This window comes from Cupressus sempervirens, chromosome 8 (genome assembly GCF_028749045.1).
Source record: "Cupressus sempervirens isolate cs-2001-9-10 chromosome 8, ASM2874904v1, whole genome shotgun sequence".
NCBI lineage: Eukaryota > Viridiplantae > Streptophyta > Pinopsida > Cupressales > Cupressaceae > Cupressus > Cupressus sempervirens.
In genome coordinates, this window is record NC_143125.1 from 581,974,625 (window position 1) to 582,046,713 (window position 72,089).

The following is a 72,089-nucleotide window of genomic DNA, read 5'->3' on the forward strand; positions in this document are numbered from 1 at the left end:
CAAGGAGAATATATAGCAAGCCCAAAATCAGCAAAAATTGTATGCTAACTAGCACTAGATAGAGCATAGTTTTGAGGTTGGGGATATGGTTTACCTAAGGCTACAACCATATAGACAATCATCACTCAAGAAAAGTAGAGTAGAGAAGTTGAAGTCTAGGTTTTATGGTCCCTATAGAGTGATTCACAAGGTGGGTGAGGTTGCTTACGAGATTGAGCTTCCAGAGGATAGTCGGGTGCATAATGTGTTTCATGTGTCAAGGCTTAAGAAAGTCATCAATCAAAGAGTTGTGCCTTCAATAGAATTACCACCATTAGATGAGAAGGGAAAGCTCATAGTAATTCCTGAGGCTGTTCTAGATACTAGGAAAAGGACTCTATGAAGCAGGTTGATTAAAGATATTTAGTCAAATGGAGATATCTGCCAAAGGAAGATGCTACTTGGGAGAGTGAGCAAGTGCTACAGCAAACAGGATTGAGATTGCTTGAGGACAAGCAATTTCAAGGAGGGCAGACTATAATGACCCCATCTTTTAGCCTTCACGTTCTTCAAAGTCTAAGTGGAGCATAAAAGGAAATTAAATTAATTTCTTATAAAGTCATTAAATAAATTAAAATTAAAAATTAAAAAGTGACTTTATATTTAATTAATTTAATTAATTATTGTATTACAAGGGAGAAGCTTCTAGAGTGTGCACTAATTATTGGAAAGGTGGAAGCCTCTAGTAATTTAATTTTCTAGAAGCACAATTAATTTTTGTATTGCAAGGGAGGAGTTTCTAGAGAGTGCATTAATTATTGGTAGGGGGAAGCTTCTAGCACTTGCAATTAATTAATGTTTTAGTTCCTTCTAGACAGGTGAAGGAAAAGGATAAATAGGGGTGAGAGTCTCATTGTTGAACATGGGATTTTTGTGAATGACATTTGAAAGAGCTTGGATGTGTGAGTCACGTATCTTTCTTGGCAATAGAGGATGTTCATCCTCTCTTGTAACATTCTAGATGTCATTCTCTTAGGGTTTGGCCTTTGGAATATGTTGCTTTGTACTTGATTTTATCATTTTGAGAACTAATATAATTTCAGTTCCCCCTTCCAATAATTAATGCACTCTCTAGAAACTCCTCCCTTGCAATACAAAAATTAATTGTGCTTCTAGAAAATTAAATTAGTGGAGGCTTCCACCTTTCCAATAATTAATACACACTCTAGAAGCTTCTCCCTTGTAATACAATAATTTATTAAATATAAAGTCACCTTTTAATTTTTAATTTAAATTTATTTAATGACTTTATAAGAAATTAATTTTAATTTCCTCTTATGCTCCACTTAGACTTTGGAGAACATGAAGGCTAAAAGATGGGGTCATTACATTGGTCAATAGTTTACCATTAATTTTTTATTAAAATATTATTTTTAAGCTAAAAGATCGATTATTTTAAGCATGCATTTTTTTTAAATACTATTTTTGAGCATACATTATTTGTTAAATTTTTGTTAAAATATTTATTATTTAAATGATTGTGTGGATATGTATAGTTAAAGCATTCCATAGTGGACCTTGTTTATCCTTCTACCATTTGCATGCATCTCAACTTAACATCTAGCAAAACTCCTTTTGATTCATAATCACATTTGTATAAAGTTTTGAAAACCTTTTCAACTTTTGAATGATTAACTTATGCACAACATGATAAGAGAAATAATCCCATCTTTTATAGATCCAAATTAAACTTATAAGTGTAATAGGGTAATTTTGTAGCAAAAAAAACAAATCCATCCAATTAAATATAGAAACTTGAGTGCAAATTATTTCTATGATAGTTGTCCTTATATGAATCATCATCCCTTATGCCTTTCCTCATAATTAGCATTTGAAAAAGTCACTTCATAATATTTATGAAAAAGTAGTTGATGTAGGTACATAAGATTTTATAATAATAAAAAACTTATTTAATTGAAATTGATTTTGATAATTCTATTTATATGGTCAAAATTATAGGTCAGTAATATTATAGAAAATGTTTTCAAAAAGAAATTATGCTAAAATTCGTGCATATAATTTTACAAAAGGAAACATTAAAAAAAATAAAAAATAAAATGTAAGTAATGGTACAAAATAAAATTAACAATAATCGTTAAATAAATTGTGTTGCCTATGGTTCCCTGTTGTTGGACTAAGTAATAAAGAAAACAAATACACAAGATTATATTAGCATCCAAATTTACAACACACACAAAGGCAACAAGTATTGTTTTTTATATAAAAATATTATTTTAAAATTGTTAAAGTAACTACATTGTTGAGAGATTATGTGAAGTGCATAGTTATACTAAATTATTTATTTGAGAATTTAAAAATAATAAAATTCAAATCATAGTCATTTTAACTAAAAGGTTCCACTTATAAATCTATAAGTAGAAAATTTTGTTTATTGTGTCTATATAATTTGTCTTGCAACAATGGTAAGAATGCAACACGTTCATTTGCAAGTTTTATTGTTATAGAATAGGTGCATAGGTTCATTTTTTTTATTCCTATGTCAATAAAAATAAGTGCATGAAATTCTTTAAAATGATAAAGGTTCACATTTCAATTATACACTTATAAAGTGTATGTACATGAGAAATATATTTTTTATTTTGTATTGTCAAAATATTTTTTTAAAGTATCTGCCCACTCTAGGATATTTATGCATACATTAAATGTAGATAGGTAAATAAATCAAACAACTCTTAGCATTCAATTAGACAAATCATTCATATCGACTAATTGTTGCATGCACATCAGTGTGCAACTACTATTATACATTTATCACAATTTAGATAAAGTAATTTTTTCTTAGTGGCATGCACTTGTCTTATAGTTAATTGTATGTGTATATAAATATATTGTATTGTTGAAAAGTAAAAGAAAAGAAAATTTATAATTAATAAATTATCAAGTATAATTATAAATATATAAATAAAATAGTGTGATATAGTGTAAACTATTTCACTTTTTAATTATATTGGATTATGAAAATAAGTCTTTAACACTTGAAAATATTTTGTCAACCATATTAGAAGTTTGAAGACAATATAACTAGTGATTCAAATCATTTCCTTTACCTTTGAGACCTAACTATTTTTTAAAGTAAATTAAAAATAGTTTTCTATAGAAAAACTAACTAGAGTAGATGCACATAATTTAAATGAGTTTAAAATTATATTAATTGTTATTATTATGTGTTAAGCTCAAGTAGATGCAAACCCAAGACCTCCCATATGAATGATTCACAAGTTACCATTGTGTTATAAACTCTTGCCTAATTTTGATAACATATTAGATATAATACTATAACAATATTAAATAATAATAAAATAGTAATAGTCAAGTTTGTTTATAAATATTTTATTAAATATATTTATATTATTATATTTATAAGGAAAAAATATTTTCAAATTTTAATATGGACAAAATTTTGGCAAAAATAATGCAAAGTGGAGGAAAAAATTCCTATCTCCTGAAAAAGCGTCCCTTCCCTATAACACAAATTGAAAAAAAATATTGAGAAAAAAATTAAAAATATAAATTTAAACTTTATAAACACTATGATTATTTAGGAAATAAGGTCTTTCAATTGGTGAAACTAATTGAGTAATTAGAGAAATTTAATGCAATTGTATTGCCTAACCAAGTATAATAATATACTATATATATAATTATTGATTAATAAAAAGTTTATTATTTATGATTGGTTGGTTGATACAAAATTAATTCATAATTGTACATAGATGAATGCAAGATGTCTTAAATATTTTTGATGAAAGCAAAACTTTTTGTTAGAGAGATTAACAAAATGTGCCATAAACATTTAAAAATAATTAAATATAATCTAATTTTAATAATATTATTTTATTCTATTCTATCAAAAGTGATTCTATAGATGGCCAATAAGGTCACATGGCAACTCAAAAAAGGGAGCAGATGGATGCAAATGGTCTAAGATCTATGTGTGTGTGTGTGTGTGTGTGTGGGGCTAGAGAGGGCGTACTATAATGACCCGTACCAATAAGCCACTTAAAAAACCCTAAAGTTAACACACTACTAAAATATATTGCTGAAATAAAAGAAATAATAGTGCCAATGTATTCATTCAATGAAAACTAGATGCTTTTACAAATGATATGGCAAATTTCAGCACCAAAACATTATGACATAGCACATTACAGAGAAACCCTAACTGGCTGTATACAATTGAGAACTTGTTGCAACTACAGATTGAAATGAAGAACCTAGATTGATCAAATATTGGAGACTGACTGCTGAAGATGATATGGTGAAAGTGCAACTCCAACTGAAACTCCAAATCAGCAATTAAGCACAAATGAAAGGACTGAAATATCCTTCCCACAGTTGCAATAATTCAGGTGATCTCTCACACCCTCAAAATTGCATACCAATTGAGAGTTTTCATTCTCAATGGCCAATTGTGACTATTTGCAGAAACCCTAGGCTCCACAACGCACATAAACAAAATTCAATAATAAATCTCGATGATAGGCAATGAGCCCTCAATGCCTATTTATTCTCTTCTTTGATAGGTTGGCCTCCCTTTTTAAAAATTTTTTTCCTTCGCTTCTTCCAACAACCTCTAGAAGGTTTTTATTTTTATTTTTTTAATAAAGTTACCTTGTAATCAATAACTTTATAATTAACTCCTCCAAAAAAAATGGGACATTACACATACCCTAGCATGTTTCCTATGGTTATGCTATGATTTTCCTTTGTCATGATGCATTTGAAGGCATGTTTCCTCTAGTTTTGCTATGATTTTCCTTTGTCATGATGTATTTGGAGGTGTGGGGAGCATCTGATCAAGATTTTATTTGTTATCTATGGGTTAGAGTGGTTGTGGGTGTTGTTTGGTGGCTGGGGTTGGGAATTTTGTTGGTTGTGGTGAACTGGGCCGTGCATGGTGTATACATTTAATCTGCATATTACTACATAGGCTTGAGATTTTGTGTAGATCAATCAAGGGATGGAGGGGCATCCCCTCATCCCAAAATTTGTCTATTGATTTGGAAATGGATGACCCTTCTCTGTCTGTACAAATTGATGCCAAAGGGCATGTTGGTAACTAGCAATCTAGGGCCGATAATGCTTCTTCTAAGGTGATTATCTATATTAAAAAAGTGAATGGGTGCTTGGAGAGATCAGAGGACTGACCAGTTTTGGTCATCCAACTTGAACATTTTTTAGAGGATGTGGAGTACTAGGGAAAGCATGTTCTCATCTATAAGTTTTTGGGCCTCTATCTTTCCCAAGTTCTGGTGTTGGAATCATGGGCACATCAGATCTAGAACCCTTAGGGGGTATAGAGATTATCTTAGTAGCTAATAACTATTTCCTAGTTATTTCTCCAAATATGATAGATAGAAATAAGGTGTTCAAAGGAGTTCCTTACTTCTATAACCAAGTGGGACTTTTCATCAAGCCCTAACACATAGGCTTCAACTATGGGGAAGAGTTTCCATCTCGGGTTCTTGTGTGGGTGTGTCTTCCAAGGATCCCATTGGAATTATGGAGAGATTATAATCTTCACTCTATCTTACTACTACTTGGGAAATCATTTGGATCAGCTATGCAAACTCAAAATTGTAAGGTAATCTCTTATGCATGCATCTATGTTGAGGTTGATTTAAATAATCCATTATTAGATTCTATGTAATTTTTCTTGGGCTCGTCATCTTGGATTCAATAGTTGGACTATGAGACCTTACCATTTAGATGCAAGCTAGGTCATGAATATGCACATTCACAGTGCAGGTGCCCTAGGAATAAATCTCTACCTAGTAGACCTTCTAGATCTTTTGTCTCTACTTCCAAGGATGACAAGGGTAAGGCCCTATGTCTGATGGCCTTATAGATAAGGAGGAATTTATTCCTATGAAGTCTCATAATAAAAGCAAAGGTAAAAAAAAGAATTTGGATGGATAGAAAAAATGATGGCATTTTTAATAGGTTTGATGCTCTAGATGAGATTGCTCAAGAGGGCATCCTAATTGATCTTTCTTCTAGGGATGGGGTTAATCAAGGAGCTTAGGTTGAAGATCTAAGAAATCTAGTCCAACCACTAGAAGAAGAACAAGGTGGATAGTTGTCTATGATTGCTCCTCCTTTGGGTAAGGATTATTATGCTCCTAGGGAGGCATAGGCCTTGGGGGATTCAATTAGTTTTGCTTCTACTCTCCTTGCTCATAAAGGGATATCAAAACCTCACTTGTGTTGGGCCTACAACATAAGACTTTAAAAAAGTGGCCCTCAAAGAAGGTCTCTAAGAGTGGAAATAATACTAATCAAGACAAGGTCAAGATGATGGGGGAGACATTAGTTAAGTTAGGGTCTATAAAGCCCAGTGATTCCCATTTCTCCCAGCCCCTTAAATGATTATACTATCTTGGTTCTTGGTTTCTTGAGGAAACCAAGCTCACAGTTGATGGTTTAGCTAATTGTGCTCCAAAGTTGTGGCACTATGGTTATTGGTAGGGTGTGGATGCTTAGGACAACTCGGGTGGGATTTCTTGTCTTTGGAATCTGAGGAAGGTGTCACCCTTGTGGGGGATTTCAAGTAAGTCTTCTATTTCTTTGGTTTCCTCTCACTTTGAAATTGGAGAAAGGTGCATGTTCTCTAATATTTATGCTCCCAATGATTTTGTGGGTAAATCTCTTCTTTGGAACCATATCACTTTTGTTTTCTCCTTTGATCCATTCCTCCCATGGATTGTGGTTGGTGATTTTAATGTCATTATTAGTTTGGATGAAAAAAGAAGTGGGGTTTCTCTATTGGATCTTTCCTCCAATATGCTTAGGGATAACATTTGTATCCTGAATCTTATTGACATTAATCCAATTAATGGTATGTTTATTGGAACAATTTCTAAAAGGTTGGATAGGTTCTTGGTTTCTTGTTATTGGATGAATGTCAGGTGGACTATCAATTCAAAAAAAATTGATTGCAGAAGTTATAACCACTAGCTGATTAAGCTATTTGCCACTTCTTTCAGGGTCATAAAAACCCTTCCTTCAAATTTCAACTAATGTGGTTAATGGACCACTTTTTTTTTACAGGATCTTATAATAGATTGGTGGCATAAGGGGATGCATGTGCGTGGTATTGCTATGTTCACTTTTGAGAAGAGGTTTTGACATGTGAAATTTAGGCTTAAAAGGTGGAACAAATGGTATTTTGGGAATCTAAATATTCATAAGATGGTGGCTCAATCTAGGTTGGTTAGTGTTACTCAAAAAATTTGGGACTAAGCGATAACCTTTGACTTGAGAACTAATAAGTCTTTAGCACTTAAGGGGCTAGAGGAATGGGAGTTATAAGAGGAAATTTTTTGGAAAAAATAAAATTGTGTGGAGTAGTTGCAGGAAGTAGATAGGAACACTACATTTTCCCATAACTTGGTTAAGGCCTATAGGTTTGGATACTCTATCTTGTTCCTTGTCTTGGCTACCAGCACCTAGCTTTCTTCCTGGGAAGATATCTCTAAGGAGGATACCACTTCTTCAATCTTTTTTTCCAGGGATGATCCTACTACTATGATTGAGGTAAGGGCCATTTTGGATTGTATGCCCCAACTAGTCTCTGATGAGATGAATATGGATATCTTATGACCCATATCGCTACCTAAACTAGAGAGAGTGGTTTGTGGTATGAAGAAAGGTAAGGCCCCTGGCTTGGATGGGTTTCCTGTTGAATTTTTATAGGATTTTTTGGAGATTATAAAATTTGATCTTCTAGAAGTGGTTTAGGAATCCCATCAAAACAAGCAAATGCTCAAGTCTTTACATTTAACCTTTTTGGATCTTATACCCAAGAATGATGGGGCCAATAGGGTGGATCAATTCATGCTATAGATTTATGTAATTTTAATTACAAAATCATCACTAATTTAATTGCTAAAAGAATCAAGCCTCTTTTGGTTACTTTGATCTCTGAGGAGCAGGGAAACTTGTTGGTGGTAGACAAATCCTTGATGGTATTGTTATTTCAATGGAAGTTATTCACTCTATGACCACATCCAAGTAAAATGATATGTTTATCAAGTTGGACAATGTTAAAGTGTATGGAAAGGTAAGATGGGATTTCCTTAATAGAATTCTTTTGGCTTTTGGTTTTGATGCAAAGTGGGTGACTTGGGTTTTGAGTTGTGTGACTTATCCCTTCTTTGTTCTCAATAATGGGGAGCCTATAGAGATTTTTTCTACTTCCTAGGATCTTTAACAAGGGGATCCTTTCTCTCCTTTTTTATTATTATTATGGCAGAGGGTATTGGTAGATTTATTAAAATTCAAGTTGGCTAGGGGCTTATCTAAGGTTGGAAATAGAGCATAATCTCTCACCTTACATTCATCTTCAATTTTTGGATGACATTGGATTGATGGGCATGGATAGAATTAGTGAGACTGTAAATTAGACACATATTTGAAAGATTTAGGGAAGAAAAACAATGAAAATAAATCTTCAAATTATTTTTTCAATACTCCTTCACTTATTCAAAATAGGATTGCCAAGCTTTTAAGTTTCAAATTGATTCTCTTCTCTTGATGTATCTAGGAACTTCCTTGGCTCTAGGAGCCCAACACAAGGATTACTAGCAAGAACTTTTGGATAGATTTTGGAGTGCTTAGCCATTGGACTTACAAGTGGCTTTATTATGTGGAGAGAGTGAGTATTCTTAAGACTGCAATGTATACTCTTCCTATTTACAAATGTTTTGTGTAGGTTCCTTCAACCTCATTTATGAAATAATTTGATGCCTTATCTCATCAATTTCTTTGGTCAGACAACCTTCTATCTTCTAAGTGGAGTTTAGTTAATTGGAAAATACATTGCAAGCCAAAGTTTGATGGGGGGGTCTTGGCCTCAAGTGTATGGCTCTTGTCAGCTAAGCTTTGGTAGCTAAGTTATACTAGATCAGGTGGTGTAATATTGTATGACTCTTATTGAGATTAGGTTGATCCTAGTTCAAAACTATTTTCCATGGGTTGATTTCCAGGAGATCTCAAGATTGGCTTTGGGTGAGAAAGGCTCTTGTATTTGGGAAACTCTTAAAAAGGGACCTCAACTTATTAAGGATGGACTTTTCTAGATATGTGATGAAGGGTCGCATGCTTTTTTTTGGTAGGACTCTTGGGATGGATATCCCCCCATTCTTTCCAATCATTCCCAACTCCAACCTCTTAGCCACATTTTTACCGGTGCTATGTAGACTAAGGTAGAGAACTTTAAGATTATCAAATGTTGTGGACTGGTAGATGTGACATGTTGGAAGGACCCACATGAGTGGCCTCTGGGTGGTTCCATGGAGGGTCGGGTGAAGCTATCTAGCATCCTTGAAGGAAGGTTTTATAGTTCTATTAGGGATAGGGGCATCCTTTTCTGGGGCTCTAGTCCAAAAGGAAATTTTATTGTTGCTCAAGGATATGCTTAGTTAGATAGACAATGGCATCGAATAGTTAGTTCACTAGTGGAATAAGGTTTGGAATAAATTTTCTTGGCCTAAATGCATTTTTTTTTCATGGATGATTTCTTAGAAGAAATACCTTACATGGGAGAACCTTCAAAAGAGAGGATTTCAGAGGCCTTCTCTATGCTGCCTTTGTATGCATAATGAAGAGTGTGTTCCCACTTGTTTTTTATTTGCCCTTTTTATAGAGAAATTTGGCATAAGCGGTGGGAGGCATGGTACCATGGATGCATCCATGCTACCTCCCTAGTTGAATTCTCTAAAATCTTGGTTAGGCCTCCCACTATAACTACTTTCCTTTAGGTGGCTTGGGTTGTTGGGCCTATTTTCATTATATGGAATCTTTGGCTGGAATAAAATTGTAGGATTTTCTCTAACTCCAAATTGGGACGTACCCAACTATGACACAATATTATGAGAAAGCTCCAAAAGACTATCTATGCCAAGTGTGGTATGTTTGAAAATTGATCTCGGAGATTATGGTATTGTGAGGAACTTGGGCTTGGTGGACAAGAGAGAAAACAAAAATAATAGAAGGAGGTATTTTCAGATAAAGAGAAGGGTTTGTAGGGATGGGAGGTGGAGACCTCCCCTAGTAGGTGTCTTCAAGATTAACAATGATGGTTCCACTCGGGGCAATGTTGGGCATGCTAGCATTGGTGGAATAGGCAGAGGTAAAGATGGAGAGGTCATCTTTCTATTCTCTATCTACAAAGGTCGATATTCTAACATTATGATGGAAGCCCTTTCTATTAAGACCATTGCTGAGAGGGTTTGTTCTTTAGGATGGAAGAGGATTATATGTGAGTTAGATTCTCATATTGTTGTGGATATGTTAAATAGCAAGAGGGTGGAAGGTGTTAACCGACAATTAGCCTCTATGGTTAGGGAGATTATGTATCTTTGTAGGTATGTGGATGTTATCTCCTTTTGTCATATTTCTAAGGAATGGAAAGGTGTGGTGGATGTCTTGGCTAAATGGGCATAAGAGAAAAGTGATGGTTGGGATATTGTAGGAAGGGATGGTCTTCCTGCTAATTATCTTGGGACCTTGGAGAGACTATTGGGTGAAAATGGAACTGAGTAGTTTTGGTGGTATTTCTTTTGAGTTGTTCTCATGTTTTGGTGGGCTCTAGGCCTTTTGTACTTCCATTGCTTTGATTGGATAAATGTTTAACCCTTTTCCCCCCAAAAAGAGTGATTCTATAAAGAATTAGTTGTTTGCAATTTTATCTCTTAAATATGCTAAATTTATTTAAAGATAAAATGAGTGTATTAATTATTTTACCAAATTTAAATATTAAATATTAAATAATTAGGTTTACATTTTTTTAATTAAAAATTATAAAAAATCATAAACTTATATCAAATATTAATATCCTATATCTTTTTAATAAAATTATTTTAGCTATTAATATTATTGATTCAATGTATTTTAATGTTAAAATTCAAAAGATTTTAAATTAATACTTGTTCAATTTGATTTTTAGTAAACAAAGATATAATAGAAATTATTTTTATCTTGTTTTGATTGGTGAAAATTTGGAAAAGTTAATTCAATAGTATTGTCTACATTAATGAACCAAAAAAAAAAGAGGTGACAAGAAATACAAAATTATAATCAAAATCATAATCTTTGAATTTTTTTTGGTCAAAAATGGAGCTAGAGTCTTTGCCTTTAACAAAAGAGGAAGAAAAAACATTGAGGGCAGGTCCTTCAACTATGATGATGCGTGAGCAAAGGGATGTTCTTTAAGTTCGAATAAAGTTTATTTCATAACATTTTTATTGCATGGAGTAGTTCAATGTTGCTTTTAGGAGAAGATGAATTGAAGCAAGTATGAGAGTAAGGTTCACAAGTTTTACAAATAATTTTTGGAACAAGTTGTTATGGTCATTTTTTTCTAGTTTAGATCTTAGAAAAAACACTTTTAATGATGATGATTATGTGTTTGATGATTAAATCATTTAAATCTTCACAAGTAAGATCTTCTTTAGATTATATTTATTATAAAAATATTTATCTCTTGATAAGTTTTTCAAATGTTTTGACATAATAATATCTTGTAGTATCTAACTATATGCAAAAGATAATTAAAAGTAAATGGTTTTAGTTAGTAGATGAACACAATTAAAGAGTGTGGTCATATCCTCTTTGATTTATCAATTATCAAAATTTCAAATGTATAATAAGTAGCAATTACACTCTTTTGTTCTTGCAATGATAACCCGATAGGAGCTCGATAATAATATTCAAAAAAAAAAAAAAAATCTTATGTGAACAAATTAGATTATTGATATTTTCAATTTAAATAACATAGTAATTACCAAAATATTTTAAATAGGTTAATAAATATTATTTATTTAAATTCAATTTATCAAATATGAAAAAAAAAAACAATTTACAAAAACCGCATCAAAAAATCTATTATAAAAAATTAATAAGAGAAATGCAAAAAAATAATATGAAAAAATATCATCATCTCTAACAAATATTCTATTGACTAAATAAATTATATAATCTAAAAGAAATATTTAAAGAAAAAAAAATTAAATTTTTTAAAATTAAAACTTAAATCAATTTTAAAAATCAAAAGTTAAATAAATAGAAATCAGAGCATGAGCTAATGTGGAGATCACAAGTAACTATTTTTTAAAAAATAGTTAAAAGTGGAGGTTTAAAATGTAATATTATGTGGACAAATTAGATTATTAATATTTTCAATTTAAATAACATAATATTTACAAAAATCTTTTAAATAGATTAATAAATATTATTTATTTAAATTCAATTTATCAAATATGAAAAAAAATTATTTGAAAAAATGCCATCAAAAAAGCTATTATGAAAAATTAATAAGAGAAATACAAAAAAATAAATAAAAATAAAAGTTAAATAAATAGAGATCACAAGTAATTTTATTTTAAATAAATTGAAAAAGAAAAACAATAGTTAAAAGTGAAGATAACAACTAATAAATATTAAAACAATAGTTAAAAGTAAAGATAACAACTAATAAATATTAAAACAAGAGTTAATTTTATCAGAATGAAGAAACTTGTAATCATTTATTATTATTATTATCTAATATAATATAAGGCTTTGGCCGTTTACCGATAAAAAAAATTATATTAAGAAATATATTTATATTGTAAAAATATTGATTAAAAATTAAAAATTGTAAAAGAAAAACATTTATAAATATCTATCAATATTAAAAACTAAAATTAAAATATAGATATAATATGTATTAAAACAATACTTTTTTTAATGTTTCATAAATATTTATACAATTCAATTTTAGTTAACTAATCCAATAATTATCTTTTAACTATTTCTTTCATTCCATGGTTCAAAAAAAAGTAAGAGAACTTACATAAATGATAAGTGTTTTTAAAATGTGCACTCAGTGGAAAAGATAAGAGAGTTCTAAAAATCAAATAATAATAATAATAAAAAAAACTATTTAGAAGAAAAAATAATAAAACAGTGAGCAAAATGACTAAAATCAATTAGAAAAAAATATTTTCCAAATAAAAAAATCTATTTAAAAAACATATATATAAATTTTAACCAATCATACAATAAAACAAAAATTTGTTCTCTAATGTACTATCACTTAAATGAACACATTAATATTTGATTTCTCTAATGTACTACCACTTCAATAAACACATTAATATCGTAATATAAGACATGAACTATAATATTCTTTAACAAATTGTTGTTGTTTATCTTTTAAGAAGTCATGTTTTTCTTTAACCACTTATTGTTAGTGTTAAATAAATAGTATGTCCGACAATGTGGGCATAATGCATAAAGTGTGAAACTAGATATATAACCATATGGATCATGTACATCAATTCACGTCAATTTAAGAGAATACAGTAAGGAGTATTAGATAGCTTCGTACACAGCAAGGAGGAAAAGTCGTCAATGTCGCATGTGAATTGATTCCTCCATTAGACATGTAAATGTTTTGGTCAAGAATATATGATTTGGCGTTGATACCCAAGAATGAAAAAGAAGGGAATCCATCAAATCCAGCAAGACCTCAAATTAATCAATCATTGATGAGAGGAAGACTAGGAACCAAACACTAGAAACTAGATAAGTTTGTTGAACTCTATCTTGATTGGACAAGGGAAAATACTTTATTAGGTGAGATTCTTGGTGGAAAAAGACTACACTCATGTAACTTTTTAAATTATTTTTAAATTTTTATTAAAAAATATCATTATAATAAAACAATTGTTAAAAAGAAGACATGGAATATATGTAAAAGGGTTCAATATAAAGTTGGGTAATAATATTTTTGGTTGAGGAAAAGTTATAAATATAAGTGTATAAGGTTTGTAACTCTATAATCTATGTTCCTATCAATAATTACAAAGTTAAACAAGTTGATCTACTTAGTTAAATATCAGATGTACATATTGACAGAAAAAAAATCTATTAAGATTTAAATGAAAAAGATATATAATTCGACCAACTTGATGATACACATTAATAACAAGAACTAAGGGATTTCAAGCATCTTGTCAAGAATATAAATGTATGATAATAAGAATAGAGTAACCAAGAACTTTTAATACGACTTATTCAACAACACACTTGATGTTAACTGGAATGGTTAATGAAAAATAAACTCTAAATTCCATTTATTCTTGAATGAGAGACAATGACCAAGCACTAATATTTGGTGAAGTTGTTATCATAACATTTATTTGCACATCGTTAGCTAAGAACCCATAATTCTTGAAATAATGACCCAATTTGTAAATGTTTTCTATTTCAAATTGAGGTGTTGAGTTGCAAATAAAAGAATAAAACCCAATCTCGGATTCCATAACCCCAATCAATTGGATCATCTATGACAACTTGGTGTTTCCAAATTAAGATAATAACCAAAATTTTACGAAAATAAGAATTAATTTTTAATCAAGTAGGAATGATTTCTCCATCAAAGTTTCACAAAGCATGTAAATTGTCATTAAAAAAAAGAATACATTTAGAGATGTGGTAGCACTACAAAGCATTAAAGAGAAAAAACAAAGCATGCCAATCATCTCCAAAAAGTGTTGTAAGGACTAACATTTCTGAACAGGTTTCACATAAGAAAAATCCATAAAATGTTTTTCTTTTTCTTTTTTTGGTTAGTGAAACATTATATTTTATATTAATAACTGGTTCAAAAATAGCTCTCAGAGAAAAGAACCAAAAAAAAAAAACTTTCGTCATTGCTTGATACAAAAAGGATGCAAAAGAAGAAAGATTGCATCAAGAGAGAGAATCTAGCAACACTAATAAATCTTGTCCTTGTGATTCCCAAATCGAGAATATTGTGATTACAAAGAGCCCAGAACTCATATGAATACAATTCATTTTTTGGTGTCCAAGACAAAACCAAGAACCAAGCCAAAAAATGTCATAAAAGTTTCAATCATTGATCTACATGCAAAACTCCAATTGAGAACATGATATTAGAAAGTCATCTGATGCAAGTGCAATCCAAGACCCCGAACTACATACAATATCTCAAAAGAACAAGTGAGATCCATAAAAGTAAAAAACATTTGAAATTGTAGAGAAGCAGTGATTTACTATCAAATAAAATATGAGAAGGGCTCAACATAATTCTAAACATACTCTTTTTTCATAACATTAACCAAGTTGGGGAAATCAAAGAGGTTAAGTGGGGAAAGTAAATAGTTAATATAAACCCCATTAGTACCCAAATTAGCTAGATAATCAGCTAAAAGATTGCCTTCTCTATAAGTATGCATGATGTAACATTCAGAGAATGAATCAAGAAGAGACCATACTTGATGCAATATATACTATATGGACCTATTATATACATGACATTTAATACACACATTAATAATAATGGTTGAATCCCCTTCAACATGTAACATAGATATAGATAGTGATTTTGCAAGTTCCAAACCAAAACGCAAGGCCAAGGCCTCAGCTTTGTAATTAGTACACGAAGGGAGAGGAGATGAATTTGTTGCAATCACATGACATTTAAAGTCTCTAATGACTATGCCATAGCCAAAGTTGCTTAGATTTCCTCTAGAGGCCTAATCAAAATTGAGTTTGAAATAACCCTCACTTGGAGGAATCCACTTGGTTTATGCTTGGATAAGAGGAATCTTGGATGGACACAATGGAGTAGGAAGATAAGGAAAAAGTAAACCCTTCCACCGATGAATAACATAGCCATCCCAAGGAGAAAAAATATGTTTACCCTTTTATTTACTTATTGAAGTATTAACAAGCTCAACAATTCATCTCTCTAATCCTTCCAGAAATTGAGGGATTGGAAATGATGTCTATCTAAAAATTCTCTTATTTCTTTCCCACCAAATTGCCCATTCTACATATTTAGGGATACACTGCCAAAGACATGAAAACATTGATTCAGAATATAAGATTGGCCATGCCTAGAATAAATCCCATAGAGAGTTAGGTAATTGCATATGTAAATTAAGCTTATTAGTCCCTGCCTTTTAAAAGGCAGAGACTATTGTTTTCATGCCAATTATAAACGATTAATTCGTCCCTCAAACTTTGATTTTCATAATATATGGTATAGTTGACAGTGTTAAGTATTTTTAATTTTGACGTCAAAACGAATTTCTCTATTTTCCTATTGGTGCGTTTGATTTTCCTAGTGCTTTTATTAGTTTTCCGTAAAAATAAATATAGAAATGACGATAGTGATGATTTTCATTGTTTTTTATACATCGCTTAACAAATGTGTAACATGTACTTCATTAGAAATAACTCTGTGTCAGTTATTTACCACATTTAGCTTTCACCTGTCTATAGATTTTATTGACGGCACCCTGTTAAGTTGTTAACTGTCAATTCTAATAATAATCTCTGACAAACGTTATTCTTCCATACGATGAACGCACTGAAAATCAAGGAAAATGAATTAATTTAAATCCTTGGATGGCAAGGAAGAATTGTTATTTTGCGCATTTAATTACATTTAATTAATATTACGAACAACCGTTGTCGGTTTCGTCTCCACATGTCGGTGGTGGTTAACATTATTTTTGGAACGTGCAATAAAATAAGGTAATTACTGTAGAACGGCTCATATAGGAATTTATGGCATTCAAAGCCACACTAAAACCTAGTGGTATTAATTAAATGCTTAGAAAATGTTATCACTTAATCATTAAATTAGATATATTTATTATTATTATTCTTATTTAAAATGCGAGAGTCTAAATTTTTATTCTGGTTATTTCACTCGATCTATTTATGAAAGATATATTAAAATTTCAATACATCAAATATTATATTTAAAAAATTATTATTATTTGATAAACTATAAATAGATTATTATAAAATAACATTAATACAAAAATTAATTAAATTTTAAAAATAAATTATTGAAAATGAGTTAATAAATTACTCTTCTATTTAGATCAATAGTACAAATAGGATGAAAATTTAATTGTGTTATCTTTTAATAAAATCTACAATAGTATCTATTCCTAAATCTAATATTTAAAAAATTATCATTATTTGATAAACTATAAATTGTATAACTTTTCCAATTTAATTATCTATTGTTGAAACTTTTAAAACTAATGTACTATTATGTTACATATGTATTCTATTAACTATATCTATTAATTTATTAACTATAATGACAAGTAATGTGAAATGTCACTATGTGACACTTGCTTATTATTACATTTAATATAAATCATAAAATTAAATATATTCTTCTTTGGAAGTCTTTTAGCTTTTTTTTTGGGGTTATAGTATTACATCCTCAAACAAGTAGTAAATTTCCTCTTTAGTATATGGATATTTCTACCAAAAAAAATTATAATTTGAAATTCACTATGTGACACTTGCTTATTATTACATTTAATATAAATCATAAAATTAAATATATTCTTCTTTGGAAGTCTTTTAGCTTTTTTTTTGGGGTTATAGTATTACATCCTCAAACAAGTAGTAAATTTCCTCTTTAGTATATAGATATTTCTACCAAAAAAAATTATAATTATAAATTTCAAATTTGATTTAAAAATAATAATATTATTTTTTATTTACATTTTTTAATTTAATGTAGTAGTTATAATAAATATGTTCTAAGCTTAGTTTCTAATTTAAAAAGTATTGTTTTATAAAAACTAATTATATGTTTGTAAATATTTTGATAATTTTTATACTTTAAAAATAAAAAATAAAAAATATTATTAATAATAGATAGGTGGATTAAGTTTTTAAAGTATCAATTAACATATTTCTCTATGAATATATTTTCTTAAACAAATATTTCTATCATTTAGCTATTTTATATTTTTTAAATTTAAATATGAACTCTTTAATTCACTTTTACTAATTAAATTAATCATCTTTTCTAATTTCTTCATAATTCAAGTAATTAATTTTCACATTTATAAAAGTCAAATACCAATTTTTACCTTAGATATACATATATTTCACTATAAGCATATAAAAAAATACAATATTGTAATTTACTAAATATCTTTAAAAAACAAATTAGAAAAGGTTTTATATTATTTAAAAAAATGTAAATTACTAAAAGTTATTTTTAAAATCAATTTCAATTACTTGAATCATAATGAATTAGTTGTAACATAGAATATAACATACAATTGATTGCTAGATTAAATAATATTACCAAGCTAAAAAAATAATGAAAAGGAAAAGTAATATTTTCCTATAAAATATAATCATCATTTAGAACCCTATAAATCATTCAAAATTTTTAAAAAAAATTCACAGTGATGCAACTATTGAGAGTCAAATAAAATCATCACACTTTTGGTGGTTAGAATCTTGCATAAGTTTGTTATCTTTGTCATAATGACTTTTTTTTTCCTTCTATTTGTCAAAGTTATAACAATTTTTCTAGCATCATTTTGTCGAACTACAATTTAGCTTGCAAGTTGGAGTCAAAACTAACGGTTGATGTAGTCAATATTTTTATAGAATCTTGATGAAGGAGGTTCATTCTAAAAATCTATTTCCTTCTATTTGCTACATAGGCAGGGACTCATGCTCGAACAGAGCTCTTGTTAAGAATGAAATGCCAACAATCTTGGGCAAAAGGGAAATTTAAGAAGAGGTGATCTGTTATTCATGTAAGATATGATATTGAATACAAGGACAATAGTACATGAAATGAGTACATCAAGAATAAAATGAACAAACCAAAAAAACCAAAAAACCAACATGATGCATCTTCCCTCAGACAACCATCCATTTGTAGAAATCATAATCTCATAAGCTCTTGAACAATTTGTTTATGTTTTTTAAAATCTTGACACGAGAATGATCTTTATCCTATAAGCCCTTGAATAATTATCCATTCACTATATCAAAACAAGAGAGTGGCATAGGTGCTTTACCACCCAACCATGAAGTGGGTAGCTCTCTTGAGGCTCTTCCTTGAATGAAGAGTGCCTTGACCCAACCTGAGAATCCTAGCAACCCAAAATTGGTGAGTTGGATGGGCCTGATGCAATTGTGAACCTAAAAGTGGCAAGAAAAAATTAAAAAGTAACCAAGCATATTATAAAAATATATGCAACAAAAGCTTTGGCCAAAGCATTTTGAAACTAGATTAGTACTTGCTGGTAGTGTATACAACTACCCTTTCCTAGTAGCCACAATCAACACCCCTCCCCATTTGTATCACACATGAGCAAAGCAGCCAAGAAAAAAGTCATGTAACATGTAAAAAAATCATTTCAATTCATATTCCAATAGATAAGAATCACAACATGGTTTAAATTTTAAGAAAATATAGCTAGAAGAGGGTAACTAAATTTTTGGCACACAAATAGTTTGTCTAAGAACAAGAAGCATGGATCTATTACATGAATAAATTATAAAATAATTTTCAATTCTCAAAATGAGTAAATAATATAATATAGAGTTTCTTGTCCAATTTATGACATCAAGAACTTAAATAGTTCTAAATTTAACAACAAACTATCACACTAGTCTAATTTCTATTAATTTTCTTGGTCTATAATCTCAGTCTATATGATTGATATCAAATTTTGAGTATGATCTTCAAACCCATGCTCCACATTTATGGTATTTAGGTTTTGCATCTAGAGGTAATTGCTGAAAATTGGTAGCTAGGTTTCGGGATACAACCACATCCACAAGATTCTTTGGGCAAAGTGTATGTAGTTGGTCAACTAGCTTCTCATTTCCTAGTCACTTTATTTAGTTGCATTTAACATCCAACTGTGTCCACTTTTAACAAGCTATAGATAATCTTGCAAATTTTATATATCAAATGTCCAAAATGTATGGCCCATGCAAATAAATTTGATAGGGTAACACTCTATTTATTTCATATTAATTGCCTTGTGAAGCCAAATTCAACTTGGTATTGTTGTTGCATCTGGTAAAAAGAGAATTTTTGTCAAGGGCTTAAATGGAAATAGTTTTAAAGAGATCAAATTTCCACAATCCATTGTATTATACTGATATGTTTCTAGATTCTATTGTGTTAAGATTTTTACCATCAATATTTCAAATCACACTACGTGATCCATCATCAAGATGAAAAGCAAGAGATGCAAAACAAAGTAAGCAAATGGAAAATTTATAAGAATAATCACTCTACAAGGTTTTCATACAAAACTACGTCCCTGTGAAGACTTAGGGAGAATATTAGATGAAATTTAATTAGAAAATAAAATGACAATAACCTATATATTTTCTTAAATTTATAACATTTAAATGAAATATTTTAAATCTTGTGTGTTGTGTTAGAATATTTAGAATAATAGAGGATGGAGGAATCAATTATCCAATGTCCAGAGTACCAATGGAACAAAAAAACACTTAAACTACTTCAGATGTTCACATTCATTAGCTTGGTATCTATAGTTAACTTTTAGTAACATCAACTAGTAGTCTATTGTACTAAATATAACAAACTTGCAGAATGTAAACATTAACAGTAAATCATCACATATAACATCCACACAAGTTTGACACTAGGATTTATCGTGGAAACCCAATTTGGGAAAAAAACCATTAGTAACATGTCACCAATCTTTTCACTCTTCTGAAGTGAGATATGTCAGGAGCCAACCATATTAAAGGTTACAAAACACACTGTTAAATGAGACGTTGTTAAAGGATTTTATCACCCTATTAAGAGTAGCATTGTTAGAGGACTTTAGAACATTCCATTAAAATGTCACCTTGATTAAAGGATTTATATATGACTATTAGGTCAACCTTGATTAAAGGATTTCAAATTGATACAATGGTTAGAAAGTAATAACAGGTTTTGATTTGACAAATACAACTCACTTTGTAATTACTAATCTCAATTAGGCTCAAATGTTGATTCATGAACTGGCCTTCATTATCATCTGAGTCTCTAATTCACTTGGCAACCCTTCAAGTAATCACTCTTCACCTCTTCTCACATCTTCTCATCCTTCTGCTTAAGTTCACCAATCAATAGAATCAACAGCTGCTCCAACCATGGTAGGTTAGCCCTTGTACCTCCTTAAATAAGTAATTATGATCTTTTGCCACTTAAACATCACCATAGATCTTAGGTTAAAGTCAGATTCATCAAATCTGTCCAACATTTTGTCTCCTCTTTTCTATTCTAGAAACTTCTCCAAACTTCTCCTTGAATCCTTGAATAGAAATGGGAAAACATAGTTTCCCTTGATTTAAATGTTCTAGGTCATCCATCCTTATCTTCAACACAATCTACATATCCCCAGAAATCAACTTTGTTGGCAAGAAATTATGATTTATCATAAACTGTTAAAATGATGTCCCTCGGCCATCATTGTGTCTTGATGCTCAGTCATCACTAGATTACTCAATTGCTACTAATTTTCTTGTTTGACACATATACTATCACTCAGTCAATATTGATGCTCGATCAACACTATTTTTTCTTAGCACTTATTGTGTCTCAGTCAACACTAGCATCACTCAACATGTATTGAAAGTTCCTTAATCTTTTTCTCTGTTGCTCAGTCTAGCCTGTGCATTTGGTCTCTCTTTGATCACTTCTTCATAGCTTTAGTACAACTATCTTCTTCTCTTCTAGTATGATTAAACAATCACTTTATCTTGTTAAAGTTTAACTAATCAAGTGTCCATTTGTGGTTTCTTCTTCATAACTCAACCTTTCCTCTAGGTGCTTTTGTTATGACCAACTTCTCAAATCCTCTTCATCAATCAAATAGATATGACACTCAAATCATATAGAAAAATGTCTCACCAATAAGGTTTGACATCAATGACAACATAAAAATTCTTCTAATTGTAGCTTCCAACACATCGTTGGGGAAGTGTAGTCTAAGGTCACTAAATACCAAAAAAAGGAACAAATATCAACATGCATTTTTAATAGAGGTGGGGTTTGAACAAACAAGATCAAAAAAACATTTATAAAAAGGAGTGTGTAGGATAAAGTTTTAGAGGTTTAACTACTGACAGTCCAGATTTATTCTCAAACATAAACACAAACACTTAGAAGTGGGCAGTCAACTTCTTTGTAATGGCTCTCCCCTTACTCCCACCCCTTCTATTGCCCCCAAATTATTGTGAAATCTTGTTCTTTTCCTAGGTTTTTCTCTTCCATGTGCCTCTTTGTGTGCATCCAATGCATTTTCCTAATTTTTTCCCTTTTGATTCCCTCCCATCAAGACTAGAATGTAGCATTGATATTTTAGAATAGTTGTCATATATTAATATCCCACTCTCCTATTGTATCAATTGAAAGAAATTTTTCTATCATAATGGATAGCAACATAGGATATGGTTAATAGTTTCATCAAATCTTTGTAACTTTTATCAATTATAAAATGTAATTATTATTATATAGTTTGATTGAATTTTACATTCTATAAAGATTTAGAAAGCCTCTATTATTAAATATGCTTAAACTTTCTTAAAATAATAGTGTGTTTAATTTCCCTAAAATAAATATATTAATTGCAAATTCAAATATCTAGAATTAATAATTTGACTTCTTTTAATTTCTTAATCATAAACACAATATTGTAGAGAAGTAAAAATATTTATATATTTAATTTTTACTTGTAATCATATGGAGATAAAGAAGAGATAAAAACCTAAATGATTAATAATAGACACAATTATTGTCTAGTATGTGCATGTAAAACTAGGTCATCCAAACTATTATTGTTGAAGGGCTAGCCTCCTCCACCTCGATGACACTCTCTTCTTCTTCCTACAACCACTTAGACACTCTTAAAACCACATTAGTAGGTGAGTGTATCAAAATCATAATTAAATTAAATAACATCAAATATACATAACTCCCATTGCATAAAAATGATAAATAAAACATTTACATATTTATATTATCATCTACATCATCAAATATGTGACATAAAAAAAAATAGAACATCATTTTTGGAATTTACATAATGAAACCAAAGTGAAAATATCCTCATAAAGTAAAAAATATGAAGCAAATTATTCTAATTATAATGCCAAATTAATATCTAAACATGTTGACCTAAGTCAAAATCCATTCAACCTTGTTAGCAATATGTTCCCACTTTTCATCACGAATGAAGGGGATGAAAAGTGGGAATTATTTTTTTGGAGTCTTCAAGCAAAGCCATGGCTTTGGACAAAGCCTCCACATGGCTTCACGTGAAGCCATGTGGACATGTCTTTGAGTGAAGCCCATTTTAATCCTAAAGGAGCACCGAAACTGGCTTTAAAAGAGTTGGTTTACCATTTGTAAGTTCATTGTTATGGTGATAGTTTTGGATCAAGGATTTGAGCAAACTTCATGATGTGTTTAGTTGCATCATCATTCTGGTCTACCATTTTCAACCTCCTTCGAGTAGTCAACATAATAGGTATGTTCATTTTTGTATTTAATAATGATTATTTAGTTATTTTTAATGAACATTTAGTTGGTTTTGATGAATGATTAGTAGCTTTTGATGAATATTTAGTTATTTTTTATGAATGGTGTAATGCCCCACCAAGGAACCCAAAAGAAATTAACCTAAAGTTTCACTAAGTTTTCCAAACATTTTTTTGAAAGATAATATAAACAACATTAGATTAAATATATCGAAAACATTAATCACATACATAAAACCATCATAAATAGATTACATCTCCTAAGGGTCCCATAACATTGAATCACATTTAAGTTTAATTAATATTAAATCTAACACATAACAATTCCGCATCATGGAATAACTACAAGAATGAATCCATTTAAATAATATACAATTACAGGATGCCACTTGGTAATAAACAGAATGCACAATCATCCATTGTACAAGTCATAAGGTATGAGAGGCTGAAAGAATATACATCATAAAATAGATTACATCATCTTGTAAGATCTATAAAATCAAATAAAATACACTTAGAGTATAACCATCCATCATAGAAATACAAGATCAGATAGAAAGAGCATTTGCACAAACACATCTAGCAATGACATCCAACAGTCGGATCTCAATGGTATAAGAAAATGCACTACCACCCGACCTAGTGAAACCTAAATGGTCCACTCCCACCACGATGAGGAGATAAAATCAAGTCCTAAATAGGATAACAAAACACAAGTCAAAACCAACATCTAGGTCAAGGAAACACCTGAAAGCAAACTTTCTCAAAGGGCACCAAGGCACAAGTATCAAATAATCCCAAAGGAAACGAAGACACGTAGGAAATCTACTATGCAAGTGGTTAAGTGTCATCGCATGAGCCAACTCTAAGGTTACCCTGGTAGCCACTATGGACTCCGAACCTCCTAGTGTCTCTATGTGGTATCAATATCCTTTCGTACAGACAAGACATACTAACAAGTCAACTCCAAGGTTACTTTGGCAGTCTTTTAATACTCCAGACCCCCTAGTGACTTTATGTGGTACCAATATCTTATCAATTTAGTTTAAACCTATTCAATGAAATGTTATCACTTATTAAAATAACCTACAATGGGTTACTTGCTAGCCTCTTTAGGGCCTTGGTCTCCATTGCAAGCCACTTCCCAACATGATATACAAATAACCTACCCTAAGCTCAACAAAAGTAAAAGATCCTAAATGACTATAAACCAAATATTAGTTCTTAAACAAGAAACTAGAAAGTACTAAAATATTACTAATCATAATCACAAATTCCAACAATATGATCTTCCTAACAGGACTTCAATCCAAAATCAAGTACACATAAACCAAATCCATGTCAAAACATGACATCACCAAAAATAAACCATTTAATCACCTTAGTCCTCTACAAACAACTAGGAAGCAATCAAGGATAATTGATCAAAGACTCAAATGTTATATCAGGAAAGTCACACCATTCACCTTAGTCCCACACAAAAAACTAGAAAGTATATAAAAATATCTAATCAAACTCATCATAACAAACACATGACACATCACCATGGTCAGATATAAAAGATCGTATGCAAAAAAATCCATAACATCATCACAGAACAAAACTCTCAATCCTTTGGTAAACATCCTAAATGGTCAAAGTACTAAGTCAACCTGAATCCAACATCAATGACCCACACATCACATACATAACATACTATGGTTTCAAGCTTTCATTTTCATTTCCAAATATTACAATTCATAATATTTTTAATCTCAATTAGGGTTTTAGTTTTTATTTCTATAGTTACCATATTCACTAAGGTTTTTGAGTTCACTAGAACCCTAGACAATTCAATAATTCATATAAATTTGTTTAAACATTATTTCATAGTTCAATTCATTATCAAAACATAAGTGTTTAGTGAACATACACATCACAATTTTTTTCTTTATAAAGTATGTTAATTACTAAGGTTTTCAAATAAGAAAATTTCCCTAGCAATATAAATCATTTTCATATAAAATCGAATCATCAAGCACAACCCAAGTTTACTAAAGATAATCATTTTCCCAATTTACAATTCACAATAAACTTGTACACATACATTTTAATAATAAATTAATTAAAAACTTTAATTATTTATTATTATCAATAAACAGTCAAAGCCTTGTATTATAATTTAATAAAAATAAAAAATTACATGGATTCTCCATTCAAACAAGCACTCGTAGGAAAGAATAGAGTAAGAAAACCTCTAGTCTTGGCCAGGACTGAAGTCCTATATTATACAGATTAAAAGGGGCATACCCTAGTTTACATCATCTTGTTTAATTTACATAGAAGTATTTTAATCAAAATACTTTTTTGAGAATATGAGAAACAAGGAAACTCTACCCCATAGCTGCATTTTTGCTTTCTAGATTTCAAAAAATTAGGCTGGAAGCTACATCCAAAACACTACTAATTTCCACATAAGGTTAGAATTCTGCTTATAAAACTATATAAATAAACAAGTCTGTAATTTCCATACTTTCTAATGTTTAAAATTACTTTATAGTTCTAAGTATTAAGTGATCTGACATGTCTTTTAAAGATAGTGTTATCCATTAAAATTTACAAGTTCCTATCTTTTGTCAGACTAAGGGTTTGCTTCCTTAATAAAGATGCTTCTGCCCATTATAAGATGATGCATATCAGCTCATGATGACAGTACTTGATCAAAGATCAAATGGGGAATGATAAAAAATAATTTCCTTTTTTCCTTTATTTTTTTGGAAACATTTGCCAATATTGTTTAACATTTATTATTGCAGAAATTATCACTTCTGCTTCCTAACCCTTTGTTTACTAACTCTGCAATTAGTTTAGCTGCTTCTCACTTGATTTTTATATTTGATTATATACTATTCTACTTTTTATCTTATTACAAAAGATTTCTTAAGACTTGTTGACTATCCAATGCTTTGTTTAACCATTTGGAGTTATCTTTAGCATAAAGTCAAAGCTAATTCTGCTAATAAGAATGAGATTTACATTATTTAGTTTGATTAAGACGTCTATTTAATTTTTGGTTAAATTACTTCTAATTATAGATTAAGATATTTTCACCATTAGCACCCTTATTCATTAGTTGATCTACCTCTTTATTACCTTTCCAGAATATATGTAGAATCTAAAAATCTTCAAAGAGATCCAGAAGATTAAGCACTTCTTCTAGTTTCAAATTTAAAACCCAATTTGGTGTCCCCCTTTTCTAATGACATTTAATACAATTTGTGAATCTCCTTCAATAATGAGTTTTGAGATATTAAGATTTAAGAACATTTGTAGGCCTAGTTCTTGAAGGGCTTCTATTTCAATGAGATTGTTAGTGGTTGATCCTATAAATTTAGCCCTTTTCGCTATCCAATTGCCAGAATCATTATTAATGATGCATCCTATTCCTGTGGTACTAGGATTGCCTCTTGAGGCTCCATAAAAATTTAGTTTGGTCCAACCATTGGGTGGTGGAATCCATGTACATTTTTCCCTTGCCTCTTTATTCTTTTTTTATACAATAATGGGGGATTAATTAGGTTTTTCCAACTCTTTTTCATTAGATCATCCCATTCTAAAAATGATCCTTCCTCTTTTTGGGTTTTCCTAAGGTGAGAGTTTAAGGTTTCACCAATACAAGCCTCGATTTTGTTAATAATCTCACCTAAAGACATAGCCTAATCATGAAATATTCTTTTGTTCCTTTCTTTCCAAACTTTCCAAACAAGGATAGATGGGCAAATATTCCATAGTTTTCTATATATACAATTACTACTATCAGTTGGCTAGCCCCTAAAACGATTCTAGAAAAAGGAGTCATCCAGTCCAATATTTTTCTGAGCAATCCCAACAGTATTGTGTATATGGACATTTATATAAGAGATGATCATAATCTTCACTATCTTGCTTACATAGCACACATCTTGATGGTCCCTCAATGTCCATCTTCCTAAGTTTGTCTGCCATTAAAATCCTCTTTTGGAAGGAAATCCATAGAAAGAAGCCCACCTTTGGTAAATAGGATGAATCCCAATAGAGTTTAAGGGGGGTATTCACTTCTTCCCACCTTTGGGATTGGGTGATTACTCTATATCCATTTTTAACGTTATACCTGCCATCTTTTGATGTTTCTCATATGAGTTTGTCATTTCTCTCTAACTACTTTATTTTCTTCTTATGGATGATTTTTTCGTAAACCTTTTTTACTGTTGGTTCTAAGTCAATATTGTCTAGAGATTTCCATTCACAACTTATACTGCCATTATTATCTTTTTTAGTTTTGTAATTGCTAACCTTACACCTCCAGAGTTTGACTAATTACTCTTTAAGGATGGCTAGAATTCCCATGCTGTCAACTGGGGGGTGACCATCCCATGAATCCTCCTAGAAGAGAGCTTCATCACCATTACCAACATCCCATGTGAGATATTTACTAATAAGGGCTCTGATTTTTACTATAAAATTCTAGCTTTTAGATCCTTTATGAAGGATCCCCATTCTAAACAAGGAGTAGGGATCGACTGCATTAAGGTATTTGTTATACATAATTTTAGCCCATTTTTTATCTCTTTCAAGAAAAAGTTGCCATGCCAGTTTAGCCCCTAAAGCTTCATTTTTCCAACTTAAGTTTTTGATACCTAGGCCTCCTACTTCCTTTGGTTTACATAATTTTCCCCATTTTATAAGAGCCAATTTTTTATGCTCATTAGTGTCATTCGAAAGGAAGCTTCTAAGTTTTGCTTCAAGCTTATTATTGATACTTTCAGATAGAGGTAAGTAGGAAAGGGGGTATGTTGGGAGGGCAGGTAAAATTGCTTTGATCTTAGTAACTTTACCCGCTTTTGTAAGCCATTTATCTTTCTAGCCTCCTATCCTTTTATCCATCCTATCAAGGATATTGTGCCATCCTTTGTTAGTTTTACCACCCTTTTCAAAATCCATTCCTAAGTATTTATAGGGGAATGTGCCCCTTTTATATCCCATAATATTACAGATCTATTTTTCTATTTCAGGTTTGGTGTTAATGAAGAATATTTCTAATTTTATAGCATTCACTCTTTGACCTAAAGCTTCCATATATTTTTGAATGATCATCTTGATGTTTAGGGCCTCTTTTATTGTACTTTCTCCTGGTAAAATGGTATCATCTGCATATTGTTGGTGGGTTACATTAGAGACATTTTTGGTTACAATAATACCCCTAATTTTGCCTTCAGAGTGTGCTTTGGTAATTGTCCTATCAAAGGCTTCTGCCATGATAATGTATAGGAAAGGAGATAGGGGATCTCCTTGTCTTATACCTGTTGATGTGTCAAAGAAGCCTTCAAGAGTCCCATTAATAAGAATGAAGATTTTAATTGTTGAAATGCATTGATAAATAAGATTTAATCCATTGGTGAGAGAATTCGAACGCTTCTAAGGTTTTGCATAAAAGCCTCCAGTCAACCATATCATAGGTCTTTTGAATATCTAGTTTCATGAACATGCTTGCCATTTTATTTTTATTGGTAGAGTGTAATGTTTCTTGTATAATGAGTATCCCACCTAGAATCAATCTTCTTGGTACAGAACCCGTTTGTTCTTCTGAAATAAGCATAGGGAGAAACATTTTCATTCGGTGAGCTAGAATTTTATATATGATTTTATAAATGGTGTTGTAAAGAGTTATAGGTCTAAAATATCCTGGGTTTTTAGGATCATCTTTTTTGGGTATTAAAATAAGAAAGGTAGTATTAATTTCTGATAGTAGTAACCCACCATTTCTTGATGCTTCAATGGCTTTCCAAAGATCAATTCCAATAATATCCTAACATTTTTGGAAGAAGAAAGCCTAGAATCTGTCTAGACCTAGAGAACTATTAAGGTTCATGTTGAATAGCACAGGCCTAACTTCTTCCAAAGATATGAGAGAGTTTAATGCTTTATTATCTTCTATAGAAATTACTTTTGGAATAACTTCAAGTATTTTTGCTTGAGTTGTCATATTCAAACTCTCAAAATTGTTTAGTAAATTATTGAAATGATCTGCAAAAATCTTTGATATGCTATCAAGGTTTTCAGTGATAGATCTTGAGGAGTCTTTAATTTTAATAATTTTTCTTTTAGCTCTATTGTATAAAGTTCTATTATAAAAAAAATTTGCATTACAGTCTCCCTCTTCTAGCCATTTTTCTCTTGATTTTTGTCTCCAAAAGACTTCTTCCTTTGCTAGAATATTTTCTTGTCTGGAGAGGAGTTCTTTTTCTAGTAAGAAGTTCTCATTATTCATACCTTCTTTAATTACTTCTGTGTTTAATTTTTTAAAGCTTTCTTCAATGTCTAATTTTTCTTTAAATATATTGTTGAAATGTTCTTCATTCCACTTAAGTGTATTTTCTTTAATCTTTTTCATCTTAGAGACAAATATATACATTTTGGAACTTTTAAAATTGCCTTGATCCCACTATTCTCTAATGAATTCCATAAAAAATTTGTCTAAAAACCACATTTTTTCACATTTAAAGGGGTTTCTTATAGGTTTAGAAGGTTCTAGAAATTCAATCCTAATAGGATAGTGGTCCGATCCTACTATGGGTAGGATTGAGGCTTTAATATCTAAGTCTAGTCCACTTAGTTCTCCTTTAAGAAAGAACTTGTCTAGTTTCTCAGCTATAAAGGAGAAGTCTTTTCCTCTATTGTTCCATGTGAACTTACCATTATTAATAGGAATATAAAAAACATTGTTAAGGTCTATCCTTTTTTTATATTCCAAAGATGCTTGGGAAATTTGCTAGATGCCTCCAAATTTTTCATCTATATTCGTGATAGTATTAAAATCTCCACCTATAAGAATGAGTTCATTGCTGTGATTATTAATAAATAGACTTGTTTCTTCCCATAGCAGTTTTTTATCTATGTTATGTATCGGGCCATATATGTTTATTAGAATTAGCTGTAGGTTAGTCTTTATGCTTTTAATTCTGTCGCTCATCCATGAATAGTCTGATTTTAGTAAATTTAGAGTTACTTTCCTAAGATTCCAAATCATTCCTAATCCCCTTGAGGCTCCTCTAGATTCATGTAATTTAATATTCCATCTACCTAATTTCTTTTCTAGCTTAAATCCTCCTTCCTTATTTAGTTTTGTTTCTTGTAACATAATAATTTCAGAATCAAATTGTTTTAAATTATGTTTTAGTAATTGTTTCTTGCTAGGTGCATTCAAGCCCCTAGTATTCCACGTAGTGATCTTCATGCTGCTTTGGGAATGTTCTTCCCCTTCCTTGTATTAAGTAACTGATTAATCTTTTGTTGTTCTTTTGCCTACTCATTTGCTTCTCTGAGTTTTTTAAGAGACTTCCTTCCTCTTTTAGCTTTCAATCTGCCATATTTAGGGATATTTATCCCTTTTTGATTCATCAAGATACCCAAATTTTCTATGTTCTCTTGAGCATTTAAAGCACTTTCAGATTGTATTTCTTCATTCTCAATTTTTTCTTCATTCACTAATTCTTTCATTATCTGTTCTGCAAGACTTATCTGATTATCGGTATATATATTATTTGCTAAATCTGGTGACTTTCGTGTACTGCTCAAATCAATACCATCTCCTTGTACTATTATTGTTCTAGATTTGATTGTTTATAGACCTTTCTTTCTTTTATCTTCCTCCTCAATGCTTAACATATATCTTCTCAAATCTTCAAAGGTGTAATTATCTCCACCTATTTTTAGAACTCACTATATTAAATCATCTTTCTTTGATTCACTACTTTTATCAATATTATCGAAGTTAAAACCTTGGATCAATTCCTTAGTTAATATTTTCAAATCCTCATTCTCTGCCTCATTTGAAATTACCATTTCCATATCATCATTCTTTGATAAATCTTTATTCAGGAAGACCTATAAATCTTGTCTAGTAATTCCTTTTATCTTAGTTTGATCCTTCTCCCTTGCATTGTCCTCACTCATCTTATAAAAAGGAGATTCTTGTATTTTGGTTGGTGTTTGCCAAAAGTTGGTACATCATTTTAATTCCTCTTTTTTAAAGTCTATGCTCTCCTTCACCGACTCTTCCATCTTTTGCAATGGAGTTTCCATTATTTCTTTTATGCGTTCAACATTTCTTCGCTTTGGAGAATCATCAGAGAAAATACTTTTTTTTTTTGTTTCTTCAAGAGTCTTATTGCTATCCACCGAGAGCTTTTTGTCTTGAGATCTTGAGTGCCTTCCTGACAATTTTTCTTTCCATCTTATTGCTCTTATGTTCTTATCTTTCTATGTTTTCTTCTATTGTTTGTTTAGTCTTTTATTGCTATTAACTATCCTAGCCATATTATATTATGTAATTCCTTCTATCCTACTATTGATTTCTTTGGAGTTTTGATCTTCACAGATAAGATCTAGATTCATCTATAGATCAGTGCCTTTATACTTTCTCAAATCTAACAATTGAGTGATTTCTTTATTGTTATCTGGATTTAAAACCTTTTCATTTTCTTTGCTTTGAGAATCCTTTTCTTTTGAATCTTGAATTGTTTTTATTTTTCTCTTCTAATCTTCCTTGGATATATGTATGTGACAAGTCTTCTAATCCTTGTAGTTACAGTTGTGGTTTTTATTTATTTTTGATTTGATTTCTCCATCCTCAATTTCTACAACTACTTTTCCCATTGTAACCTTACTCGGCACCACAAGATCTATCACATTTATTCTCTTCCCCGGGCTTTCTTTTTAATTTCTAATGTCAATCATAGGGAAGGTATCTTTAAGATTGGATGTAGGTTGAAAAGTTTTAAATGTGATCTTTCTCTCGTTATTTAATCTGACTATTTCTGAGATTTTTCCTTCAAATCTATAATGTTCAATTTATAGATGGAGTTATTTGAAATTAACATTATTGTAATATTTATAAGAGGCATCTATTCCTATCAAATTCCCAATTGAAAATCTAATTTTCCTAAGAATCTCTAAATGCATAAGTTCAGGAGGGAGTGATTGAATGGAGATCTAGGCTGGTATAAGGAAGTTTAACTATTCTTACTTACAATTGGAATCCATTCAAAGAATTTAACAACATATCCTTTAAAATAGCAATCAAAGACAAAAAGGAAATCTTTTTTAACACATTCATCACTACAATGTATGTATAACAATCTATTTGAATGGTGAGATATACTTACCTAATTTTGTAGAAATCCTTTACCCAGTTAATGAGATCAATCATCTCTTGTCTTGGCCCATTCCAAAGTATGAAAATACCAACATTCTTACATTCTTGCTAGCGATCTTCACTATCATGATTTCTAATAATCAAGATTTGTTCTTTAGGTTTATTATTCAAGGGTCGAAGAGCTGTGGGTTGATTGAGGGGATGAGTAGGAGACATGGTGCTACCAATCCTATAATGATGGGGGGATATATGAATTAGAAGATTTATGGGGAGTTTTGGGATTAGAATTTTCACTCTTTCGAAGATTTTTTCCACACAAATTGAGGGATCTCACAACATGTTCAGATAGAAATCCTATCTACTGGGAATATAGAGGTAATCTATTTTGGCCTACATATTTAGTTTGGTTAAAGAAAAAGATTTGTTTGTCTAAGCTTTCAGTGGAGAAAATGATATTAGGGAAAAAGCCTTTTCTGATAGAGGTGTTACCTAATTTGGGGAAATCGTCTCTTTTTTGAGAAAAAAACTATGGCTTACTCACCTTAATATGCATCGTTGAGAATTGGAGTGTGTTGCCCTGGTTTGTTTCCAATTTAGATATCTCTATGTTATTCTTATTGAATTTTTCCATTGGTTGAAACCCTAAACTTTCCGTTGATTCTATTGATATCTCTTGAATCAGAGTGCCTAACTTTTTACTACTAATCTATTGATTTTGATTCACCTGTGGTATAATATTATGTTTGAAATTACCATGCCTAGTTAGGGCCTCAAAGGAATTTGACATTTTTACCGCAAACCTTAAATCTACAGAATGAGGTGGAGGATCGATGTAGTGATTCCAAAACTTCTTTGTTTATCTACAAGGTCCTTGTGATGGATTCCGTGGCTTATGCCCTGGATGATTACAGAGTGCCTACAAACTATGTTTTGGGCTATGTACCACACTTGTTGATTTCTTCATAGGCCAACCATGTCTACTTTGCTTTTTGTTATTGATCACTAATTTACAAATTGCAAAAAATCTACTCTGACTTCCATTTTTTGATTGATGGCATTGGAGTCGAATATTGATTTTTTACCTACTTCAATATGATTGGTTTGTTCCTAGAGTTTCTATTTTTGCATTGAATAGAGGAGCCAAAATATCTGAATACGTAAAGTTACAGATTTATTCTAGAAAGCATTAAGTGGAAATCTTTTTGGTAGATCCGTGTTTAACTGTAATCAAATATGATTAAAATTCAATAAAAATCATTAAAATATTAATGATTATAATCATCTATTAATAAAATAACTTATTTTAAATTATTAATAAAATAATTACCAAGGTTTCATTTTTGTTTTAAGTCTTAGACTTATCAAAGTTGACAAATTTCTCCTTAACATATAAGTGATTATTTAATTAAATCACTAATAAATTTAAAAATAAATTATCCTAATATACCCGATTAATAATGAAAGCTAAAATCCATTATCGAGAAACTTGCAATTTAATAACTAATATGATAATCTCAAATTTATCTTAACAAAATTAAACAATTAATATTAACTATAATAATAATAATAATAATCAATTATTAATAAATAGTTTTAGATATATTAATAATCCCATTACTAAAATTAATAAAATAACACTAACATATTTCATATTAACATACCTTTTAATTTAATTAATTAAAATTTACTTAGTTTAATTTAAATTAATTTAAATTAATCATAAACTAAATTTTAAATATAATTATAAATTTAAAAATTCAATAAATTAAAGTTTTTTTAAAAATTACATATCAAAATTAGAAAGGCGTTTTAGGTCCACTAACCACCAAAAGGGCTACCATAGTATAGTATTGCTATTGCTGCAATAGTAATTGCCACCAACATTATAAGAAAGTGTGAGGGAGAAAGGAGGGTGGGTGGTGGTGGCCCCCGCCCACCAAACAAATTTTATTTATAGATTTAAAAAAAAACTCATTCTTCTCCAATGCCATTAAAACAAAAGCCTAGCTTAAATTCATCCATTTATTTATTTAATAATGTAATTACATAGTAATTTCACACACACACACACACACACACACACACACACACACACACACACACACACACACACACACACACACACACACACACACACACACACACATTGTCGATAAAATTTCCAATATAAACCAGGTATGGAAACCTAGATCAAACATTCAAAATCTATAAAACAAATTTCATTTTCTTTGCAAAACCTACAACCCGATTTAACAATTCAAAAAAACCCTTCAAGTCCATCAAACAAGGGTTTCAAAATGAAATTCATTCACTGATATTACCAAGAAACGGAGAGTGATAATTGTATACGAGGGCTTTCAAATTTTTAAAGCATAAACATATATTTCTCAATCAAAGAAGAATAAATTCACAATCAAGGGTTTCAACCTAGATAATATTTTGAAACCAAAATACACAATAGACATGGAGAAGACAGAAGTTCAAAGAACAAAAGCTACTATATAAATAAATCATGAGATCCTACCTAGATCTGATGCTAAAATGAGAATTGCACATAACACACAAATAATCCCTTTTTTTCTAAAAACCACCTTCTCCAAAAATTTCTCCTTGAAAACCTTGGTTATTGCAAAATGAGCTCTAGATCTCTGATAAAGAGTTCTCTCTAAATTTAGGGCTTTGATTGTGCAATCACACAAGAAGACTTATTGATCTTTATCTTTTATTATTTTATTATATTTTAAATATTCATGCACACTTTTTGGCAGTCTATAGTATTTTTATGAAATTAATTTTCTTTCTCCCTTTAATTAATTTTCGAGACATTTTTGATAAAACTATTTATTAACTTAAGTAATAATAATATTTAGCATTTATTTAAAAATGATCTCTTAAGTATATTATTATTAAATTAAATCAATATTATTATGCTCCAAAAATTAGAACTATAACTTTATCTTTAAATATAATTCTTTTTATTTAATTAATTTCTCAATTAATTAAATATTGAATTTTCTTTATAAAATTTTCATTAAATTATGTTTTAATTTGATTTAATTATAACTAAAAATCATCACACACACAAAACTGAATATAGGAAAACCCATTATACAAAACATAAAACTAAATCAAACTCCAAGGTCAAAGTCACAAATTCACATCACTTGATGAATTCCAAACGGTGAAACTAACTCAGTTACTTGTCCTATTTTCTAGGACAATTGGCCTAGGTTAGATTTAGACTCAAGAGTTATCTCCCCACTTATAACATTGAGATACTGTGATAGGGTACACTCATCTTGTTAATTTAGGGAAGTCGACACCCAAGACCTGTAATCTACATAAAATCCACGCATGTACATACACATATATTCTAAACTAAAAAGGTAATGATGGGGAGTGGTACATCGTATAGAACTGCATATAAATAATCCCTCCCTCAACCACATAAGGAACACCAATCATAAAGTAAAATAGACAATACACCATACACATGCAAGTATGGGGTAAGTAACCATAGAACTGCATATAAATAATCCATCTACTATCATCATGAGATAACTTAAATCACTACCTAAACATACATATATTATCATAGAAATAATCCTAAAATAACTGAAATAACTAAATAACTCGTCACATAAATCAATTGAGTATGAAATGACATATACTTAAATCTAGTAGCCAAGTACCAATAATCATAAAACATAATTAGAAAACTAGCCTAAAAGAATCCAACAATACAACAAAAAAGTCAACTAGGGGTAGGCATTACAAATATTTAGTTGTTTTTATGGGTATTTCGTTATTTTTAGTATACATTAATTAGTTTTATGTTTATATGTTGTATTTTAGTTTAAATGTTAGAAAATATTAAAAGAACATTGTTAAAATTATAGTCAATGGAAGATAAATAAGTTTAGAATTATAAAATGCTAGGTAGATAAACAATAAAAACCAAAAATATGATTAGATGTGGAAAACCAACAATAGGATTAGGTGTAGAAAACAAAAAATGTTTTAAAACTCTATATGAATAAAAAAAAAATTACCTTCAATATCTAGAAATTCTCTCTCTCTCTCTCTCTCTCTCTCTCTCTCTCCTCACTTTCTCTCTCTTCTCACTTTCTCTCTCTTCATACTTGCTCTCTCCTTGAACTCTCTCTCTCTCGTTACACTTTCTCTCCTTTATCTCTCTCCTTACTTTCTCTCTTCTCACTTTCTCTCCCTCTTCTTACTTTCTCTCTCCTTCAACTCTCTCTCCTCACACTTTCTCTCTCCTTAAACTCTCTCTCTCTCCTCTCACTTATCTCTCTTCACTTCCTCTCTCCTTACTTTCTCTCTCTTCTCACTTTATCTCTCCTCACTCTCTTATCTCACTTTTTCTCCCTCTTCTTACTTTCTCCCTCTTCTCACTCTCTCTCTCCCCTCTCACTTCTCTCTCCTTACTCTCTCATCTCACTTCATCTCTCTTCTCACTTTCTCTCTCCTTTAACTCTCTCCTCACACTTTCTCTCTCCTTGAACTCCCTCTCTCTCTCTCTCCTTACTTTCCCTCTCTCCTCACTTTATCTCTCCCCACTCTCCTTGAACTCTCTCTCTCTCTCTCTCTCTCTCTCTCTCTCTCTCTCTCTCTCTCTCCTTGAACTCTCTCTTTCCTCACTTTCTCTCTCCCTCTTCTTACTTTCTCTCTCCTTACTTTTTTTCTCTCCTTACTTTTTCTTTCTCTCTCTCTCTCTCCTCACTTTTCTCTCCTCTTCTTACTTTCTCTCTCCTTGAACTCTATATCCTCACTTTCTCTCTCCTCACTCTTTCTTCACTTTCTTTCTCCTACATTTGACTTATTATGATTAACGCCTAATATGACTTATGAATGTACCTTAGATTACTAATAAGATATGTAATATGACCTTATACATGACCTCTTAAATACCTAATATGACTTATGAATGTACCTTAGATTACTAATAAGACAGGTAATAGGACCTCATACATGACCTCTTAAGACCTTAGAAATACTTATAAGACTTAATAGGACCCCTTATGACCTTAGATTAATGATAGAACCTATCATGACCCCTTATCAAAATACATGTTCTTGTAATTATATTGCATCCCCTTATTGATCCCTTATGTTCTTGTAATATTAGGTTTGCATTTAGTTTGCACATGTCATACTCATATATGACATCCCATGATCAATCTCAACCTCAAAATTAGGGATAGGGAGAGGGATAGAGAGAGGGAAAGGGACAAGCTCAGGGACAAGGACATGGATAGGCTCAGGTTCAGTGATAGGGACCACCTGTTGATGTACCACCTATCCACCCTTGTGTTCCTGATATGATGACTATATTCCAGTTTGCAACTATAAAGACTGCTAGATCACTAAGATCAACTATTGAGAGATCTCATGATCATCTATATAAAGGTATATGTCAACAGATTTTGACTAGTCTTGAGGAGCTTACTGATAGACTTAGATCATAGACTACATTTGCACCACAATCTATATATAGGATTTTTGCTGAGCTTAGAGAAGAGATCTTAGTTGGTATATCCTTAGACCAGGTTCAGATCTTGGTTTCTAAGGAGATTATCAAACGTGAGGTCTTCCCATTTTATGAGGGGAAGACCAAGGTCAAGGCATATCAGGTTACTAGATGTGTTGTGCCACATATTCCTTGCATGATATAGCCTCAATTTCTAGCAACACATGGTCATTATCCTAATAATGACCAAATTCCATTACATTTTGCCCAGTAGTTGTATGCGGAGTTCCATTTAGGGCACCACATCAACTATTTAGATATTCCAAGATATTATGGTCAGGGACATGGTAGAGTTTGTGATCATGATGCATACCATGAGCCAACTCGTGTTGTTCCTCATCATCATGCATTGGTGGGATCTAGGACCCCAACAATGACTGTAGTGATGGCTACTACTACATATAGAATTGTCACTACTTCTCAAAGGGAAGCGGTCAATCGAATAGGACACATTGCATCTTGTGCTAGGAGCATTACATATAATAGTCTAGGTAGATAACACCTAGTCAGCACAGATCATCTTCTGAGGCATCATTGAGTACTATACCACCTACTGATGAGATCTATAGAGAAGTGTCTATTCCTACCCCAGGAGATATATATGGTCTCACTAGAGAGTAAAGACATATGGAGATGGCCTTGTATCTTCTAAATGATCTTTTATAGGCATATTTGTACATCACAGATATACAGGGGATGCCTTTAAATAGTGCCACAGAGACGATTTCATAGAGGCTTATATTTCAAGCATCACATGACATGCCATCAGGTCATGCACACTAGAGTACATAAAACTTTTCATAAGACTTTGGTATTGAGCACTCTACACAACACTCTGTCACTTAGTAGTCTAGCTCTCAATGCTTAGATGCACAATAGTCTGTTGTAGCTCCACTTGATGGGACCTTAGGAGTCAATCGAGGTATTTCTGTTTCTACTAAGGGACTTGATGTGCTTGATGAACAATTATGAGATTCGAGTCATATTCATGTTCCCACTGAGATAGGATCATACATGGACATGCTATTTTAGTCTATTGACTCTACACCACTTCCATCCCAACTTGTTACTCCTTTGCACTCCTCACTATTTTAGAGGATTGAGACTATTAGAGATAGAGTTTCTGCTAATGACAACTTAGTACATGTCACTAATGACCCTCTTGCTCCTCAGACCTAAGTACACCTCTTATAAATTTCATTTTTACAATAACAAATTTCTATTCAAAAGTATATAATTATGTACTCATTTCCAAATGAATTATATTTTTGTAGGCACAAGTAATAGAGCATTCTTCTTCTAGTGTGGGCTTTGATCATAGTGGGAGGAGCGATATTGTCGATGTGACACCTACTAGTCGCGAGGGTACAAATATGATGGATGTGACACCCAGTAGTGCTCAGGTGATTTTTATTTATACAAATTTAAATTAATTCAATACTAGATACACACATGTACTTGCATCAATGCATTTAAATTTGTACAAATATTTGAAACTAGTTCCCATGTATATATTCGGGTATATGTCTAACACATTATTGTATTTTAATTTTTAAGGCTTAGTTGATACTCGACAAACACATGAACCTCATGAGTCTCGATCAGAGGGACACTCTATTCGTATGCATTTGGATGACTCTCTAGGTTAGGACACATGCACATGTTTACTTTATCATTGATCTTATCAAGACATATATACATTTATGATTTGACATAATTTATACATACATATTGATCTTTGCACATGTGTGTTTATGATTCATTTTTTGTTTAACACATGATTGGTTCAATTTATGATTAGGCATGTCATATATGTTTCTAGTTTATGGTCTGGACATGGTATACATGTATTTCATTTATGGTTATATGTACATGATTGGTTTAATTTATGATTAGAAATTTGATATACATGTTTCTAGTTTATAGCCCATGTGATATATGTATTTCATGTATGGTTAGATGTACATGATTGGTTCAGTTTATGATTAGAAATGTGATATACCCATGTGTTTCTAGTTTATGGTCCATGTAATATATGTATTTTGTTTATGGTTAGATGTACATGATTGGTTCAATTTATGATTATAAATGTGATATACACATGTTTTTCTTGTTTATGGTCCATGTGATATATGTATTTTGTTTATGGTTAGATGTACATGATTGGTTCAATTTATGATTAGAAATGTGATATATGCAAGTTTCTAGTTTAAGGTCCATGTGATATATGTATTTAGTTTATAGTCAGACATATACATGATTGGTTCAATTATGATTAGACAAATTATACATGCATTTAGTTTATGGTTAGATGTACATGATTGATGAAAATGTATATGTACACATATGAACTCCTAAAATTCATATAAAATGAACATATAAGAATTCAATATAAGTCCTACACATGTGTAACATGAAATCAGTTCATGTAAATTTGATATAAACTTCCTAAGTTACATTAAATCCTCATTCATGTATAATGTATACACATATAAGTCCTAAGTTACATGTCTACACATATAATACAAGTCCTAAGTTACATGAAATGAACACATATACATACACTCGATATAAATCATACAAGTTATGTATGAAATGAACATGTACACATGTCTACACATATAATTGTCCTAAGTTACATGAAATGAACATACATGTATTAAATGAAATATGAAATATGAAACATCTAAGAAAGTGCTAGAAATATGAAGTATTAGATATAGCTCAAGTCCTGAAAATATGAAAAATCTAAGCAAGTGCTACAAATATGGAATGTCAAGTGGTTCCAAGTGGTTCCACATGCTCATGGAGAACATTTAATATTCTCTTTTGGTCCTTAGTATCTAATCTCCACTTGTAACATCCACCTTTATGTTTAATTGGATGTAGGGAAATGGATGTAGCAATAACATGGTGACTATATCAAAGCACTTTATTGTCAGTTTGGTAATCAACAAAGTGAATTCCATGTTTCACTAATTTGTGGTGGCTAAGATATGTTCCCTCCAAAACAACTGAACATGCACACCATGAATTTAAAAGTCAATTTAATGTGTACATGTAATGAATAAATTCATCATAATTTAATAATAAATGCACATAATTTATATATAATTTTGAAAAATATACCTATAGGGAATAACAATCCATCACTTTCTTCAGGTTCAGTTAACTTCATCCTTTCTGCAGTGCAACATAATAAATAGTAACTCACTCCTACATTTCCAGGCTCAACAATAACTACAAAGACTTCACCTACACACAATAAATATCATACATGTATATTGTGAGCTCTAAAATTTCTTTGTGACTTTTACAAATACATAAATAAATAAATAAATATTTATTTATTTATTATTTTAAAAATTTTACTTACCAATTCGAACTAGCCCAGATATATGGTTATAATATGTAGAAATCAAAGGAATTTCATCAAAATTTTCATCTTCACTCTGTTAATTGTATCAGTAACACCAAGTAGCACCAAAGTCCATAGACCTACATATCCACAATCCTAATTGATGCAGTCATTGTAATTCTTAGCAATGCAATATTAACAAAAATATGAATAGTCTCTAATATACAATGTCCAATTGTGATGATTAGTACTCATAATAGAATGTAAGGGTCATGGTTTTTCTATCCTCTTGCAACTATGCATAGGTTTTCTCTCCACACTTGAAGACACATATTTGATATATACAAAAAAATTAGAGACAAAAATATATATTCACGTGTGTGTGTGTGTGTGTGTGTGTGTGTGTGTGTGTGTGTGTGTGTGTATAACTTAAATTAGATAAGAGAAAATATATGCACATGCATGTACATTTACCTAATTTCTCCCAAAAGACTATACATGGTAATATTTGACATACTCTTGATGATGCACCAACCTCATTTGATGCAAAATGTGTCTTGCACTATTCAACAACATCATGTGCATTATCTATACAAACTTCCTTATAATTCATTTGATACTTTCATAGACCACATTTGGTACAAGCTCCAACAACATCATGCTCACCTTTTCTATGTCCACTTTCAAAGAAACTTTGTACATGTGGTATTTTTGCATTACAAAGCTATTGAAAAAGTGCATAAAATGATTGAGATGATTTGAATTGTGCAACACACCCATCTGACCAAACATAATGCTTATTGATACTTATGCCTCTTTCTTTAATATATGCAAAAAAACTATTGAAACATTGTTCTACATAATGAATATTGTGTTCGTTATCATCACTTATGTAGAAGTGATATTCTTTTTCAATGACTTGTGCTTCATTTGTGCTTTGAATACCATCCAAATATAACTATGCATGATGATAGCACACTTGTACCTATTACACAATTTCTCTATCTATGTAAATTTTGGTGATTTCCTATGATTATATGTTCTATCATGTAATTACAGTATGCTGATAACATAATATCAGAACTGAATTGAAGCATTGCATCAAAGTACAAATAAGTAAATATAAGTTCAAATACATAAAATATGAAAGATATATGAATTCATAATTTCGATTCAAAAGAATCAATGTATAAAAGTTCATAAATTCTAAATCCAATTGTTACTCCTTCATTACATGAAATCTTCACATAAAAGAATTTCAGTTCTTTTCAGAAGCCACACATGCTGTGGAACAAAATAAAACATCTGAAAATCAATTTTTTAAAAGAACAACTGATATATGCAAAAATCAAGATCAATTGATACACTTTATCATAAAACTATGCTACAGGAACACTTATGATTTTGCACATGATCAATATAAACTGATTGAACATATAGAACTAAAAGCAATAAATGAGGGAGTTGGTTTTTGTCATTGCCTAGAATGGAGTAGTGATTTTTCTAATTGTATGGAGCTTTTGAGATCCTTGCTTGCAACCTGTAAAAAAAGAGTAAGAATGTTAGTATAATAAATGACTAAGCTCAGGAAAGCCAAAGATCTACATTTACAACTATCAGTCATACATGAGCAATCAATAAGCATTAAAAGATGCAAAGGAGAAAGAAGAAAATAGAGAGAAAAATATTTTTTATGATAACAAGCTTGTTTCATGTGTAGATACATGTATAAAGACTTGAGGTTGTTGAAGGATCATGCATAAGTTATGCACATGAAGCCTTTTGATTGAATCATGTAGAGGTGAAGACTGAAGATTTTGGAGAGACTATTGAGGGGGCATACATAAATTACACGTATGGGACCTTCTAGTTGAACCATCGTAAAAGACTAAAGACAATGAGGAGATGGTCAAAGGGACATACACAAGTTTCAAGTATGAAACCTTTCAATTAAATCATAGAGAAGTTGAAGACATATAATGGACAAGAGGTTGTTGAAGGGACACAACATTTGTTGTGAAACCTTTCAGCCATAGAGTTGCAGATTTCAAAACATAAGATATTTAAGCAAAATCAAAAGAGGCTACAAGTGTGCAATCATCAAAGGATTTTCTTGCTTTCAGATAATAGAGGTGAAAAGGTACATTTTTCTTAATTTAAAATAAATTTTATTGTGTTTTTAGAAGAAAGGATCAACAAAGCTTAAGACTTAAAAAGCTAGAAGGTGTACATAAGGTTTTAGATATTTAAAAAACTGTTACATTTGTATATTCAAGGAGGATTTGTGAAATTTAAATAAGAACAAGAGAACCTCTCTAGATATTATAAGTATATTCATTCTATGATGTTTTTGTAAACATTTTTTTTCTTAAAACTATGAAGAACATATCATCGAATCATTATTCCTACAAAGAGCTATCTAGAAAAGAATGAGCATTTATAATGAAATAGAATTATAACAAGTTTGAGAACACACGGGTCAAGCACAAGGGTTTTTATCAGACTTTCAAATGCACAAATATGTTAAAGAAATATTGAGAGGGCTACTATGTCTCTTATGTGTTATAATGATATTAAATTGAACAAAATAATTCATGCTTTGGCAAGGCATCCTATGAAATTATCATGGAGAAATCAATAAATAGCTCGCATGATTCTGAGACAAATACAACATGAACTAATGTTATACTGATATACAAAGTATAGTAAAGGAGTCAAATATGAAATTTCAAAAAAGATGTTTGCAACACGAGAGGTTCAACTTCTAGGTAGCAACAAGATATTGTTTAGATATCAGAATATATAAAGATGAGGGAAATATATATGCTGAAAAAGGTATTACAAAATTTTATAACAATCATCAATGAACTTTATAATAAATGTACAAATTCACATGTTGTATCAGCAGCTTCACATGTTGTATCAACCCAATGCCAAATGAATATGAAAGAAAAGTTAGCAAAGGAATCAAAGTCATTTCAATTATGAAGAAATTCAATAGTTCAAATCTAAATAGAAATGAGGGGATATGTACATGATAAAAATAGAAAATCTTGTTACAAGCAGTTTATATTTTAGGCCTTAAGTTTTGCAATGATTAATTCAACATGTTGGATGACCACTATCGAGGAAAGGTGCCAAAGTCAGCATAAGTCTTGAGATTTAAAACAAAATATTTCTATCAAAGCTACATCCATCATTTTAATCCAAAAGACATTCAAAGAAATGAAATCACTCATATTAAAGATCATAACTAATATACCAACAATAGAGCAGATTTATTAAAGCCATGATAGAATATTATATCATCATGATCATCTATTATGCTGAATAGCAAAGCAAAAAATAAAAATGAATATATATATATTTCCATATATATATATATATATATATACATACATATATATACATATATACATATACATATATATACATATATACATATATACATATATACATACATATATATATGTATATATATATATATACATACATATATATATGTATATATATATATACATACATATGTACATATGTACATATGTACGTACGCACATACACACATATGTACATACGTACATAGTACATAGGTACACACATACGTACATAGGTACATATGTATGTAAATACATACACGTACATACATACATATGTATATATATATATATATATATATATATATATATTGTTAGTGAACAAATTGTCCTCCAAGAAAATACATACAAATATAACCCTGAATGCCCAAATGAGAAGACGAATCAGCACTAACAATTGGACAAGTTATCATTGGATTGATAACTTTCCTCTGAATTTTTATCGGGTACAGCTCCCTGTATGAAATATTCAATGAAATTTAAATCTTTTGCACTTTTACCTGAAAGTACAAAAGGGTCTCTCACAGATTCTTAGATCGTGAGGTATAGATTATTTCTAACAAAAAAGAAATGCTTTAACTAATCTACAGAAATGAATAATAACACTAATCTGCAATAAAGACAGTAACCAGATATCTAGAACTGATAAATCAGGATTCACAAAGTAATACTGACTTAATATGCTTGAACACAATGTTTCTAAGCCATATTCAAGAAGATACATATATAGACATCAAATCTCTGTATGCAAAAAGTCATGCAAAAACTAAAACACCCATATCATATTTACCAATTACTGTCATTACAATATTTGCCTATCTAAAACTCTAACCATTCTACCCTCCCCTTTCTAGCAGCATAAAATCTCCTGTAAGGAAAAAGCAGAACTCTCAACCCAAACTCTCCTGTATTGCAGCACTAAAGTCTCCCCTACAGAAAAGAAGTGGAACTCCCCTGTATTACCTTTGCTGGAACATATTTATCTTTTTTGATGTTTGTGACTGTTCGGTTTTTGCAACTGATTCTTGAAAAACTTTTGATTTCCCTCTTCCTTTGCAATATCTCCCACTGATTCTTATTTGAATATTAACTCTTAATGACATATGTCATTAAAGTTATAATATGAAACATAATCTTTCACATTCTGTCTTGAAAAGATTATACGAGAGATATGTTTATAACCCAAAATTTTTATATATATCCTGATAATTATAATGTTTAATGAAAGATTATAATTTTATTTGTTCATTTTCAAACATTAATTTTAGACACATGTCATATATCTGCATTATGTGAGAGAGTTTACATATGCCACCTGTCATTTGAATGATCTAATTTTAAATAAGATATTCATGATGCTGAGTGGATTGGAAATGATTCTGACAATAAAAATAAGCCTGATTACAGGGGGCATAACTAATTATTCCACTGTTGGATCTTGCTAAATTTTGGATATGTTATCCGAATCCTAGTTCTCCACATTCTCACCAAGGCAATTTTGAAAATAATGTCTGCGTCAAAAGTTACAGGTCACTGTTTGAGGGTCTATATGACTGTCAGAAAATCTGACTTGCTGAATTATACTTCCCAGCTATTGATGATTGATCCACCATCTTGAAAATGTCTCCCTATCTGCACATAAACTTAGCACCAAAAATTTTTCACATAAGTGTATATTCTGGTATGATTTATTATCACCCACGACATCTTCCCATATCGAGGAACATATATAAGAGAGGAATACATGTGTTTGGCATATGGAGAGTGCCCCCTTTATTGTTGAGCCGCTCTCATGACTATCATGCTTAACAAACAATGTATCTAATCTACATATCAGAGGATGAAAGTCGTGCATGAAACATTTGTTGTGCTCTTGGTGCAATTCGTTTCAACATTGGTTCCTCTGAATGATAGGTTCTACAGTTCATGCCCGTGAGTCTCCTTTATGAGATTCTTATATGACGATGCAAGGAGATTACACATAAACCTTACCATAAATCAATAGCTGATGAGAATCAACATGTGTAACAATTAATTTAATGTGATTCAATGGCCACACATCTGCCAAACTCAAGAGCAAATTCCGTTGTCTTCAAGGGAGGTGCCAACTTGTTCTTCTTCTTTTTGATGGATGGTCCTTCTTTAATTAAATACCACCACGTTTATAGTAACACCAAACACCCAAACTGAATTCTGAATCCATGAAACTTCCTATGAAGGCTGATACTGCATATAATAGTTTCTGCACTTTGGAAGTCTTGCAGTTGAATCCATCAAACCAAGTCTTCATCTTGATATGCACTTTCACATCTTTTGAACTATTGGGCTAACTAAAACTGAATTATGAATTCTGACAAAATTCTGAGCTTTCCTGAGCTAGCCATTCTGCATTTCAAACTGCCTTGAACTATCGAACCACTTTGAACTACTTCAAACTTCGATTCAAAGTGGTTCAAAAACCCTAAACTTCATCTTAATCTGCACCCTTGCACTTTCTTGAAGTCATGGGACTAACAAACTAAACTTGGCAAATGCATTGAGACAAAATTTTGAACTTTTCTTGAATTAATGGATTTGCATTTCGAACTTTGATTGAGCTTTTGAATCATCAGACTCATTGAATCTTTGAAACTGTTGAGCTGGTGGAATCTGATTAAGTTGACGAAGTCTGAGCTTGAAACATGAATTGAGATTGAATTCGGGTACTAAACTGAACATGGACTCCAGACTTTATGAACTAAAAAATTTGCATTTCAAATCCAGAATTTGAACTTTGCTTGTATTGAACCTACGGGATGAGTTATCTGAACCACCAAAACATTCTGAACTACTTTGAACTACTTCGAACTACAGTTCGAAGTGGTTCAAAGAGGTTCAACATCTAAAACTGAAAGCTTTAAAAATGTGACCATATTGAATACTAACATATATATAAAAAAATCACCTTGCATTCTGATTTGTAGGAAAATGGGAAAGAATAAAAAAAAATATCATCTGGGTTTTGTGTAGAATGGGCCAAAATAGGCCTTACGCGGGCAGAATCTTCAGGAGAGAAAAGAGATATATCAAAATGAATGTAAATAGATAACGATCTATTGCAAAATGGTTTGATTATTTTTTAAACTTTCATACTTTTTTGGTGCTAGTTTCTTCTGTAATCATATCAATATGGTATAATCATAACATATATTCAAAGCTAACACATATAAAGAAGCCCTCTTATGGCTTGTGGCTATGCAATTTAGATCTAATGTGAGTAAAGATAGAGAGTGTAGGAGGAACCAAATTTGAATTTGGGTGTTATATTTAAAATGAAATCCCATTATTTGTAGCAACATTTTTCCACAAAGTTATTTTAGAAAGAAACTTGCGGTTAATGCAAGAAAGCCCACAAAGTGATCATAATGTAGTTCTAAAGCCCTTACAAAGGAGACACGACATAAGAGAGTCTACACAGTGGAATATCATGAAGTTTGAACAGTAATAGAGAAAAAAGAAAATACCCAATAAGGATGACAATTAAAAAAGAATAATTCTAGTATCAACTCCATAGATTCAGAGATGTAAAGTGGTAAAGTGACATACATTGAATATAATCCCTTCACAAATTTATCAGCATAAAGGTTTGAAGATTTCCAAGAGCTAATGATTAATACAAATTTGAGCTGAAGATCAATAATTTTGCAGAAGCAATGATATGTAGAGAAAATAAGAAAAGTCAAAGTTATATGATTTTAATAAAATAAGTATTAGTTATAATTCATAGCTATAAAAGAAATTGTGTTTCTAATAGTGAATATCAATAGTGAAAGTTGAAGGCTTACCAATGGTGGAGATTCACATTACAAACCTCTCTTCCTTGATATTCTTATATGATGCAAAACTCTAATCTCTATTTTCTTTGGGTTTCTCAGAGAAAATAAGCTAATTTAATGGAGAATGAGGTAGAACTACATATAATTCAAAGTATTCTCAATAAAGATCAACATCTAGTTCAAACCACACTCTTCAAATGGTAGCCGGAGAGATGAAAACTTCCAGAATATCTAGAAATAAATGAAAGTGAATCTAGGGCTTTTTTCCAAATTCAATAGCCAAGCCTTCAATTTTATTAAATCCAAAATTTAATTATATTTCAAGTCTGTGGAAGGTGGTTGCTCATCTTTTCAAATTTTTGGGTGGATATTTTGCAACTGATAGTTTTGGGTAAAAATTCAGTCGCAAAATAGGATGACTAGCTATAGCGTGTGAGACAAAGTCTCTCCCACCTTAAAGGAAAGGCTCCCCCTTCTCACCGTTCTTTGGATCAACTCAAGATAAGCAAGATGTTGAGAGATTTTATAAATAGGGTGTTACTAATATCCTTTCTCCTTAACTTTCAAGAAAGGATCCACTTACTCGTAGAGCGAATAATGGGCGAGGTGAATCTCTAACTACACTTCTATCAAGAGCTAGAAATAATGATACCAATAAAATTTAACTAACTCAAAGGTTAGCCAAAATGTACCAGTTTGAATCTAAGTCTAGTTGTACTTCTATATGGTAAAAGCTTTACAATTAGGGTACAAAGACTCCTAAAAGTAAGAACAATCTAACTATTTTGCAAATTAAGATGAAAATACAAGCTATAGACAAAGCTTCTAGCTATGGATTTTCACAATTGTTCCTAGTCAAAGATCAGGCTTCAATTGTTTCTTAACTCTTTTCTATGCTCTTTTATTGAACACACAATAACAACATGAATCAAGAAAATAGGCAAAAATTATAGTTAAAGCTTCTAATTTGCTCTATCACAATTGCTTCCAGTCAAAGCTTTGAATCCAATTGCTTCTTTTATTCACTTTTATCCCAAATTCATACTACACAATCAAAGTTATGCTTGCACAAATGTGGCCGAGCTTTCTTGGATACAACAAAAGACAATTTTTAAAATGGGGGGGCACTCCTTTATATAGGCAAAGAAATTGAGAAAAAGGTGGAGAGCAACTCAACCAACTTTGACCTAGTCTAATTAAAGAAGAAAATAAAGGGTTACATGCAACTACACATGCAACTTGCATTACATCCTTTTACATACATGTAACTCGCATTACATGTACTTACACTTTTTCATGAAATGCATGTTCTCCAACTACAAACATGAAAGAAGAAGAAAGAAGACGAAAGAGAAGGGAACAATTTTGAAGGGCCTTGTACTTGATGATGCAATCCTAGATGATAATAGGATTGGGAGTTCCTGTACCTTGCACTGCTGCATTCACATTGATAACCATAGTGTTGCATCTTTTGATAACCTCTAACTCTCTTTGATGAATTGTCTATTATCATGTGGAAACTTGAATTTATCCATCTTTTCTCGCTCAAGTTGTCGTGAATTCTCCTTTTTAGATCAGCACAAACTAAAGTCTTTGACACTTTGAAAACCTTCTTGACGATGTTTGGATGTACACTCAAAACAAATTTCCATCAGGACCTTTAACTTTTTTTTTTCTCGAAGTAAAGTGCTTGGCACATGGGAATGCGTGTAAATGGAAATTGGTGATTTTCAAAAAGTGACTTGGGCTTTCAAGATGTCATTGCATGAAAAATGGATTACATGTAAATGCAACATGTAACAAGGGATAAAATATGAGATGGAAAATATGGATAGATGCAGAAATATGTATTTTCTCATGGAGGTGCAAATGCATATGGAGAGGCAAAAATGAACTTTATAGACGCCTTTGAGGAAAAGTAAGGTCAAAGTACATGAGAAAAGATGCACATGACATCTTTTTGACTTTTCAACAAGTGCCTTTTAATTAAAATCGAGCCTTTTAGATGCAATTACACATAAGACATTTCGTGTAATCGTGTCATATGAATGGAAGTGGAAAGTGAGATGGGTGAAAATTGAAGTAGAAAATGGGATTACATGCATATGCAAATGGAAAATGAAATGAAAAATATGTAATCACATTTCTTGAGTGAGAGATTAAGTGTTGTTACATGGAAATGGAAAGTGGAGTGAAGTGAAATGTGCTCAAGTTCTTGGGAAAGAACTAGCAATTTCTTCCAAATGGAGGAAAAATCGAAATGCAAACAAGAAAAACACAAAAATAGGCACAAAATAAACACATGCCTTTGGTAAAAATCTCAAACATGTCAACAAGGAAGCCACTTCAACATGAAAATTTGAATTTGGAGTTTGGGGAAATTCCAAAAGTGTGAAAATGAGAGTTTTCATCCTTTTAAAATGCAAAATGCACTTTTCATGGTGTATATATGGACAAATGGCAATCATCAAGCAATAATATACATGGAAATAGCAAGATAAGCATGAATTGATGAGCAAGTTAGAAAGAGTCTACTTACATGAAAATTATGTGCCAAAAATGAAGGAGAAAGAGTCAAAATAGCAAAGTTTTATAGACTTAAGACCAATTCTCCCTTAAATCTAGATTTTTAAACAACCTTTTGACTTTTTAACACTTGCATGTAATGGACATTCAATGGTCGAATTTGACATGAAAGTGCCAAATAAATGGTCTCCAAAGACAATATCATGCATTTAAAACTAAAAAACAATCTCTCTTGATCAAAGGTATGGGCTAGAAATGCATTTTTTTGATTTTTTTGAACAAAAACATGAATTTTTTATGCAAAAATCTAGGCCGTTTTTGCAAAAACATGGCCAAACAATGCATGTTTTTGAGTCATTTTTGACTTGTGAATGCAAAAACAAATTCTCCAAATGCATATACATGGATCAAAATGCAAAAAAGTGGCTTCAAAATGCATAAAAGTAAATTAGAACTTCAATTTTCTGAGCATTTTAAGCAAAAACGTGATTCATCATGAAAGTTTCAAAAAAGTTTTTGAGGCAAATGAATCCATTTTAGAAGCAATGAAACTCATTGCCATGCAAAAATGTTTCAAATGGAACAAATCCCATGCAAATCCATTGAGTAAAACTTAAGTTATGAGCAAAAATGAAGGAATTTGGATTTTTTCTTCAAAAATGTGCCCTAGATTTGGACTCTCAAAAATGTTTTTCAACTCATTAAACTCATTTTTGATGGAAGAAAAATGATCACCAAGCAAAAACACCTTGAATGCAAAAGATTTCGTTCAAATCCATGAAGAAAATCTTGAGTTATGGCCAAAATTGAATTCTTGGGGAGCAAGAACACATTTCCTTCTCAAAACTGAACATTTTCATGGCCATTGCATATTTTAAAACATGCTCATGGGAAAAAATGGACCTTTTGAGGCCATATGCATGTTAAAATGTGTCTCACATTTTTGATGCTTAAGTACAAAAACTCTACTTTTCATGTCATTGCATAAAAAATGTCCACTTTCATAAACTTTTGATGTAATGGGATGAAAAATATCCTCAAAAGTAAGTTTTTATATGTAATAACATGAAAAGTTTCCACTTTTTATAGTTTTAAAAATATTGTTGGGTGGATATTTTGCAATAGACAGTTTCGGGTAAAAATTCAGTCGCAAAATAGGATGACCAACCACAACGTGTGTGACAAAGTCTCTCCTACCTTAAAGGGAAGGCTCCCCCTTCTCACAGTTCCTTGGATCAATTCAAGGTAAGCAAGAAATTGAGAGATTTATAAATAGGGTGTCACTATTATCCTTTCTTCTTAATTTTCAAGAAAGGATCCACTTACTCGTAGAGCGAATAATGGGCAAGGTGAATCTCTAACTACACTTCTATCAAGAGCTAGAAACACTGATACCGATAAACTTTAGCTAACTCAAAGGCTAGCCAAAATGTACTAGTTTGGCTCTAAGTCTAGTTGTACTTTTATATGGTAAAAACTTTACAATTAGGGCACAAAGACTCCTAAAAGTAAGAACAATCTAACTATTTTACGAATTAAGATGAACATACAAGCTATAGAAAAAGCTTCTAGCTATGGATTTTCACAATTGTTCCTGGTCAAAGCTCGAGCTTCAATTGTTTCTTAACTCTTTTCTATCAATTCACAAGATACAATATCAATAGAAAAAGATAGTACAAATCAAAGATAATTTAAATGAATTATATAGACAAAGCTTACAATTCATACAAATAACAATTTCACTTAATCAAGTTAAGTCTCAAATGCTCCTTTGTATTTGCTTTCTCTCAAAATAATGTTGACACAAACAAAGTTCTGCTGGCACAATTTCTCCAGAGCTCTCTTGCAAAAAGATAATAATGATTTTACAATGAGGGGGCACTCCTTTATATAGGCAAAGAAGTTGAGAAAAAGGTGGAGGAAAAAGTGGGAGCAACTCAACCAACTTTGATCAAGTCTAACTACAAAAACTAAAGGGTTACATGCAACTGCATATGCAACTTGCATTACATCTTTTGCATACATGCAATTACACTTTTTCATGTAATGCATTCTAGACAACTATGAAATATAAACTATACAACAATCTTAAAGATTGCTTCTTAATGCCTTGAATTTCACAATGACATCACACATTGTGGGAAGATCAACAATCTCCATAGTCTTTGATATGGCTTCAATTCTCACTGCATTTTCATATGCTCACTGCACAACTTTGGAATTTTTTGTTGTATTATCTAACAAGTGTTTTTTCAAGGATTTGTACAAAACAAACTTGTTCATTATGTGTGAACCAAAATCTTTGGAATCTACATCAACATTGATCCTGATTGTATATATTGAATTCACTCTCTCTGCTGCCAAAAAATTACCAAGATTATCAGTAACACAACATCCTAATTGCTCCAAATCACAATTAAGGCTTGTTTCAACTATTTGACAATCTTCAAAGGCCACTTGTAATTTTGTGATTAACTTTCTTAAGGTCTCTTCCTTGTAACCAATGAGTCCTTGAAATTTGAAGAACATTTCGCATGATGAAAGAACATCACATGAGACCATAGTATTTAGATCAAATTTTATCATTTCATCCCAATCCTCAAGGATTTCCTTTAGGTTATCTGCTTCTTGAGTCAAAGAAGAAATTAAGCTTAGTTCCATTTTGTTCATCTCTTTGATACGCCTTAGAACTACAAGTGTCTTTGTGATAGCTCGAACTCCTTCAACAATGATTTCCTGTATCCAAGACTTAGCCACTTCAATCAACCTTCTCTCTTTAGATGTTTGTGATGTGACAATAACATTTTGAGAAGATTTCTTTTGGATGACCTCATTCAAATGAGCTATTTCCTATTTCAACTGATTATTCTTTTCCTAAAGCTCATGACTACTTTTTGATACATTTGACAATGCATCTTGAGCATCTTATAAACAACTCGAATGAGATTTATTTCCAACTTCAACTTTAGTAAAATTATAATTAGAACTAGTAAGTTCTTCAACAAGTTTATCTACTAAGGGCTCAACAACCTTAACGTATTTGGTTTCGTTAGAATCAACCAAAATTCTAGAAACAATCTTGTCTTTCAGAGATTTGGATTTAGTTTTCTTCATAGCGAGATCATCAAGAGGAACAATTACTTTCCTTCTCTTTATTGTTATTCTACTCAACCATGCAAGTAGGCTGAAACTTTCATCTATAGAAGTAGGCACATTGGAGACCATTGGCATTGATCCAAACTGTATATCTGTAGTGACTAAACATGACTCAGTTTGTACTACTGTAGGCATAGGAATATGTTGTGAAGATTCTGTCATGAAAAGTTCAAACCCTATCAAAGATGTATCAAGTTGAGAAACTTGACTACTAGTAAGAGTAAGAAAATCTTCAAACACACTTGCTAAGTGTTCATATTGATCATGTGCAGGAACATGAGGAGTAGCAGATGAAATCAGAAGAGCCATGGTGTTAACTTTTGAAATTGGAATGGTGTGAGTGGAAATAGTAGAGAATGAATCTACATCATCATCAACCTCATGCAAAAATGGCTCTTCATGTAGAGAAGACGTGCAGGCTTGTGTAGGCTTTGGAGGAGATGTGATCCTAATTTCTCCTTCTTCATTTGAATCTTCTTTCTCAAATTCTATTTCTAATTCTTCTTCTGATTCTATCGCTAATTCTTGAATTGGTTCAAGAACTTGAGATGATTTAGTTCCTTTATCACCCTTTAATTTGAATTTGAGAGTACTCTTGGCATTTGAAGATGAGGCACCATCTTTCCCTATAATTTTTAGTTGTGATTTCCTACCAGGAGGACCAAAACTTCCACAATCTAGACCCATCTTAGGATTTACTCTTTTAAGGCCTTTACTTTTCAACCATTTGTTAATGTTTACTAAGATGGATTGAAACTTGTCCATAATAGATGTACCTTCCTTTTGTTGCCATTGAATAGGGAAATGGCATATTTTATCAAAATCGGCTTGATAAAATTTTGAATCAAGGATTTTGCCATCATCTTCAACTTGAAAATTTGGGGGGATTTCCAACATATTAAGATCAATTATTTGTTGCAAGGTTAACCTGAAATAATCCATCTTCATAATGTCAAGTTTTGTTCTCATGTCAATCCAACTATCTTCAACACGATGAACATGAGTTTAGGCCCTCTTTATCTGAGAGTTCATTTCTTGATAATCAAAATTAAATCTAGCCTTGAACCTCTTCAATGTAATCAATTGCAACTCTACTTCCATATTTTTCACTTTAGGCATAGAAACAATTGAATAATTACCAATAGATAAGGACCTAGCTGAAGTAATGCCAAATCCAGGCCTATGTGAAGCATGCTGATCACTTTGCACATCCATGAGTTGTCTTGCTAACTCCATTAGGATGATTTGATCTCTAACATACCTAGTTATTGTATATGGCTCTCTCTTAAAATATCCAACTCTCAAGTATCTAAAAGTGAAAAATTGAAGAAAAATGTAGCCGTACTGGTTTACTTTTTCGCATGCTGCATCAAATACTCTTTTGATAGACAACTGTTTGTCAAACAAACACCTATAATATCCAAAGAAATCATCTTGGACTCTTCTGTAATGGAAATTATTATTAGCCAAAGTGATTTGGTCATAGTATTACCAAACAGGTACTTGAAGATGATCTCCTTTGGTAGAAAGACTTGAAAAAGATCCCATAGTAGTAGCATCGTAAACTAGATAAGAATTCATATAAAAAGATATTGATGTTCCTACATTGCATATCTACTAGTAGAGCGCAGTACTGATAAGCTCTCTCCAAAATATGTGTTCTTTGTTCTCTATAATTTGAAACATAAATTTGTACATCCATGGATCAAAATCAGAAGAATCCTTAAGACTACAGATTCTATTGAGAAGGATGATGAGATCCTTGTATTCTTGTTTAAAATTTGACCGATGAAGAGTCTTTGGCCACCTGGAAAAATTGATTCTTTTTTTGTCTAACCAATAAAGGTTGACATACTTCTGATAATTTCTCTTTTTCTCATTCCAACAAACCAATGACAATTCTTTGGTCAAATCAACACATTTTGATTTACGAGAAACTTTGAAGATTTGTTCAATAACTTCAGGATCAAAGCTAATGATAACCTTGCCACTAGCATCTTTAATATTCCTTGTCTTAGGAGTGAACGAACAAAATTAGGTTCTATAGCCTCCATGAGAAATGTAGAAACCAAATGGATGTTGCTTCTTTTGATACATTTTATCTCATGAGTAGCTGGAGCTTCAATCCTTTGTAGAAAATCAGCCACATCTACATGACCAATCTTGGTGTCTAGCATGTTATCCAGAACAGATGTGACTGAAGAAGGAACTGCATGAGCCAATTATTTGTCATATTGATATTTCATCTTGCCCTTCAATTTGGATGGCAAGGATATTTCTTGTGCTCGTACTGCAACACAAAAATCTCCAAACATAAATACATCATCAGAAGGAATCTCCATGCAAGTGAATTCTGGAGCAATAATGAAGATTCAGAAAAGGAGTGATTTTCAAAGAGAAAGCATATGCATATGCAATGGAATGAAAAGTGAAATAAAGTGAATGGAAAGTGGAATGAAATGATATGAAAGTGCGAGAATAGAAAATAGAATGAAATGAAAATGCGCGAAGGTGAAATGCATGGGAATGTGTGCAAAGTGAAAGTTGCTGATTTAAAAAGTGACTTAATGTTTTCAAAGCTTTATTGTATGAAACATGCATATATGTAAATGCAACATGTAATGGAAAGTGGAAAGTGAAATGAGATGTAAGTGCGAATGAAAGGTACACTTTACATGTATGTGTGGATGAAGGGTAACATGTAAAATATGTTATGAGGTGGAAACATGTACTTATTCATGTAAGTGAGAATGTGCATGTGAAGATGGAAATGAAACATGGAGGTGGGATAATGAGCTATATAGTCACATTTGGAGGAAAGAAGTCAAAGTACATGGAAAGAAAAAATGACATCCTTTTTTTTTTTTTTTTTTTTTTCAAAATATGACTTTTGATCAAAATCAGACCTTTTGAATCTAATTACACATGAGACATTTTGTGTAATCGTGTCATGAAAATGGAAGCAAAAAGTGAGATGGATGAAATGGAAATGGAAAATGGGATTACATGCATGTGCCGATGGTGAATGTGGTGAAAAACATGTAATTGCATTTGTCGGATGAGATGTGAGATGTAATGACATGGAAATGGAAAGTGAAAAATGATAATGCTTTCGCACGTAATGAAAGAAAAACAACTTCTCCAAATGGAGAAAAACCGACAAACAAGCACACAAAACCAAAACAAAAGAAAAAAACATACCTTTGAAAACAACTCAAAACATGCCAAGATGCAATGCACTCCAAAGTTTAAATTCAAATTTGGGACTTTAGGAAGAACCAAAAATATGAAAATGAAAGAAAACTTCATATTTAAAGGAATAATGCACATTCTAAGGCAAAGATTTTTACAAATGACAACCATTCAACGATTTCATGCCAAAAATGAAGGAGAAAGAGTCAAAATAACAAGTTTTATAGACTTAAAACCAATTATCTCTTAAATTCGAATTTTTAAACAACCTTTTGATTTTTTCATGGCCATTGCATGTTTTAAAACATGCTTATGGGCAAAATCGGACCTTTTGAGGCCATATGCATGTTTTAAAATGTGTCTCACATTTTTGATGCTTAAGCACAAAAACTCTACTTTTCATGTCATTGCATCAAAAAAGTTCACTTTCTTAAGCTTTTGATGCAATGGCATGAAAAGTATCCTCAAAAGTGAGTTTTTATATGTAATAACATGAAAAGTTTCCAGTTTTCATAGTTTTTACATGCAATTGCATATAAAAAGTCCATTTTGATGCCTTTAAGTCATGTATTTCACTTAAATTTATAAAAATGTCATCAATATGGGTCACAAATAATATTTATGCATCATATTATTCAATATAACACATAAACATTATTTTAAAGTGACATTTAGACAAGTATTTGATTTTAGAACCAAAAATTTAAAATGTAACTATATAGTTCTACAGTCACTTTAAGTGAAAAGTTAAAAAGTAACTCAACTTAAAATTATAACATAAAGTGCACTATAGTCACTTTAAGTTATAAATTTAAAGTAAAAGTAACTTAAAAACATAACCAAAAGTGAGTAAAATGTTATATTTTTGAAAAAGTGAACATCAAATTGAAAATATAACATCATTTTTTTAATTCATTTTGTTGCACCTAAAATGTTCACTTTTTGGGCACTAAAATGACCATAAATCTTGACTAAAAACTCCGATTGACCTCTAGGTTAGACCAAATCGAAGAAGAAATTGAAAGGCATGACATGAGCAAAACCAAAGGACTAAAAATGAGGAAAACTAAAATCAAAAGCAAAGAACAGATTGTGAAGGCTTAAAAAATCAAGCAAAGGCTCGACAAAAAGCAAAACGAAAAAGACTTGATGAAGGCCATCAGTAAAACAATTTGATATTTGAATTGAAATGGATCAATCGATCAACATTAAGCAATTGAATATCAAATTCAAGCTTAGAGAAATGTGAAACTAGCTTGGAAATGTTTCGTACTGTTACCAACATTTTGTGGTGACAAAATGTAGGACAACACAAATAATGCAAATAATTTATTATTATTTACCTATATTAAGTGAAGTTATTCATTTTTCATTTAATATGTGTAAAGATTAATAAGTTATGACTATTATTTTATTTATCTAAAATGTATTCCATATTACATATATCTAAATATTTATTAAATAATTATATTTATTATTAAATAAGTTTAGCATTTATAAATAAATATTCTTGCATAATTTTTTTATATGTAAAATTAATAATATCAAGTTTTGAATTTATAAAATGCTTGATAATTATTAATTATTTTAAATGGAAAGAGTGAGAAGTTTAATTTGACTTGCATAAATATATTGTATAATTAATATACTAAGTATTTAAGTTATAAAATACATAATATACTAATTATTCTAAATGCAAGTCAAATAAAGGTGAACGGATAATTATATTTTTGAGACTCAAAGTATCTTCCAGTTCAACCTTAGAGTTCATTTTACAGCCAAGGAAGACTTTTTCAGCCAATTGCTTGTCATGAGGAGTTTATTTTTAGAGAAGGGAGAGTTCATTTTTCTTCATGTACTTATGTAGCACTTCAATGCTATTTTTAGCCAGTTATGGGGCAGTCAAGGCTAGTTTTAGTTGTAGATCACTTAGGGAGTCTCTTTTATGCATATTTTGGAGTAGTTTGACATGCTATATTTTTGGATTGATTTTTAGATTTGACCTAGGGTTTTGTGCATGCTTTTGAAGAGATAGAGGCATTTTTTCAGTTGGTTATCAGTTGGACATGTTCTTGAGGGCATAATTTGATAAGTTTCTTGACAGATTGGAGAAGTTTTGAGGCATTTTTTCCATGCATATTTCTGATAACCAAGTTAGGGTTTTAGGTCTTCTTTATTGTATTTTCACCTCATTATGAGGTCACTTATTTCTCTCTCATATTTTTTGCACAGTGCAAATTTTTGAATTGATTGTAGGAGCATTTTGTAGCATAGATTTTTTCAACATTATTTATATAGATTCAATGGTTCCTTCTCATTAATTTTTGTTTGCAATATTGTGGGTTCTTTGCTTTTATGTTGTGTTTATCCTGCATTCAAGCTATATTCCTTATTGCATGTTAGAATATTGATACTTGTAATTGCAGGTCTTTGTTTGTGTCCTTATACTTTTGTAAAAAATTGGTAAAGCTTAGGTTTTCCTTTCAAAACAAAAGATTCTGGGTCCTTGCATAGAAATACTTTTACAATTGCACACTTGTTTGGATATTGTAAATCATTCCTATTGCGGGTAATTTGTATTCACTTAATTAATTTTGCATACAAATCATTGGTGTATCACCTCATTTAAGTTTAGTATTCATTATTTTCATTCGTTTTTCATCCCTTTTCCCACATACAATTAAGTTTTTAGGTGATAACTATTTAGGAACCAACTAGATCCAGAGACTCATCTCTCATTTTAGGATAACCCACCACCTGAGAGAATTTCCATGTTTTAATAGGATAGCTAGATATTTCATCTTCCTAAAGGTGTAATCCTGGTTGACAAAAGTACCATAATAGTAACCTAATCTAAAAAATAGTAGTTTGATTGAATAGCTTTTTGATGAATGAATGAATAGTTTTGTGCAAAGTCAACAACTGATAAAATGGTTCCAAGTGGAAAGTTATCTCTAAGTGTTTAGAATTTTTGTGGTTGCTACTTTGCAAAAAAAAATGATGAATATATGGATGTATCAAGCTTTTGAATTTGTCCATAAATGCTCCAAATATCATCTCCTCTTCAACATATTCTAATCTTTTTGATCCTTTCCCAAATTTAGTTTCAATCCTTACATACTTGTAACCCTTGCAAGTTATCATTTTTGTGACATCAATACCTTCATTATTCAAAGGAAAAAGAGCCGAATTAGAACATGTGTGACATGTTCCTCTAATACAATCAATTTTTCCATCAGGATCATCAATTTTGTCACATAAAATAGATGAGATGAACTCACTTCATCTGCTAGTAGGGACATTTTTATAACTAAAAGTTTCTAATAAAAGTGATAGTGGAGATAAAATTCAATATGATAACAACAACAACAAGTTTTGAACACTTTATTTCTTCTAACATAATATGGCCTCAATCTTTCAATTAATGTTTACCCAATCATAATATCAGGATTTGAACTACAAAATGAAACATACAATTCATGTTGTGTTATGTCCAACAAATGTTTTGTATGATGTTCATAAAGGTTAGCTCTAACCCTATGTCTGAGAACATATCTAGTATCTGATGAAGGATAAGTATTATCATTCCAAAATAATTTTACAATATTTTTGACGTTATCATCAATCCTATCACAACGGGGAGCTGTACACATAATTGCCCAATTTCTTTCCAAAGTGCTATCATCCAAAACCATTCTCCTCTTAATATATTTTGATATGATTTTTCTACTAAACCAATTATGTGATGGAATTGAAGATATTTTTATGTTTTGGGGTATACTAGTACCAATAATAGATTGCAACATAACTCTTCTTGTAGTGCTCTTATATTTACTTCAAGTTTTATTCCCTATAGAGCTCTAACCTTTCTTAATATTTTCAATAATATCACTTTGCATGTTAGAAAAATTTCTCTTTTTTGATGTTGTGTCTACACCTAGAAATTTTAATGACTCTTCCAAGTTTTTCTGTAAAAGAACACGAGCAAGTACTTGAGTTTTTTCAAGTGTTTCCAAAACATCAAACTTACTTGCTATTTATTTTACTATCTTATTCAAAGCTCTCTTTTTTGTAAATACTTAATGATTTAATATCAACAAGTAATTTCAATTTATCCACATCCATTGTAAGTAAATGATCTAAATTTCTATGAGTGATATTTTTCTTTACACTTGTGGCTAGTCTTATGCATTCATCCATACCAATTTGGGCAACTAATCCTAACCCTTCTCCAACTTCCATTGCTCTGTGTCCTAAATTATCATGTCTTGGAGTGTTATGTCCTGGATTGTCATGACTCAAATATTCTTCAACATGTATTTGCTTGTCTTTGATTTTTTTTGTTAAGACCTACATGCATATAAATGAATACATTTAGAAAATTAATTATAAAATTGAAAATATACACATCCATATAAATTTTCACATGTACATACTATTGAGCTATCATTTTACACGATGCTTGATGACAAGAATCCTTTCGAACTCCTCTCTTGAAAAGCTAATCTAAGATCAACTCCAAGGTTTCGAGCAATATTTTGACCTATTGAAATCTACTTAGTTGGAGATAAATGTATTTGTTCACAAAGAGGCCTTTTCTAGTTCAAACCAATTTTGGATAAGATGATCAACCTGCTTATTGTTTCAAAATTAACCACAAAAAAAGATATATTTTTGGTATTTTCTATTTTTTAAATGAATGCAATCTAACAATGCAACTATATGAATTCCTAATTTAACCAAGGGTTAGAAAAGAAAATAATGAACATAAGGTAAGGATAAATAAAAGAAAATAACATGAAAGGGAAATCTCTAACAGACATAAACCATGGTAACAACACGTTTGCAAGTTAAATCGTTGAAAAGATCAGGTAGAAAACCAATTAAAATAGGAGCAACACTTCCTCAAATCCACTGATGCAATTATCAATGGGAATTTAGTAAAACCAAAAGATGTTTCACTTCTTATCACCTCATAAGGCCACAGAAAGTGTGCCAATGCGAGATGAGAAGCTATGTAGGAACAATAGGGTGATCTCTTCTCCAACTCGGTATGTCAGGGAAATTTGTCAACACACAACAAACACCAGAACTAAAATATTGCACAATCAAATCAACACAACAAAACTATTTGCTCCATTATTATCATGAACAAGAACTCACAAAAATTACACACTCGAACAAGAATGACTATACTCAGAATGAGAGCACTAATAACATTTATTATTGAATCAAAATAAAGGCCTAGAATACATATTACATTCTTGAGTTTATAAGAAATAATCTCCTCAATTTGTGTTGAGAGTGAGAGATCCCTTCATGCAAATATATATTTAAAACTAGTAAAACAAATCTAATAATTTACAAGATGACTCTCTAAATGGTGCTAAAATAGGACTCCACTCTTGTTTATATCATTTAATGGGTGCATGAGCCTTTACATGTCTTAAAACAAAGAAAGAAATAGTAGATAAGAATAAGAAAGTTGTAAGAGGAGCTGGGAGACATTGGAAGCTCTAAAAATGGAATCTTGACCTTCTTTAAACATTTGTAGGAGTTAAACTACCATCAAAATGCATTTTCGATGCATGGAAAGTTCTAAATTTGGAACTACCAGTTAATTGTCAGTGCAACTCTAACTTCTTCAAAATTTCTAGTGTACCTTTGGAATGTTGCACCTTGTGCAGCTCTGAAACTTATGTAGGGTGCTTAATTCACCAAAAAATCAAAGTTCTTAGTTTTGAAGATAGTTTTAGGGTTTTTCTCGGACAAGGTCTGGAAGTACTCTAGTGTACTTATTTTTCACTTTTTTGATGATTTATACCCTCTTTAAAGCCAAATGTTTTCATAGATTTGAACTCCTTCTACTTCTTCTATCTAAAATCCCAAGGCACTTGTTTTAAATCTTGTCATTAATAGTTACATAAGATGAGAAACTCATTTTGGTTCATGTGTCCAATCTCTGTATCTTTGATCTTTAGTGTAAATTCATGAATCAAAACTTATGTGTGACCCATTTAAAGGTGAAGGCTGCCAGCTTAGGTGAGATCGCTATTGCTACTAATAATGAAGATATTATGATGATCTGTGCACATGCATGTTATGCTCCACACCTTCGTGTTATGCACACTTGTGCACCTTCGTGTTATGCACATCTTCATGTGCTATAAAGTGCATTCCTTGTTTTTTTGTTCTCTCTGATTGCTTGACCCTTCTTGGTCATAGACTACGTGATCCAGATTATCTAGAACGATCAAATACTTGAAGCTTTTTCATATTTTTTTAAACAAAATTTTTAAGGTATTTTTAACTAGCTTTTTTAAAGGTCTTCTGCTCAAAATTTCAAGTTGAAACTTTCATTGGTCCCTAAAATTGGGTAGCCAAAGGCTCACTATTTTATGGACTGAAATTAGATTTTTAGTTCTTCTTTCCAATGCTGTAAACAATTTTGAATTCTGAACTCTAGGTCAAAAGTTATGACCCTGACAAGTTAAGGATGCATTTTTTATCTACACAAAGAAGAAAACATTAGTTATCTCATGTTGGAAGACCCAAAAGAGGACTCCACAAGACTTAGAATGTCAAAATTTGGGTCAACACCAGTCAAAATAGATAAGATAGTGGATTTTTCCCCCCAAAACTAGTTTTGTGCATTAGCACACTTTGGAAGGTGTGTTAGGTGCACAAATTTTCCTTGGAGATGGAAAAGTGTGCAGTTGCACACTAGCACACATGCGCACTTGTGCATTGTGGCATTGTACAAGTCTAGGGGCATCAGAGTGCACACCTCTGTAGGTGCGCACCTTGTGAAGGTAAACACCCTCTGAGGGTGCACATGTGGGAAGGTGCATGTCCCCAGAGAGGGGGTTAAGTGTGCATGTGTGCACTTGGCACACCTACGTATGTGTGTGCACTTTAAGCACATGAAGTCTTAAACTTGACATTTTTCTCTATCTGATTGCCTGTCCCTTTCGAATTAGAGTTCAGGGTTTGACCTAGACCCAGGAGAGGATCCAAAATGACCGAGGCTTTAGACTAGTTGCCTCATGGGGAATTTTTAAACTAGGGGGTCCCCATTTAGTGACTCAAAATGGGGTGTGCGTTTTGAAACCATAACACATACCTTCTCTTTTTTTTGTTAAAATTTGCTAAAGTTTTCTCATGATTTCTCCGTTTTGCATCAATTAATCTATTTCTTACAAATTTACTTTGTCTTCCTTGTTGTCATCCCATCTTCAATTTTCAAAAAATTATCAAATTGTTTTGAATTGTCTCCAATCTTCAAAAAACTATCAAAATATTTTAAATTGTCTTCAGTATTCTTCCCTTTTTCCTTTAAAAAATGAATTTCTTGTAAGATTATTTTGTATTGATTTAAAAAATGAAGGGACAATTATTTTTTTATATCAAACAAAAATAAATTTTGTTTTTGGCCAATGACCTTTGTGAAGCTCCATGTCATCCTGGGGGCTTTGATTAAAGCTCCCTAGCTCCCTTGATGGTTGCTAGGGGGCTTTGAGTGAAGCCTTGTGGTTGCATAGGGAGATTTGATCTTCCCACATGGCCACCAGTATGGTGGAGAAACAACCACAAGGGGCTTCAAATGAAGCCCTCGTGAAACAATGGTAAACCGCCCTAACTCCTTCGTTCGAAGCCTCTTCACTTGAAGACCCAAAAGAGTGCTTTACACAAAGCTGCTAAAAAAGGAAATTTCCAAATTTATTCTTAATTTCTATCAATTTTTGGTCTTTGGAGGGCTCAAACAAGGGCCAAATAAATTTAAAATCTGAAACTAAATTTGGAAAAGTGTTGTCCTTTTAATAAGATTTTCAATGAATATATTTTTAGCATATATTGTGTTTATTGTGATGTTTTATTTTTAGTTTTATTAAATATAGTTTTTTTTTTTTTTTTTATCATTTTAGAAATCCCCATTTGAAGCTTTGGGAAAAATAAAAAAGTAAAGAATATTTTTTTAATAAATAATATGATCATCAAAGCTATTTGTGTTAGCTTTCTAGCAAGTCAAGAAAAAAATCATTTCGATATATACAAATAAGGCTATATTGATCAAAAGAAACCTATGTCTAAATTATCATTAGTGTCACTTTGTCACTAAATAAAACCTATAATTTTGAAACAAAAATTGCTAGATATTGATGTTACTATTCTAGCTTTGAAATAATTTTGTAATTATCATATTTAAATAAAAAATTATGTTGATCAAAACACCCATCACTTTTTGAAAATATCAATTTTCATATAAACCACTTCTTAAAGGAGATGAAAAAATGGACTTCACATGAAATTATTAAAAAAATAAAAAAATATTCTTAGAAACTAGATAGAAAATGATAAAAATCACTAGTTTATATCATCATCAAATTCTTTATGGTTTTTAAGTAATATGCAATTGAAAATGAAATTTTTGTTAAAATTTTCTATTTTAGTGGCAAACTTGGCCAAAAAGTGGGAACCATTGCCATAACCTTACTTGAATCTTCATCTTCAAGAAGTTGCTAGGTGCTCCAAGAAAATAGGGGGTTTAAATGGATTCAAGTTGTGACATCCTTCCCCACGAGGAAAAAAATTGACCTCATGTCATGAATATCACAACAAAATGACCATACTGGAATCATGATGTTTACCTGTTCAAAAAAGATGTCAAATCTAAGAATTGTTGAGGAAGAGATGTATGAATATCCCTTACATCCTCTCACATGGTAGTATTAACAAAGTATTGGTCTCACTAAACCTTGAGTTGCTAAATAGCTATGTCATGAACTTAGATGGTACATTGGTCAATGAGGTGGGGGGGCTCCTCTTGTACCACCCCTAGATCCTAAACCTAAAAGGTGGACCAATCTAATATGTGAGAAGCATATAGACAATAAGGCTTAAGAAAAGACACATAAAATAAATTATAAATTTGGATCATAGCGGGTGGTAGAAGTAGTCATTTAGCAACTGGGTTGAAGACACATATCTCACTATAAGTTATGAAGATTTGTTAAAAGAAATTGAGCTCTTATGGGGTCTCACATGTAAGAAAACATTGTTCCCTTCATGGAATCATTTGAAAGTATGATTCTTATCCACATAGCTCTTTTTTATGTTGATTGTCTTCTTCAACTAACTACGAATCAAGGTTGAATCTTTTCTTCTATTTTTTTCAACATATGAAGATTAATCACAACATTATCCTTAAAATTATGTCCCAATTGATAAGATCATGACACTTCAGTCCATATAATGACTCAAATGGTGCCATAGTTTTGATTGCTGAGGGTTTCTTATGGCCCCTTGTTATTATGTTTTGATTGCTAAGGGTCAAAGATGAATAGTAAGATTTTTTGTCCACAAAATTTACCAAGGGAAGGTACTCTTCTCACTTGTATTGTTAATTCATGCAATACATAAAGAGTAGATCCTTAAGCACATGATTTACTCTCTCTATTTTCCTGTTAGCCTCAGGACGATGTTGATGCTAAAGTTGAGGCATGTACCCATTAAAACATGCAAGGTTATTCCAAACATGATTATCATTCACATATTTTTGTTAGAGATAAAAGTCTCTAGTACCCCCATGTAGTCTAAAGATTCCCAAAATGAACTTCTTGACTAAAGCCAATGATTAATCCTTTAAACTCCTAAGAATTAAATGAGCTACCTTGGTTGACTTATCTACTACAACCAAGATAACATCATGCCCTTTCCTAGTAATATGAAATCCTTGGATGAAGTCCATGATACAAATTTCTATTTAAATTGTGAAATCTCATGAGGATAAAATCGGTCCTCTAGATGGAAATGATACCCCTTAACTCATTACCATTTTAAACATTGAGCTACATAATCTATCACATATCTCTTAAGCCCTAGCCAAAATTATAGGGTTCTCAAATCATCCATCATCATATTCACCCCAAGATGACTTGGATACAAAGTGCAATGCATCTCCTCAAGTACCACCTTCCTCAAATCTCTTAGGTTTAGGACATAGATCTTGTTTTGGTACCTTAGGGAACCATCCTCATTTGAGTTACATCCATGAAAATGAGGATCAGTTAGATCAATTTGTAGTAATGATTGAGCCATTTCATAATGAATATCACATAACAGATTCTATAATATAATTTCCTTCAAGCATGTCCTAGAGGTAGAAATGGTAGAAATATGCCTTCTTCTGCTAATTTCACCTACTACTCTATTTTCTTTTCCTTTTATGTAATTAATACCAAAGTCATATTCACTCAAGAACTCTAACCATCTTCTTTACTTGACATTTATGTTGGGATAGGTGAAAATATATCTCAATCCTTGGTTTCCAGTTTAAGCTCAAAGGGCTTTCCCAAAAAATAATGCATCTACATCTACAAGGCATTAACAATAGTAGCCAATTTGATCTCATGTGCTGCATAGTTGACCTCATTTTGTTTCAACCTTAATAAATCATAAGTCACTACTCTAACATCCTACATCAATACATGACCAAGTCCCTATTAGAATGTTTAGAGTAATTGGGGGGATGGATCAGTTATCCAAGGTCTAGATGTACCAATTCAATAATTTAAAAATTTAACTACTTCAAATCTAATCATCCATTAGCTTGATCTCTATAGTAGATTATCAACAACATAAAGTAGCAGTACATTGTACTAATTATTAATAGACTTAAAAAATGTAAAACATTAATGTAGTAAATCATCACAAATAACATCTACACAAGTTGACACTAGGATTTAAAATGGAAACCCAATTTTTGAAAAAAACCACGAGTAACATGTCACTAATTTTTCACTCTTATGAAATGAGCTATGTTTGGAGCCAACCCTATTAAAGGTTATAAAACACACTATTAAATGTGACCTTGTTAAATAATTTAATCACCCTATTAAAAGTGGCCTTATTAGTGGACATTATAACATTCCATTAGAATGCCACCTTGATTAAAGGATTTATATATGAGTGTCTATAGTGTCTCTCGTGTTTCCAATTTGTACTTTTTAAATTTTGATCTGAGAGATGCTTTTGTTAGAATCTGATAAGATTAATAACCTAGAAAACTAGTGCACAGAATAAATATCTAAACTATGAATGCAAATGATACAAAATCAAAATAGCATCATAGAGTTGGTCTCCAAGAGAGTAATGCAAATGCTGGAAGCAAAATAGCATTAAGAGGATGCAAAAACAAGAGATCCAAATACAAGCCAGGTAGCATGCTTATATAGGCTAGGAAGAGGGAGGAGGTGGCAACACCAACCAATGAGGAGCAACCATCTATTGGACTAAAGATAGCAAAGTATCTTCCCAAGATAGCTAATGGATGCTCACATGTAGGAAGGTGACACCTCACAACCATTCACCTAATAAGACATGCTTTATTAACCTAAGCAAGATTATTAAAAGTGTAGGAAAAACCTAGCAAAATAGGAAAAATAAAAAACTACACTAACACCCCCCATAAGCGAAGCTTAGGTGGATGTAGAAATGGGTCCCGGCAAGTCAAGCCTGAAGAGGTACCCATGTACATAAAATTCCCCCAAAAGAGAGAGAAAAGAGACTCCCAAAGAAAATTAGGACTCCAAGTGAGAGGAAGCGCCCCCCCCCCCCCCAAAAAAAAAGATGAAGCATCCCATACCCCTAGCAAAGCTTGCAAATTTTGTCCGGTAGATCCACTTACATTGAACAATTTTTCGTGCCTTAGAAAAATGGACAAGATCCCAAGTGTGGTTCCTCATTAAGGAACTATACTCTTCCTGCATAGCTGTATCCCACTCAGAAATACTAGAAGCCTCATGAAAGGATTGTGGATTTGAGGCAGTAGCAATGAAGATATGTAGAGCATCCTGGAATTGTGAACGAGTCTGCTTGGTGTCTGATGGATCCCAAACCCAATCACCTGCAAACTGCAAGGTCTATCTAGCCCAAAGTGGACCAAAAGATGGAGAATCTAGAGGATAATCATCAACCTGTGAATGATGATTAGGAGAGGAAGGAGGTGAGTCCTCTGAATCACTCTTTGCATCAAAAGTGGAGGTAGAAGATTGCTCAAGTGAATCTGACCCATTAGAAGATCTATCATGTATTCCAAGTGACTCCAATCTCAAAGTAGAAGGCAACCCTGTGACCATGCTCTACTGGTTAAGATGATGCAAGTAGTGAAAGTTAAGATGGCCAAACCGCTCATGCCATAATCTGCTCACATCATTAGAGTGAGTGAGTGAAACCGTCAAAGGAGGATCAGGAACAAAGTGAGAAAACATATATAGTAGTGACTGACGATCTGCTCTCCCAACTACAACTATTGAATCATTGTGCAACTCACATATCTCCACTGAATCAGGAGTGAACTCAACCTGCTTGCCTAACCTTGTGTGAGTGATCTGGTATACCAATATGAGATTAGTTGACAATGAGGGTACACAAGGAACATCATGGAATGTCCCATCCCCCACATCAACAGACCCTCTCCCACACACCTCAATAGGAGTGTTATCAACCATCAACATAGAAGGCATAATACATGGCTCCAAGGATGCAATTTCTTCCTTAGATGAAGCCATGTGGTGTGAAGTACCTGAATCAAGAACCCAAGTGGATGGTGAGGAAGCAACTGCAAAAAGGGCCTTTCCCTTTCCTTTCCCCTTGCTATTTTCTTTTTCCTTGTTAAACCCTTCATGAGAACTTTGTTTGATAGACTCAGTAACACTGATATTATTCTTCTAAAGAATGTATGTCAAGTGATCAAGTTGTTTCTGCAAACATTTATGTTCATCATGACCAGGTCTTTTACAATAGGCACATTTGACCTTTTCTTTCTTAAGCTTATCGCCCTTGAAAGATGGTGTATCAATAGTTGCTTTTGAAGAAATCGATATCTGATCCTTCTTCTCCTCGCTATTATTTTGTTTCTTTTCCGTACTATTTTTGTTACTACTTTGTCCTTGTTGTTCTTTTGTGCCTTGGTTGGCAACCAAAGCATGTGACTTAGAGGACTTAAGAATGCCCATCTGGATTAGTTTGTCCTGTTCTCAAGTGAGATTGACAACAAAATCATCTAAAGATGGCATGGTGAATTGTGTACCAAGTGCACCCTTAGTAGCATAGAAGGTAGAGACAAACACAAAATATTCTGAACTTAGCTTAGAGAGAATACTAAGAATTAGTTGTTCATCTTTCTTTTTAATTTCACATTGTTTTAATTGTAGCCTTAGTGATTTCAATTTGGTGAAGAAATCTTGAATTGTGTTGAAATTGCCTGGACTCAAACTAATTAATTCATTTTCCAACATATGACCCCTCATTGAATCTTGTGTGCCAAATAGTGTTTCTAGCTTTGTCCATATTTCATTTGGTGTATCCAAAGACTCAATGTGAAATAGCAAGTCAGGAGAAATAGACAAACACAATGTTCCAAATTCCTCATCACATTTGTTAAACCACTTAGGCTTATCTTCATCTTTAGCAGGTTCAGTTTCAAGTCCCATAGTTATCCTATTTAATCCAACTTTCCTTAAGTGAATTGTCATGCATGATTTCCACTCAAAGTAATTGTATGGAGTTAGGATGGGCATATTTGTTTGATCCATGATGAAGAAATGCAGAGAAGAAATGCTAAAAAGAAGAGAACCCAGCCACGACAATGTCCCCCTCTCTTTTTACTCAATCAAAGAACCCCCCCAAAGAAATATAATTTGGCACTTTATTTTAGTGCATTTAAAACTACCACTATAAAGAAATACTTAGTGGTCTTGATTTCAATGCATTACAAACTCTCATGAAGAGCATATGTTGAAAGTGAAATTTAGGCACAATAATCAAGGAAAAAAATAGCACCACTGTGATCTATTCAAAAAATATGCACTTTCAAAAAAAGAATCGCCTCGATACGAGGTCGTATGAGAAAGTTATGATCCTCCGAAGTTTCTAAAATGGGAACCGTGCATAGTCACGACCAAGAATCTGCAATTTTTGGAAAATTTATGCATGAAAATCAAAAAACAACTCCACTAGTGGATAGAGCACAAAAAAATAGCCAAGTTCATAAGAAGAATCATCAAAATCGGAGTCTGTATGAGCAAGAACGAGACATTTGAAAACTGCGTTCAAATCTGCGACTGCCAATGGAGAGGGGTATGGTTGTAGCTTTGCATTCTCGATTCTGCAAAATATACAGCTTGCATGCAAAAACTAAAAGATACCCGGATGTTTTTTTGAGGTTGCGAACAAAACCCAAAAAGTATTTTTCTTGCTGATGTACAGAAGATGTTGCTATAGTGTAAATCAGACGTCTTTAATAGTAAAAAATGGTTCCAAAAATCAAAAAATGACCCCAGCAACCAGAATATGACATGCAAATGTTGGATCAGCTTCTTAAGTCCATCAATGGCATGCTAGAACCTGCAATACTGATTGAAAACTCCAAATATGCAAGTTGGTTGTCAGATTTGAGATTGAAACCCCAGAGAAAAATCGTTTTTGTCAAAACTTTTCTGATTCTCAGGATCAT